This window comes from Ammodytes marinus (genome assembly GCF_949987685.1).
Source record: "Ammodytes marinus genome assembly, chromosome: 22".
Classification (NCBI taxonomy): Eukaryota; Metazoa; Chordata; class Actinopteri; order Uranoscopiformes; family Ammodytidae; genus Ammodytes; species Ammodytes marinus.
The window spans coordinates 10,346,720-10,418,808 of NC_137226.1; the positions used below are offsets into that span (position 1 = coordinate 10,346,720).

At 41.1% G+C, this 72,089-nt stretch overlaps 4 protein-coding genes across 5 annotated transcripts in view; 3 read left to right on the plus strand and 1 right to left on the minus strand.

Moving 5' to 3' along the window:
• Positions 1 to 4,776, minus strand: part of wnk1b (WNK lysine deficient protein kinase 1b) — an 88,070-nt gene extending 83,294 nt beyond the window's left edge. The window contains exons 1-2 of the mRNA XM_080051164.1: positions 4,179 to 4,776; positions 1 to 1,433 (exon numbers count right to left, since the gene is read on the minus strand). The exon at positions 1 to 1,433 is cut by the window's left edge and continues 304 nt beyond it. Coding sequence (XP_079907290.1) covers positions 1 to 629 — 629 coding nt within the window. The 5' untranslated portion in view covers positions 630 to 1,433; positions 4,179 to 4,776. The remainder of the gene's footprint in view (positions 1,434 to 4,178) is intronic.
• Positions 4,777 to 18,231: 13,455 nt separating this feature from the next.
• Positions 18,232 to 53,324, plus strand: LOC307268508 (ninjurin-2-like; the record flags this gene model as incomplete). Its single annotated transcript, XM_080051168.1, has 4 exons — positions 18,232 to 18,327; positions 51,736 to 51,872; positions 52,188 to 52,267; positions 53,155 to 53,324. The coding sequence occupies 4 exons, from the start codon at positions 18,232 to 18,234 to the stop codon at positions 53,322 to 53,324; spliced, it is 483 nt and encodes a 160-aa protein (XP_079907294.1).
• Positions 53,325 to 58,701: 5,377 nt separating this feature from the next.
• LOC307268764 (E3 ubiquitin-protein ligase TRIM39-like) lies at positions 58,702 to 60,549 on the plus strand (the record flags this gene model as incomplete). Its single annotated transcript, XM_080051510.1, has 1 exon — positions 58,702 to 60,549. The coding sequence occupies one exon, from the start codon at positions 58,702 to 58,704 to the stop codon at positions 60,547 to 60,549; it is 1,848 nt and encodes a 615-aa protein (XP_079907636.1).
• Positions 60,550 to 63,612: 3,063 nt separating this feature from the next.
• LOC307268506 (ELKS/Rab6-interacting/CAST family member 1-like) overlaps positions 63,613 to 72,089 on the plus strand; it is a 125,965-nt gene continuing 117,488 nt past the window's right edge. For both annotated transcript variants that reach the window (XM_080051165.1, XM_080051166.1), the window contains exon 1: positions 63,613 to 63,838. The gene's annotated coding sequence lies outside the window, so the exon portion shown is untranslated. The remainder of the gene's footprint in view (positions 63,839 to 72,089) is intronic.

Here is a 72,089-nt window from a genome sequence, read left to right on the forward strand (position 1 = left end):
CCTCTGGGACGCAATATGACTTCAGGCTGCTGCTTACCTGCCGATTTGTCTGTTACATCTAATGCTGTCGGGGTGGGCTCTTTTTCTAGACCGGGTTCCACTTGGCTACTGGTGGGTACGGCAACCGTGACAATGCCTAAATCTTCCTCTGCATGTATTTTAACGTGCCCCTCTGCAACTTCCCCAACGAGCCCTAGACCAGGCTGAAGGGCAGAGCTTTGCGTGGTGTAGGGACCTATTGGGACCTCCACTCCTCCAGCATCCCCTACCCCAGGCCCAGGCCCGGAGTAGGGCAGTGGGAGGAAGAAGCTAGGAGGCCGCTCGCAGTCCGGAGGCGAGGTGAGTATGACGGCCGCTTTGCTGGGCAGGTCCAAGGCGGTGGCATTGGAGTCACAGATGACGCTGCGGCGGAAGAAGCGGTGCTCGGCCTGTCTGGAGTCCCTGTCCATGGTGTGGCGCCGGCGTTGGACCTCGGGCTGCCCGCTGTCAATGGAGAGCTTCTCCACCACGCGCGTGTCCGAACTGGCAGAGCCGTTCACATTTTTGTGGGGGGTGTTGGGAGAGGGGCGGGGGGAAGGGGGGGCCGGGGCAATGAATTTCACCGCTTTGCTACTGCTGCTGTCAGACATTCCTCCCCCAGGGCTCAGACCACAAAAGAGAAAAAAAATCTGTATTTAGAAATAAATACGGACGTGTTGGATGCGAGTGGATCACACCAACATACGTGTGGATTATGTGTGTGTTTGGAGGGGGGGGGGGGGGGGCACCAATCTCAACAGGCTTCTTTCTAAAATTAAAAACTCTCCAATTTCAGATCGAACTCCGGGCAAAACAAAGCAGATGGGTGACGGAAAAAAAATCAATCAACCAAAACAACTGAATGCAGCAATTTCCATGGTGTTCTGTAGTTTTTTTCCTTCTTTTAGTAAGAGTTTATTAACTCTACTTCCTCTTTGCAATGTCAACTGTTTCAACAGATAGACAACCTACAGTTCCTACAAGGCCCTTCTGTGCTGGGCTCGGGGAAGAAGCCCCGAGAAAGAGGAAGGGGCTTTCGTTTAAATATCGGGGAGGGGTGGGACGAGAAGCAGTCAAAGGAGGGGGGATGCAAGCGCCGCAACGAGGTGGTAACCGTCAAATTAACACCCGAATCCATTCTGCTGCCAACATCCAGAGGGGGACGACCACGACATGGAAAGGGGGTTGGAGATCTTACAGACCAGCAAAGGCTGATAAGAGGGAAATATGGTTGGAATCCAATCCGTCAGAGCTTGTGAAGTCTGTGCAGGAACAGGCCGAAGCCCGCACAGCTCTTAGGAGGGTAGGACTACCCAGAGAGGTGGCTGGCCCCCGCCTGGTGAGGCCAGACGGAAGGCTAGGTAGGCCGAGCCTGGCCTAGCCTAGCCCGGCTCCAACTGCTTACGTCCTTGTCACTGGAAATTAAACGAGATAAGGAAGAAAAGGGTAAGATGCTGAAATTCCATTTTCTTGATAAATGACCATACATTGCACATTTCACCACCTGATTTCAATTGACCCCAAGCAACTTAATGGCAACCCCCAAACGATACTTGGTTCCCTGCCAAAGTGGCTGGTAGAGCATATGAGCCGACAGATACCGTGACATTCTAACACCATGTGCCTTGTGACGAGTGATAGGAAAGAGTCAGGGTGGGAAATGAACCCCAGACAAAAAATGCTGCCACAATTTTGTGGTCGCAGTGGACACATCTGTCAGCGCCTTAAACCGCTAAAGCTCACACCAAGCCGTCATTTGGACGTTCCATTCCTGAGCAATGTGTTTGGTAAAATGGTGAAAGCAGTGTCTTAACCCAGTTTTTTCCCGGTTTGAGGTTTATTAGTGAACATTTGACTTGGGTTGAGCCCAGAGCTGCGACTCCGAAGCTTGTTAATAAAAATGATCTACATCCTACCCCAAAAGTTCCCTCCAAATTGCCCCCGTGTAGTTAATGCAGTGCAGTGAAGCAGAGTGTGTGCGCCTAATTGCTCCACGTTCCAAATTTAGCCCCAAAGGCACCGCAGCCGTGGCTGACCTCAAGGTTAGGCTGCTCTGTGGCAATTCAGCAGCTTAACATGAGCGGGAAAGGGGGCAAACCTGAGATAGAAGCACTACACAGACACTACATACATATCTGAGGACAATGTACAAGTGTATCGCATTACAGAAAACTGAGTTAGTGGCAAAAAATATGCTTACTGATTTGGCACTTTGCCTTTACATAACACCCTGCAGATAACTTCAACCCCGTCATCGTTCAAGAGACGCTGGCACAGAGGAACATTAGCCCATTTGAGTGTGTGATATCAGGAATCATTCAGAGTGCAATTATTCATAACTAAAATGACCCATACATTATCTTTCCATGTCTTATCAACGCTGACGCACAGAGGAAAACTTGAACAACTTAGTTTAGTCATCTTTACCGTTTCTTCCATTAAATCAGTCCCTTATGAATACAGAGTGCCAGACCGCTAATAGGATCTTGTGTGCTATTGCTCAACTACTGCTATTGTTATCGTTAATTCACTGAGTCGACTCTGTCCTTGTGATTTCCTAGTAGTGACGATACACAACACCAGAGAGTCGTTTGGCCCCAAAGGACTTCTGTATATTGTCTCATGTTAAGGGAAGTGCGGTGAAGGATTAGTAGGCTACTGGAGAGGTCACAGTAGTATGCATCCCTCAAGGCCATCAGGTAAATTACGCCTGCTTGTTTCTACTTTCAAATGGTATGTGACCAACCGGTTTTAAAATGAGCTTAATATAATCCCCTCTGATTATAGAGCCTAGGAACTATTTCGCAATTAATGGCACCTGCATGGCTTCCCTTGAGTTAAAGAGAAGTCATTCACTCAACCAGATGTCTCCGGTTGCATTGCAGGTGCTGCAGACTGTAGTGAGTTAGACCTGCACCATCAATCAGGTAATGCAATTAAGGCAATGAGGTGATAGGGATTCAAGAGACTAGACACATGACTCAAGAATGAGACAGCCACTCTCATTGAAGTTTTATCACTGGGTGTGTTTTTTTCTTTTCAACAAAACCACAAAACAATCTCTCCAATCTAGCAATCTCAGCCCGTAGCCGTATGCCCGAGCCCTCTGTGCCTGTGGCCTGGCCTGCACACAAAATGTTCATAATTTGGGACAACACTGAACAACGTCAATGATCCCCATGGGGGAAACTGGGGTTGGAAATGATCTAAAGCTTATTGCTGGTGAAAGACATCTGCCTTTTTGTTGTTGTGATTGTGACATGCATGCAGCGTGACATGCACTGCTTATTTAAGAAATGAGCCATGAAAAGATGTTATGAGGCTGATTTCACAACAGCTGGGCGGTGTTGGTGGTGAGGGCATATAAACAGAACTGTAACAAGGGCCTACATACATATACAAATTCAAACTGATATCAACAGCAGTTTTAAAAGACTGCAGCAGTTCTAAAAGGTGTGCAAAATATTTAAAAAAAATCTGTCTGTTTTACATTACTATCACAGGTGTGCTGCTTCGACCAATCAGAGCAGGCTGGACTTACTTAATCAGGGAAGTGGGAAGTCATCTTTTGAGGAGTGCAAAAATAACACACTTTTTTTTACTAATATTGTATTTTTTGCAGGGACAAGTCTTACCTGCCAAATAAAATGCACATAGGCCTACTACGTATAAACATTGAAGCATAGCCAAAATAGATGGTAGCCTATGCCAGGATAAAGCTGACACTATTTAATAAAAAATAATGTGCTATCAGTCAATGCAGACAACAAGGACAAATTGCTCTCTTCATGATCGGCTCATACCTAATGACAGAGATGTTCATACTGTTAAAATGAGCAGAGTGGCAATTAAAGGGGACATTTTAGGTGTATTGTTGACATCGGCTAATATGACAAAATGCACAATTAAACTGTGTGTAAATGAATAGGCTATTTCTGATGGTAAAGGTGCTAAATGTGCTGAACTTTGAGCATTTTGTAGGAAAAGTGTGAGTTAGCCAAGCGTGCAGTGAGGGGTTCACTGCTGCCTGTTGAGGAACTATTTAAAAAAAAAACGAGGCAATGCAGCTAACTTTGCCTACGGGCAGAAAGCAATACACAAGCAACAAGCAGTCACGATTTGGATAGGGCATTATAACAAAACAAAAAAGGCATAGTCACCTATCACATCGGCGTGTGTTGTGTTGGCACCGCAGAAATATGAGGGTGAAAAACTTGATCTAAAAGCCTTGAACTCCTCTGCAGTGTGGGGGTCCGCTCCGACACACAGCACTTACTGTCAGTATAGTGCGTCACATTAAAGCCACAGTTGGCTGCCGAGAAGAAGAAAAAAATATATACAAAGCTATTTACAAAAACATAACTTAGCTAGAAGCGTATCCCTCTTGAAAAAGGGTCTAAGGTGAGCGGTACGTGCAGCGGGCCACAGCCGACAGACTGACACCTCCCACGGGGCAGAGAAAGCAGCTAAGTCCGCTCGCTGGTGTGTGTGTGTGTGTGTGTGTGTGTGTGTGTTGCGGCGGCTGAAGCACTACTCTCTGTCTGTCTGTGTGTTGTCTGAGTCCGGCTCTGCAACCGCCACCAAAAAGGCAAAAAAAAAAAAAAACAAGTTCCACTCAAAAGATGCTATATCCACATCCGCGCTCCCCGTGTCCCGCCGCTTCGCTCCTCTTGTATGCCGTGTGTGGGCGCGATAAGTCCGCCACGGTCCACAGTTATTCCCCCTGTATTCAAAGCCACCTGGACGGCGGCTCCGTCTGCTCAGTGCTCCTCTCTTTTCTGGCGATGACTCGACAAGGCGACGGCAGCAGCGCTCTCTCACGGACGTGCTGCGTCAAACCCGACGCAGTCAAACCCGGATGATACAGGAAGACAGGTGAGCTGACAAAATAAAACAAAAAGCCGTGCGTGTGTGTGATGTGGAACCTCTTATTATACTGTAGGTCTATCTGTGGAACGAACAAAAATGAAGTTAGTCTACATAGGCCTACATATACCCACCCGAGAGTGTTCATGGCTGTTGTTGAATAATCTCGTTTTTTTTGTAAGTGCTTGTTAGTTAGGCCAACCTAAATCCTGCAGCTTTCAGATCCAGCTGCTGCAAGCAGAGCTGGTCAAGGAGAGGGATCATCTCTCTGCTTTTATGGTATAATACAACAAGTGTAAACTTTAATTGTATTTAAGAACATGGATGTAGGCTATAATTTTACAAATATAAATATATTTAAAGCTAGCTTTGTGAAAACAATGGGGTTTATTTTATTTATTTATTTTTAGATTTTAATTTATATAGTCAAGATCAGTGGATCTATTATTTGTTGTTATGTTTGAGAGATAGTTTGTCTTTTTGAATAGCCTAGTAACAAGTTGTGGTAAATTGCAACCACTCACTGTAAAAACTTCAGCTTTATTGTGTGTTAACACATAGGCCTACAAGTAATTTGTTTTAAGTGGTTCTTAATGTTCTTGTTGTAGGCTACATTAACACACTCATTTAAAGTAGGCCTATATAATTTAATATTTGTGTTTAAGATATATTATTGACATATAGATGTATGGATTTTTAGCCTATTAATCATATATGTTGGAGTATTTAAGAAAAACTTTTTAGATAAAGCCTACTTCAAATATGTGTGTTAACTTGTTGCCTGTTTATTTGTTTATGGACATCATATGGAAAGTTGATTTCTAACATAGGCTAATGCACTTTCTAAAACTGCAAACTATATTGAGTACACTCAGTATGCATACTTGTTTTGCATGTTTGCATGTGGAAGCCAAACGGAGTGAAAATTGTGATCCATGAAAGCAATGCTGCAACACGTTCCCCCTAGAAGAGTTTTATGTTGACAGGTCAAACCGGAAGTGTTATGACTTATTCTGTCGATCTTGATGGTATCATCCGGAGGCAAACTCTTTTCTATACAGCCAGACTCTGGTATCCTGAGCTCGTCAACAGCTCCATGCATCAGGGCAAACACATTTCATTTACCATGCTTTTTATTGTATGTCTCTGACATGTTTTAGGCATTGATAGTCACCCTCTATGTTTGATGGCTATTGACCTCGCACAATTGTGTGTGTTTCTCTCAGCGCGTGTGTGTGTGTGTTTCTCTCAGCACGTGTGCGTGTGTGTGTGTGTGTGTGTGTGTGTGTGTGTGTGTGTGTGTGTGTGTGTGTGTGTGTGTGTGTGTGTGTGTGTGTGTACTTCCCTGACGCCCTCACCATCACTTTTAATGTAATACAATCTCTTGATTCCTCATGATATAACTCCCCATAACATTCCTATAATATGTTCTGATGATCCTAACAGATCCTTAGATGAAGTTTGGAGTCCTCTACCTCTATATTTTTTTCTTTATTCCAGATTGACGGTAGTTTTTTTCAGATAGGAGGGAATAACTTTATAATGAGATCACAATGACATTTTTCTTTTAATTTTTCTTTTTTACTGTTATCATTATTTAGTTTGGCTCAAAAAGTAAAGTCTGTTCCTATGAAAGACTGCACCTCAGAATGAAACCACAGTTAGGGATCTGACATTTTGTCCGTCTGTCAGATGTACACACCCTGATACTGAGCTGCAGCAGCGCCTCAGGTAAAATAATCAAAACAGGATAGTGATTGGAACGTGCCCATCAATCTTCTTTAATAAAAAAAGGGAGGAGGAAGAGTTCCTGTACTTTGCATATCGAGTATTTAGCAGGCCCAGTCCTATACTCAGAACACTATACTGCATTTTACTCTGTTTCTATTTTACAGCAGGGGTTCAAACTATATAACCTAACCATTGCGGTGTGTCCTGATTAGAGCATTAATATTAAAAAAAAATTCACTGACTTGACTTTAAATAAATAAAACTTTGTCCATAAAGAGCAACCAGTCAGACCTTATTCGTCAAACTTCCTATTTGAACTTTTCACATTCATACGTTAATATGATGTTCATTTGGGCAAAATTAAAACTTGTGTCTAAATTTATTTTAAATGTTAATATGTCGGCACCGAACCTGAGATGTCTTTCTCAGGGCGCACTCACACTAGTGCCGTTTGCCTGTTCCGTGCTCAGCACGATTCAGCACGATTCCCCCCCCTCCCCACTCCCCCCGCAGGCCCGTGCTCACACTGCTCGTGGCCTGGGCATACTTGCACCGTGCGCGTTTAGGATTTGGAGCGTAGTCTACTTGTAGGCTATACGACTGTTTGTGAATATTTTCATCCGGCCAAATTTGCATCAAATATTCCACTTCCACATTAGAGCAACGAGAATCCTTAAGCTATTGTTTTTTTAATGTAGCCTTGACGTAATAGGTCGCGGTGGACAGTCTCATATTTGTGCAGCACGCTGTTTATTATTAATATAACGGCCCGTCATCAGACCATAGGCTATGTATCCGGATGGTTTTGTACACATCGATCGCTCCATCAAATCCAAGTCAGAACTTTTTGTATGGGCAGAGATCGTTTTTTTAAGTGTCTTTATAAAGTTTCTTGTTAAACCTTAGCGTAGGCTACTGTTTCCTTATCACCGGGCCGCGGTGTGTTGTTTTGGGTGCGTCTCCACCGCCATGCGTAAATGCAGTTATGACAGCTGACGGGAGGAAAAAGAAAAAAAATCATCTGACGAACGTGAGTAAACACGAAAACCTTTTTGCTGTGCTTTCTGAGCCGACCTAATTAGCTCTCTCCCTCTTTTATTAGCCCACACCTAGGCTTACACACACGTTAATTCTCACACATTATAGCTACAAGTCCAAGTGGTGGGCAATTCTGGTGCCGACTAGTAAGGCAGCAGACGTTAACGGACAATGCATCCTTAATAAATTCACGTCAGGAACGCCGCCTGTGCGCTTGCTTGTGCGCGTGTCATCTCATTAGCATCTGTACTTTGGCCACGGCACACCTCTCCCAGGTGTGCCGTGGCCAAGGGGCTGTTCCGTGCTGGAATACGGATGGCGTGGTCACACTAGCCAAACGTTCTAGACTTTAGTATGCTAATGAGCTTTGGCACGGGGCCGCGGCCCTAGTGTGAGTGGCCCCTCAAACTGTAGGCTTGTAAATACCCTTTAAAATTTGTTTTAGAATATTTTCCCCTGAAATGCAGGACTTTGACATTGGCAGTTGGCCCACTTAAGCTCTTACAATAGCTTCAGGCACTTCCTCCATATACTTGTGCAAATCTTTCACAATAGTGACTATTGTGAAAATACCATAAAAAAACACAACTGGCCAATGTATACAGTCATTGCCTTGTCTTATCAAATATAGCTGTTATCTAGAAGCTTCCGCTGTTGAAAGCCAGATAATTTGCTCAGCATTGCTGCTATGCAATCAGCAAACAGTATTGAAATGACATACAACTACTATGAATGTTTCCAAATCTGTGACGCTCAGGTATTCCAGCATTTGTTAACCAGTAGGCAGGTACACTAAAAGGGTCATGAACTTCTTGTGCTGGATCATGACATGACCGTGTCAATATTAGCCTGTGTGTTTAAGTACCAATCAAATCATTCTATTTGGTGCCTGATTCCTGCCCTGCAAAGGAGTGTGGAGTCTCTCTATGTGTGTGGTGGGGTTTGCTTCTTTTCCTTGTTGCATACATGCTGTACATGTTTACCCTGAACTTGGCTTAAGGCGGCAAAACAGCATGCAAAGTTGCCACAATTAACAACATTAAAGCAAGTCAGGAGGACGAAACACACTTTTGTGAAGTACTCCAAAACAATTGAATGCATAAAAATGTACATTCAGTACATTATGAACCTCAAAATGTTTCCTCGTGTTATGGTTATAAAGTCTCCATAAAAATATGAGGTGTTACAAGAAATACTTTGTTTCATTTCATTTCACAACCTCACTTATCCTCTGGTGGGGGATGTATCGTGATTCGTGCATATTATTTAGATTTTGGAAAGATTTATATCATAGGCTATATTTTACATACCACCTGCCTGCAAACAACAACTAGACAAATCAGATTATATTAGATGTATAACTCTGTCTTTGTTGTGTTTCCACTTTGGTAATTGTATATTTGAAAACTTTCTACTCTTTTCATTAGATTGGACTAAGAATCATGGATATGAGAACATTTATTGGTCGGATATTTGGACAAAATCTTGTTGACACCCAAAATCGTGGAGAGCTTGCGTGTGTTTGTGACATGACAACTTCACATACCTTGTTCTTTTCAACAGACAACACAATATGTATTTGTTTACTCTGTCAAAATGAAGGATTTATTTGACTCTTTTACAGTTTTACCTGTACCGTTGACCTGAAGGCATAAATCTATAGCGTGCACACTAGAAAAACACATTTTGGCCCTCCCGGAGTTCAAGAGATACTAGACTGAAAGTGGAGCACAGGGCAGTTGCACCCTGGGGTGACTACTCTCAAAGTGTAGCTGCGAAACTTGAGGACTCACTGAGGTGTTGAGAGACCTGAGCTGTACAACGAAAAATGCACATGTATTGCAGCATAGCCAATAGGAGAAACCTGCACCAAATTTGCACTGAAGAAAACAAAAAGAGGATATTTTAAAAGGATCAGGTATTGACCTTTTAGGAAACTGAAAGTTTTATGGAACGATTGATACTGATCTTGTATTTGTCTAAAACCAACACACAAGTTAGCTTAGCTTAGCAAACAAACACTGGGAAATATCTATCTATCTATCTATCTATCTATCTATCTATCTATCTATCTATCTATCTATCTATCTATCTATCTATCTATCTATCTATCTATCTATCTATCTATCTATCTATCTATCTATCTATCTATCTATCTATCTATCTATCTATCTATCTATCTATCTATCTATCTATCTATCTATCATAATGGATATGTAAATATTGAGGAAATGCATGTACTATACATCTCTGCATAACCAGACATGTGTTACCGAGAACATGTTGAAGATAGATATGCAAATCAAAAGCTGCCGACAGGTTCCCTCACGTTCCCTAAAGGTCATGGTATAATCTCTGTTTGTCTTTGTGTTATGTGAAGACACATCACTGCCTTTTTAACACTCTTTTGATTTTTTTTGCCTGTCTGTTCATATATGCAAATATGTGTTTGTGTGAGAAAAAATTGAGAAAAACAAAGTGACAGACTCTCTTCTGACAAAGATTGACCTGAGTTGACCCCACTTACAAATGTAATTGAACATTTTTCCTACCTAACACGTTACAACAGGTTGGAAAACTAGTTCAAACTCAGACTCAACCCCCTCCTCCCACACACACACACACACACACACACACACACACACACACACACACACACACAGACCTCTCCATCCATTATTCTGTGACATATTTTCGTCATTGTGTCGTAGGCATTTGGGGTATGTAAAGACCAGTTATCTACATGGAGATCAAAAACCCAGAATGTCACACCATTGTAATTAATCGTCTGACAAACACATTCGTATCTGTTTCCGGTCCTCATCATCTCGGCATTTCATGTGTGGCCTTCATGTCTTGTATTGTGCTACTGTCATTGCATTCACTCGCAGACATTCACGTGACACGCATGAGAAATCTGATGCAGGCTTATGTTTTTGCTGTGGGAGAGAAACAGCCATTGTTTTCATTATTTAACCATTCATGTTAACAAGAGGATCATTCAAACCACCCGCTGCTGTGGATACTGTGGACTAACATTTGGCTTATTTCATGTCGGTTTTTACCATTAGCATATTTGCAAGGATTTATAATCAAATCAATGCTTCTTCATCTCTGTCTTCTTCTGTGGTGCCGCATGTGAAAACTTCAGTCAAGTCTAAAACTCTTGCATTATGACTGGTATGCCAGTAACTCAGCGCCTAGGATGTGTGTACGCGGGGGTCTGTGTGCTCCAAAATATCTCAAGTTGCAACAGTGAACCTGTCACTTCCCTTCCCGGTGACACTGCATGCCAATCTCTCTCTCTCTCTCTCTCTCTCTCTCTCTCCCTCTCTCTCTCTCTCTCTCTCTCCCTCTCCCTCTCTCTCTCTCTTTCTCTTCCTCTCTCTTCCTCTGTGTTTCAACGTGATGGTGTGTATATCAGGAAGAACATTCGGTCTACAGTGCATTGTAGCATAGAAGATGTTCATGCTGATAATGTACATACATTTCTGTATGAAATAATTCATTCTAGTGGAAGAAAGCTACTGTAGTTTGCAGGTATTGAGCCCAATTCACATGGAAATTAGCTAGTGTCCAACACTGGCACATTTAGGGCACACTCACACTAGGCCATCTATACCGTGCCAGAGTACGTTTGCCCCCTAAAGTCTAGTATGTTTGACAAGTCACGGGGATAAATGATTTAGCCATTCTACAGCAATCTTACTAAGTTAAGGAACTTCTTCATCTTACTCTTGGAACAAGAAAGATAACATTTTCAAAATTCTAATGTTAATACTGTACAATATAACTATGTAGTAAATACATTCAAATCAGTTGCTTTATTATTATTTGAGTGATGGTACATGGGTAATATCATACAGAAATGTCCTTTCAAAGTAAGTATAATGTCTCAGGTACAGACATGTGGTGCTATTGTACAGAGATCAGTGCCAAACCAGTACAGCAGCAGCAGTACATCCCTTTACCAGATAGTGTCACTATAGAGTCCGGTCTGTCATTCTCTGACAGATCTCACCTGTTCTTACTATAAACTATTTTCTTTCCTTCGGCCCTATCAATTTCCAGCTTTGCTCTGCGGTTCCGTATGTCTCCCCACAGACCTGTTAGAAACCGATTATTCCACTCGGGCCAAACAAAATGTATTTACACATCTCCTCACTCCCAACGGTAACAGTCCAAATTGGAGGCAATTAACACAAATGAGGTCTCTCCCCCCCTTTTCCTGCGGGGTTAAGGATACGTTAAATATGACATGGTGTTTTCACTGTTTTGGTTCTGAAGCGTTAATGTAGAGGAGAGGAGAGACAAATGTGATTAAACATAAAACGTCATTAGTGAAAAGTGAAAAAACCCCAAGAAGACGATGACACACTTTGATCTAATCCCATTAGGAAAAAAGGCTTAGTTTTGGCCATTGGACTTTGTTAAACTAATAGCAGTTTAATATAATGCCTTACACGTGGGACAAAACATAACCACATAACCAATCAAAGCATGGCAAAGCTATTTGCAAAATACTTTATGGTTGATGGATTTAAATCCCAGACTTGACTAGGATTCCGCTCCAAAAATACATCCCTTTAAGAGAAGAAAATAATCTCTCTGCACCTGAGTGTGTGTGTGTGTGTGTGTGTGTGTGTGTGTGTGTGTGTGTGTGTGTGTGTGTGTGTGTGTGTGTGTGTGTGTGTGTGTGTGTGTGTGTGTGTGTGTGTGTGTGTGTGTGTGCGGGCACACACATAGACTACTTTTTGCACTAATACAAAGCTGCGTTGTCCAAACCACAATTGTCATAAATGCTGCATGGCCTTGAAATGTAGTTATTGGGGTAATACGATAAGCTAAGCTTTTCAGTCAGCAGCTGTTCTTTTTCAATTCCTTTTCATGCTAACATAGCAGTAAAATGCTATTGGTAGTTGGACAAAATGCCTTTTGTCGAACATTGTAAATGCTACATAAAATGTGCACAAGTGGAGATATACTTTAATGAGTATTTTAGAATGACACAAATCAACAACAACAAAAAATCGGAGGATACTACATTTTCTGATTATCTGCAGCTCTGCTCTTAATCATCTGATTTCCTGTTTCCCAGGGAAATCTATTCCTGGGAAGCAATAACTATAAGGCCAAAAGAAAATATTCAACCCTTGTGTGAGTGTGTGTGTGTGTGTGTGTGTGTGTGTGTGTGTGTGTGTGTGTGTGTGTGTTTCTGTGAGTGTGTGTGTGTGCAATAAAATAGTTTAAGTAAATGTATTTTATGTCAGATATCAGGGTTGAGTATAATGCGTGTGCAGCATGTGCCTGTGCATGTCTGTGTACATGTATGATTCATTGTGTGTCTCCCCCTTGCCTTGTCAAAAAATAATAATCAAAGCTTATCAAAGCCCTCCTGCAGTGTCTGAATCATTCAAATTTCACTTACAGCACCCCCCTAAGAAACATTCAATCTCCATAAATTGATGCAACCAAAGTCCTCATTTTACAATAGAATTGAATGGGTGTAGCAGGGGGTGTGCAACAGACACAAACTTTAATTGGTAATAATAAATTGTTAACCTACTTTGCCCCATTTACCAGGGACTCCCAGGGAAACAGCTAGTGTGGCTCTTTCCAATGCTGAAAAACAGATAGTAAAAACATAAACTAACACTCAGTAGATTTTACACCTTTTCTGACTTGGTTAAAAAAACAAGATATAATTGTTTTAAGTTGAGTGTCTTGATTTGCCAAGCTAGCCGTTTCCCCCTTTTTTTCACTCCTCAGGCTTAACCAAACTATCTAGTTGCTGGCAGTAGCTTGATAGGCTAAATAAATGCAGATATTTCCCAAAATGTAAAACAATTTTTGTTCACCTCTTCAAGAAATGTTGGTTGCTATCCCCATTCTACAATAAACAAAACTGCTTTTTACCCATAGAAAAAATATGAAAATGTTAAATATGAAATGTCTCTACTGACCAATTCATTAGTGGTATATCAGTTATCGAAATTGTTAAAGTCATAGAGGTAGCCTTAATGTACTTCTGTGTTTAGACGGATTGTTTGTTTGACTGAATTAAAGTGATCATTATAATATTTTTGACCAATAATAGAATATGTTCTATGTGTGGGTGCTAGAAAGACAGTGGGGAAGCCTACTAGTAAAAATGTCCAACTGCCAGGTGAACTACATGAAAGCAAATGTGCACCTGCTCATCTGTGTGTGATACCATCTACCACTATCTGTGATGTTCATCAGACCCCTGTCCCAAGTAACCCTGCAGGCGAGATCATATGTTTACATATCTGCTTGTGTGTGTGTGTGCGTGTGCGCGTGTGCGTGTGTGTGTGTGTGTGTGCGCGTGTGTGTGTGTGTCTGTGTCTGTCTGTCTGTGTGTGTATGGGTGAAGGCACATCGGCGTTTGTTCTGATAATGTAGCCTAGGGTGTTATCAGAAGATCAGATGTTGAAAGTCGCTCTGTTTGAAGTGGATTACCTGTTGAGTCTATGTGTGTGTGTGTTTCACCATGATGAAAATTATTTGAGCATAAAGGCCCTTTTATCATGGCCAGGAGGACGGGAGACTGGCACTGTCTGGTTAGTGTGTGTGTGTGTGTGTGTGTGTGTTTGTGTTTGTATGTGCATGCGTGTATGACAGACAGAGGTAGAATAGCGAGTGGTCAGCGCAGCCTGGTACCAAACTGCTGAAGCCCTATCTTGTGTGTGTGTGTGTGTGTGTGTGTGTGTGTGTGTGTGTGTGTGTGTGTGTGTGTGTGTGTGTGTGTGTGTGTGTGTGTGTGTGTGTGTGTGTGTGTGTGTGCGAAAGAGAGAGAGAGAGAGAGAGAGAGAGAGAGTGGGAATGAACGAGACAAAGACTGATAGCACAACAAAGAGACAGAGAGGATTGTGTAGGTCCCAGTCAGTATCATTACACAAAGCATCACGAGTCATCGCCACAGCTGATTTAGTTCTTTAAAAAAGGTCCCAGTCAAGTCTCAAGTCATTAGCAACATGACTAAGTCTTAAAAATGTTAGCGCGAATCTCATAATGACCCCCCGCCCCCTCCACCTACTTGCAAGACAATGTTAAACATGCACACTGCAGCTTAAACTAATCAAAATGTCCTTCATATATGCATGCAAGGTGTTGGCAGCTCATATATATTTTCAAAGCCATTTTATAGTGTTTTCTCAAATGCTATTACTTTCCCACCAAAGTTTTAAAGGCAGCTACATCTCATTAACACCTCGTAACCAGTGTAATGCTTCAAATCGTTGTGAACGTCAATGGAAGGATCCACTGATTACATTAACCCTGCCATTTTCTCTTCCCTTTCCCCAGCAGCTTTGTGTGAAATACGCTACATGAATTTTACCCTATTTATCTTTTCTTTTTACATGGATTCAAATGACAACAGGCAAATCCCATTTAGAAATCTGCTTCCATAGAGGGCATTCTATCAATAACTCCTATACATGATAAAGAGCTATTCCCATTCACGCTGAAAAGGCCAGTGTAAATGAAAAAGCTCATAGCAGGTTGCGTAAGGGTTTCGCAACACGCTCTCACAACTTTGTTTACAGTCAAGTAAAACTGCTACAGCGAGAACAGAAAAGTGGTACAGATCCCTTGGAGGCTTTGTGTATTTAAAAGTTCCAAGGATTAAGCCCAAACTTCAGGTATGGGCTTTAAAGACTTCTGTTTGAACTTTGAATTTCAAACAGGCCCCACATGTCAAGGATACTTACTTACTTACTTACTTATGCCTCTTCTTCCCCCGTGGGAAATAAGGCCGATAACATGTCAAGGATGCCCTTGATGAATTCCTTTTTGAACCACAGCCGTCACCTCACAGTAACTACTCACCTTAAAGTGTCTTGACTGTATATGAACCAGAGCAAGCCTTTCCTCGAGAAGTCTCTGTGAGCCTAGAGAGGGAGGAAGGATGTTTACCATGAAACTCAAAACTATTCTTACGTCACATAATACGTCACCTAATTTATTCTTTCTAGGAAAAACTGGGAACACTATAGTTGGCGTCTTGGAGAGACTCTCTGTTTCTAGGAACCAAAGAAGTTTGGGGAGTTTTGGCTGAATAAGTGCTCTCTCAACTTTCAGTTTCTTGGTATGATTTAGGAAAAAGAATCTGTAGGCAAGACCGTTTGTTTTTAACATCTCATTTGGGATTAGCTTGGAATCTGTCGGTTGCATAGTTAAACAATCCACGCACGAGTCAAATAGTCCAGTGTTTAGGCCACTGAATGGTTACGCAATCCCCTTTCCAATCCCTGTAAGCACAGCAGAAGCGAAAGTCTGGAGAGAAAAAACACGGAAACAGAATAGCAGAGATTTCTCGGAAGCTTGCCTATAAGTATGCATCGAGAGGAAAAAATGTATTTAAAGGACATATGCATGAGCTTTTATGCCCCAAAGAGAGCATTATACTATCGCCAAGACCTTATTCACACATCCAAAGGGTCCCACATTATTACTAAATAATAATTGTGCCATGTTTTGAGTGAACACTTTGATCAGACTGGATAATATCAAAACTAGTATTTATATTACTAATATTTTATATTGATTGAAAATAAAAGTGATACAAGTTATGGCCAAATACCGAGACTGCTCTTTTATTCCGCCCTTGTGTGACGTCCCTAGTCTTTACAAAGTAGGTCAATGTTTCATCGTCACGTATGTGTGTGATGTTTTTGTAAGGTACACTTAACATAATGAAATTCCTGCCATTGAGGTGATCATTTTCTTTTTCCTAGAGGATTATGAGCTGGCGGCAGTGTGTTTAATCACTGTTGACGACCACCGCCATTCCCCCAGAGGACACTATACGCATTTGGGTTGTGTTTGAACAAAGAGAGAAATGGAAAGACACCATTTATTTATTTTTATTTTCTGTATGTTTGTCGGCCTATGTTGGTGGTCTGAGGTGTGTGATTGTGTGTGTGTGTGTGTGTTGTGTGTGTGTTTGTGGGGAAAAGCCAGAGAGAAACAAGTTATTCATGTATAAATGGAGTGGTGTCACTTGTGAATTTGTTTGTGGTGTGTTATTTAAGTTCCCTGTACTTTCCACTAATGCTGACAGGTCAATTATGGCCTATACTGTAGGGTTTCTGTCTGTCCTTCCCTTCTCCCTGTCTTTCTCTCCTCAAAGTCAACAGCAGCACATTCCTGTGTCTACCCCCTGGTTTTAAAGGAGGCCACTGGACCTTATAATCTAATAAAGCTTAGCTTTCATTTTCAAACATTTCTGCCTATTATGTCCTGTACATTTATTTTCTTCTACATTTGTGAGATTTTCAATTCCGTCAGTAAATGTAACATTCAGCAGTCAAAGCCTCTTTTACATTAATGCGGGACTATGACAGACGACGCATTCTATCTGCTACAATCAAAATGTTTTGTTCAAAATGCACTCCAATATTTTTGGGAAAATCCCGCCTTAGTTGGACTGGTATGAGCAGTAGCTTAAGTGCATAATATTAGCTAATGTTAGCGGAAACACATTACAATAAGGGTACATTATCCCTCCTGTCTCCCATGTTTGGTTACTGTCACTCTATGTCTCTTGGCGGGGTATAACTGTAAACAGATTATCGTTGTTCTGAAACATGTACAATGACAAAATAAATAAATCATCTTGAACATTAATTAACTGTTAGTTAATGCGTATCGAATGCATACTAAACATTAACTCATCATTAACTAACCATTAATGAATGCTTAGGTTATGCTAAATAAGCATTAACCTAGCATAGAAAACTTTCCAATAGATACAATTGAACTCGTTGATATTCTCTTCACATTTCTGGAAAGATTTTTTTTGTAACTCACTGCTACTGGGGTTCAGCCATGCAGATGATTTGGATTGTCTCCGTCCAGGTTTTGAGATGTCCGTCTCTGACACTCCTGATGTTCCTTGGCCTGTTATAGGCACGTGGTACAGGCCTATCTCTGGATCGCTTTGGTTACGAAGCCTGGGGGTCACCTAGTTTGGAGAGCCGTAAACTCCTAACAGTGCAGCCTCAGTGCTTTTTTTTTTACAAGAAGAAGTCTGACCTCAGTTAACTTAGCAGAAATACAGCAGAATGTTTTGGTTGAGCAAACAGGCACAAATAGGCCCAGGTTGGTGTGCATTGGTTCTGCAGCGGTTGGTCCTTCCAATGGAGTCATAGATAGGCATTTTAGTATGGGGACAGTCTAACACTTGGACAATATTTGCCTGGTATTTTGGTTAGATAGTTTTTTTGTATTTTCCATGCTTTTTCTTACGGGGGGGAGGGGGTAGAGGGCGAAAGAGACAGAGAGACAGACTAAAAGAGTAGAAAATGAGAGAGAGGGAGTGTGGGGGGAAGAGAGAGACTAGGATGGGGTGAATAAGCCGTTTCTTTGTCACTCAGCTGTCCTCCACTGGCCTTGCCTGCGTGCTTGGTGCCTGGCGTCCAGGGTGACTTCCTCTCATAACGACCCACTGCCGTCCTTGCATTTGCATTTTCACCGTCGTGGGGGCAAGACGCGAGCGACTGTGTGTGTGTGTGTGTGTGAGTGTGCTTGTTCGCTTATACCAGGCCTTTTAATATGCAGGGACTTGGGAAGACTGAGAGAGGGGACCAAGGCCGAGACCTGGACCTGACGTCGCTGAGATCCACCATGCCAGCCAGCGGGCCTCTGCAGGTTAGTGCGGCCAAAAGAACAGAGAAAACAGAGAGACGGAGTGAATAGAAAAAGAAAGAAAGAAAGACAAGGGAATGAAAGGAAAGGAAAGGTGTGAAAGGTGAAATTGGAATATAGATGCAACTGTCTGTCTGTTTAGCAATGGCCTCTTCTCCTACCTTAATACCCTACTCTCTCTCTCTCCTCCTTCCTTTCCTGCGTCCCACTCCTTCTCTTCCCTCTTTCCCCCTTCCCTCTTTAATCTCCCTTTCACCTCTCTCTAGCTCCATCCCGTCTTAGCTTTGCCACAGGGCTGTGGTATGTCCTGCCTATATGTGAGAGCCCAGGATCAGAGGGGTTTGCTGTGTGGCTCCCCGGGGTCCGGCCGAGTGTCCGCACTCTATTCTGAGACACAGTTACGATGGCGACATCCATCAAATCTCAATTAGGGCCTGGGTGCAAAGGCTAATAAGGTCCTCTAATGCAGCAACGGGTCAACAGAGCACTTACTCACTAATGCCAAGAGTTAAAAAGAAAAGGGTCAAGGTAGGGTTGGGGTCCTGTGGTGTATTGTTTAAGAGAAGACACTTTTGTAAAAGTTTTTTTTTTTCGATCTGCAGCTTATTCATTTTGAAGGGATATTTTGCTTATCTTCTGAGGAATCAATAGTTTAGTTTGGCTTTGTTCAAAAGCAGCATTGCACTTCTTTCTTTCCCTGAAATGTTCCTCTGACTCATAGATTCACTAGAAGTATAGGTATGTGGACAGTCTCCCTAACAGCACTGAAACCTGCCACCGAACACACACACATCCTCCCTGGTGTCTGTCGCGATTAATCTTCTGTATCAGTGACAGGGCCATAACTATACAGTAGCTGCCCATACCAACCATCCCAAGGTATATTTTGCTAAAGTCTCCAGAGGAAAAAAGTGCTATTACTCAAGGCAAGCTGTGTGTGTGTGTGTGTGTGTGTGTGTGTGTGTGTGTGTGTGTGTGTGTGTGTGTGTGTGTGTGTGTGTGTGTGTGTGTGTGTGTGTGTGTGTGTGTGTGTGTGTGTGTGTGTGTGTGCGTCTGTGAGAGAAACAGTGACAGATGTAGGGAGAAAAGGTGTAGAGTAGCTGAGTGTTTGAGTGTTGATTGAAACCTGTCTCCATTCAGTATTGCTGCTGTAGGTCAAAAGACACATACAAGAAAGAAGTATGACTTGGTTATTCAGAGGTGCTGTGGTAGGTTAAGGTATATACACTTCATTGATTAGTGGGGAAAAGCAGTAAATGAGTACATTTGACCTAATAGCAAAGCAGTTCAGTAAAAATATCATACAGTATCTGCTATTTCAGTTACTCTATAAGGTTTGCCAACGAACCACCTCCAAGCCTACAACTCATGAATGCTGGTTCTGTTCATTCATTTAACTGAAAACACACACACACACACACACACACACACCGAACACTCTCACACACACACACACCGAACACTCTCACACACACACACACACACACACACACACACACACATACCGACATACTGTCCAGTATATGTGTAATGTTTGGGATAATTTGACAAAAATATTAAGCTATTGATAGCCTTTAGAGTTGGTACTAGTGTGGACAATGATTTATAATTACAGTAGCTGGAGCAGAGGCCTAATGTGCATTTTAACAGCTATTAGCAAGAATGAAGAGTGATTAATGTGGACTGTGAATGACGATAAAGACATTGTTGGAAGGCCTACAGCACCCTTAATTATAGATAAGCGTTTCATAGCGCCATTTGACCGTCATCAACCTACTCACTATTGCACTAACAATTATATCATATGGCTCGGACTGTAAATGTTTACATTCACAGTTGCCAAGTTACTCGCCGCAACTATTAATTACAACCCTGGTGGTTTAATCATATGTTGATAAATGTGAAGACAGAAATCTGCGATCCCCAGAAAATTGGAAATGAGTTCACGTATATGCATATGTGTTGGTGTGTAAGAATAAGTATGCACATGTATGCTAAAGAAACCGTTCTCTCCGCATGATACACATTCTGTATGTCAATGCCAGTTCACACTAGTATGCGTATGATTGATGCCATTTTTAACACATTATGCATCTCACATGTCTTTGCAATGTTGTTAGTCAGATGGATGGATGGTTGCTAATCTACACAGGGTTTCCGACGCAGCAGCTGTAGCATATATAGGAGTAAGCCCTGGTGTGAAAAGAATCATGAAATTGATATTTTACTTTAGAACACCAGCTATATAAATGAATTTCCTTACAATTTGACACCCTGCTGGTTAATTATAGCCACTGTTGATACAAATTGGTTTGGTTATCAGCATATACACTGCCACCAGTATCTAGGTTTGTTTGGCAACACATGCAATCTCTTCTTACCACTTGATAGCTTGTTGATTGTTCGAATGTCTCATCCTTTGGCAGTTGATTTTTGACAACAGTTGTTTCCCGTTTTCAAACAGCAACTTTTACTGTAAGCCAACATTGATCAAAAGTACTTAAAGTGGACAATCCCAATCTACGGATGAAGATCATTTGTTATGATCAACAGCTTTCATAAAAAGGAGTGGTGATGATATTGATCTTGCAACTTTTGTTTCCCAGATAAAACATGAACTTTCAGTCACAACCAATGCTGGTGCTTCCTATCTCGCCTTTTGAACTGCTGATTAAGATTGATGAAGACATTATTCTCAAATGACTGACAATTTCGATGTTCCAGTTTCGACACCAAGAAATCTCGACAATTCATGATGAAGGGGTTCCATTCAACCAACCAATTTAAACTTGTTTATTAGTGCCTTGGGTCAGGACTCATAGTGTACCTTGAATGTCACTTGGTGCTTAGTATATCACGTTATGTCTTCCATTTTAAACTTGACCTAAACTTCCTTTAGGTTATATTTGGGTTACCAAATGGCTATATCTGATCTGCTGTGAAATTGAACCTATGTCAAAGAGTCAAACAGAACTTACTGTAAAATAACAATGGGTTTCTTAGTCTGAGAGTTGATGACATCTTCTCACCATGCAGACACAATGACTTCAGCGTAGCTTTAAATCAAGTCCATTGGAAAGCGTGTAATTTGCTAAAATTGGATTTATGAGGTTTCCATGCGGTGTCTATGTGTAGCTGCCATGATGAATCTATTTCTATGGTGTGAAGGCTTTGCACCTCTAAGTCACCCTCTATGTATAGAGTACGGCAACAGGGCGTTGGAGTGCTGTTGAGACAGAATTAATGGGAATCACACAGTCCTTCCAAGCATGGCAGTCATGTTTCAAAGACAGAAAGTGCTCACACTCCTTTAGAAGACGTTGAATCCTTAGGGGTGCTTCAGAAGATTAGTACACCACTCATTTGTTAGTGTACAACAGCTTTGAAGATCCTTCTAATAATTACCATTAAAGACTATTGTTCTTCAGTGTCCTTGTATGGTCTTAAGGATGATGGGCTAATTAAAGTGACTTTTCTCTGTACTTTTTGTGTACAGTCTTGAAATCTCCGCGCAAATTTGTGTTAGCGTTGAATCCTAAAGGCAAAATCGTTAATGCGAGTGCCCGCACAGTTGAAACTTTGCAAATACTGTGTATAGGGTACTTGACAAGGATTGTTATCTTGCCACTGAGAAGTTTCTCAGTGGCGCTTGACCTTTAGCAGATATGCTAGCCAGCAGTTCTGTGAAGAAAAAATAGAAGTTATGTCTTACTGGTACTGCTTGGGGCACTAAATGAAAGTTGAAATCACAGCAACCCTACAGGAATGACAGTTATATTTCGGAGACGTGCAAAGTCGTCCCCTGCGTGTGAACAAGCCCGAACTGGCCATAGAGTGACATTGGCAGAAGCCAGATGGACAGGGTCACTTAAAGGTCCATCTTACATGTCACTTATACCAACAGTATCAACAATCATATTAATAGGTGATAAAATCAATAGGTTTACAATGTGTCCTAACAATGGAACCAACTTAACTGTATTTTCTGGTGTCGCTCTTCCTGTATTTCTTTATCTGAATAACAAGTTGTTTACCGGAAATTGTGTCTGGTGCGGTGTGTCCCTCCATGACCACCGTCTCTGTCATCTCCATCCAACTTCTCTCACCTCCTATACTACATTGCTACCTCTCTTTGACATTACGCGTGTGTTTGTGTTTGTATTTGTGTGTGTGTGTGTGTGTGTGTGTGTGTGTGTGTGTGTGTGTGTGTGTGTGTGTGTGTGTGTGTGTGTGTGTGTGTGTGTGTGTGTGTGTTGTGTGTGTGTAACCTCTTCTTGGCCCCTGCATGGCATATGCCACATTCTGAGTGTGGGTGTGAAGTACGAGAAGGTGTGTGCTTGAGTTTGTGTGCGTGTGTGTGCGTGTGCGTGTGATTCCGGGAACTTTCATCTGACACTCGACTCTGAGACTCATCTTTAAATGACCGGTGCTGTGCAATAGTTGTGTAATGTTATATTTGCTGTGTAAGACTATAAAATATGTTTTTTTTTTCGGGCTGTGTGTGTTTCAATTAGTCTTTGGACATTTTGACAGAAACTAGAATAAATGTTGAGTGAATTCACCCTGTTCAGACTTACTTTAGAATCTAATATCCTGATAACTGTATTGTGATTGTGCCCAGTTGTGATGGACCACATCTCACACTCGGCATCAGATAGGTCTCAACTCTTTCCCGAGTGACCTGTTACTGGTAGGCTTTCATCTCTTTTCCTCAGCGAATAGTGTCAGTTGTCGTGGAGATGGATCTGTTGACAAGCAAGCTCAGTAGGTATTTCAACGTCATAACACTTTGAAGGCCTTCTTGCCCATGTTGGCATGCACAGGTTTTGGAGGACGACAAATGTCTTATATGTAAATAAAAAAATAATGATAATTACATAAATACATAAGTAAATTCATCCTGTAATAAAAACAACAATAGAAGAAACATACTAAATAAAAATACTATATAACAGAGTTGACAAGGCAGGTCTGGGCCAATGAAGCATTTTTTTAGTAAATTCAAGTAACCTTTCATTTTTAAAGCCAGATTTGACCTTGTAAGTCCAGGAATCTAACCCTTGACCTTTTTTTGCTCAAAAGCCTGCTCCTCTATCCCATCGTGCCAAGCGGGCCGAGCACCTGTGTGAGGATAGATATGTCCACACTCATACAGAGAGTTATAACAATATGTGTCTCAAATTTACATCTAAAGTAATCAGTTTCAGAATACTTTTAATAAGTTTCCACACTTGGAAAACAAACAAAAAAAACACTTAAATTCATCTATTTCAGCTTGTACTTTTGCGTCTACACTTGTCTCAGCTAACAATAAAAAACTATATTACTGCCACCATCGGAGAGAAAGTTGCATATGTTGACCGGATAAATGGAGAAACCCCATTGCATATTTGGATTCTCAAACTATTCTTCAAATCATTGCTGCAGTGCGGTCTTATAACAGGAAAATAAACTTATGTCACTGTCGACATCTGTGTTGCGTAATCGGCTAAATCAACACACTGGCTTCTTAACATTACGTTCACACAGAAGTATTTCAACCGTGTTTCTCAGAAACTGGCAATCATCCATCTGTATGTCATGTCTCAGTTTTTTTTAAATTGATTTTGGGCAAAATGGCAAACACTTTGTAAAAGATAATATTGTTGAATTTTATCAACGTTTTTGCAGACATTTTCTAGTTTATGATCCACAGTGTGTCTGTGCTACTAATAAGTGAATATATGTTATTGTACTGTATTCTTTCTATCTTCTGTCTCACTGTCCTCATGTTTTGTTTTTCTCTAATTCTATCTCTCTGTGCACTTTTCTTCATCTTCCTTTCGTTTCTCTATTTTATCCCAACTTCTATAGTTGTCTCTTTCCTTGTGCCTCCCTGTCTAAGTTGAGGGTGGAGGTCGTCTTCTTTTGATTTTTTGGGGGGAGGGAAATGATAGTTGACTCAGTTTGAATCTGAAACAGCTTTAGGGGAAAAAGAGCTCAATTCGCTGGCCTGTCTGTGTGAGCGTGTGTGTGTGTGTGTGTGTGTGTGTGTGTGTGTGTGTGTGTGTGTGTGTGTGTGTGTGTGTGTGTGTGTGTGTGTGTGTGTGTGTGTGTGCAGAAACGTGAAAATATTTTTAAAAAAGGTTTTGAGAGGGATTGTGCACAACAATAACAAAAAGGGCCAAGATGAGTGATACCAGACGAAAAATTTGATCCCGCCAGATATAAATAATTAGATTATCACACACGCACAAAAAAAAATGTTCTGTACACACAGACACACACACACACACACACACACACACACACACACACACACACACACACAGAGCAACAATTACTGTGTCACAAAGTGAAACACAGCAGATAAGTATCCCAATAATCAAGGCACAAGTCTGCTCCTTTACTTCAACTCAAGTGGGGTTTCAAATCTTTCCTCAAATATCTACTTAAATGTCATTTTTCAACTCACCCCGGACTTGGCATGATATATTTAATAAAGACACTATTTGTCAAACTAACGGAAAGATCATCCTTAAAATCTTGAGCTGATTGTTAAACATGCAGTTAATCACAAGCTGCAGCCCTAGGCCAAAAGTCTTGTGTCAGACTTTTGTTCTCCAGCCACTTGTTCCAGCCGAACTTGCCAAGAAAGAACAGGAAACCCTCTATTTTGTACTGAGGCTCCCCTGCTGGGACACCAGAACTCACAATACTGTAACTGACACACTAACACACACACACACACACACACACACACACACACACACACACACACACACACACACACACACACACACACACACACACGCCCCGTAGACCTATAAATCCAACTTCACTGCATGTCAGTCCTTTTACAGAATTACACACACCCTCCGCTGTTATGTGTACCTCTTTAATGTATTTTTATTTCCTAGAATTCATTAAAATGTCTTGAGAGAATGTGTGTTACTTTTCAGTTGCACGTGTTATACAGCTGTACTCCACCGCAGTGGTTTAAGGTGCAGTATGCTTCATTTAATTCTGTCCCTCATAGAGGTGTAGTGTACAGTAGGCCTACATGTGTGCTGAGCTTGGATCACCGCCAAACACATACAGAGACACGGCCACATACTTTTACCTGTGGAAAGGAAATAACATAAAAAAATGACCTAAACATGCACAATGTCATACACATATACTTTGCTTTAGGGCCTGTGTGTGGCGGGGGATTTAATGCTTAAATAATGTGCATTTAAGAGTCAAGGGTCATATCAATCCTGTCGTTTAAATTCTGGGAAATAAAGTGAATACCGTAAGTGTATTCCCCAAAATGTTGTAAAAGAGAGGCAACACATGTAAGCAAGGAAAATAGATAAAAACACATAGAGGGGGAAGAGAGAGAGAGAGAGGTAGCCTAACATTGCATTTAGAAATCAAAACATCTCACACGCACGATCTAGACTCTTGTGTTTGTTGATGAAATGTGTTGCCATGCGACAGACCGGTATGGAGCATATGCATGCTTGCGTTTCTGTCAAACGAGGGCTGATCAAGAAGTAAATACAGACCTCTCTCGATCTATGTTTTCTTTCCCTCCAGCACGAGAGTTAGGTCATCGGATAAGACAAAATGTGCGTGTGTGCGTGTGCGTGCGTGCGTGCGTGCGTGTGTGTGTGTGTGTGTGTGTGTGTGTGTGTGTGTGTGTGTGTGTGTGTGTGTGAGTGTGTGGGAAAGATCCTGGACTTTTCTGTGTTTGGGTTTACATGAGCGTTAATGCAGAAACTATCCAGTTGACATGTGCGCAGTATCCGTATGTGACTGTGTAAATATTTAGTTTGGATGGCTGCCAGAGTGCGTGTGACTGTTGTGTGTGCAGGGGCCAGCACAATGGACTAAATGTCTTTGTATGTGTTTATCATTAGTTGTTTTTGACTTCATAAACCAATATAAACACACATCAAAAATACAACTTTAAAGGTGCTCTAATCTTGATTTTTGTACTCACAAGGGATCAAATGACTATGTGTAATGAACACATCGTTTCTTTTGGGAAAGAAATTCACTTACTTCAGTCAATGTGGGGCGTTCTAGCATCTTTGATGTCATTAGTTTTTGTTTCCAGATGTTGCAAGCTGATTTCAGAAAAAAGAAAAGAAAAATGTAAAAACCCGCTAATAATATGTCAGGGATTTGTTTATGCCCCTGGCCCCCACAAGGTCAACAATAACTTCATAGTTAGCTATGTGAGGTCATTTGTGATTTCTTATGCGTTTAAGGGAAAGTGTGGGGGCAGGGCTGGAGAAATGGAGGGAAAGAATAAGTGCGAGGGGCCAGTGAGGATCTGTCTTACCTCATCCAGTCTGTGTCGCTGATGTCCCCCCAGTGCCTGCAGTGCTCATGGGACTATTGTGTATTCCCACACAATGAGATCACGCTCTAAGTGAAACAAAGGCACTCTGTTAGGACTCTGTTCAAAAACCACAATGGCATCGACTGAGTCTTAAGGGAATACACATTCGACTTTGTGTGGTGTGTTAACTAATTTTAATTAATGTCATAATCATTGCTTATTTGCACACATATTCTGAATTGTTCTGCTTGGAAAAGTACTGTTTACTTGTTTATCAAAATCTCATGCATTTGGTAGGATTTGTGAGAGAAAATTGGATGATATTAAAGAAAAATTGTAATTGTTGGGTATGCAATTATTAGCATCTCCATTGTACACCCCACAGTAATTCAATGCAGTCAATTGCCTAGGGCTGTTAACTATTTCTACTGTCATCTCATACTTTTTAAATGTTTTTTTCTTTTTTAAACTTCTCCATGACCGGACACATAAAATGTTTCACAGTATTGTTTTCACATTACTCTGTCCCCGTGTGCCCGCTCTGTGCAAAGACATACATCATGTTTATGATCCTCTGAGGAACCTTATAAACGCCCTCACATGAGGTTAATCACCGCAGCTCTTGCAGTTAATGTATTTATGTTTGTAATATCCGTCCAACATTTGAAGTATTTTCAGGGAAAATAAAAAGCAATAACTTTATCTTAGACAAATAATCATTCACCTCTTCTCTCTCAGAGTCACACACTTTACGGCAAATGGTAATCTTTGAGCAAGCAAAATAATAATAATGAAATATACAGAAGAATAGATTTCTTTTTTATAAACATCTGTATGCAGATTGTATACATTTTTTTGAAATATTTTATCTATAAATTGATTAATTTTAATGTATGGGTTTCTTGTCCAAAGTGTTTGATGGATGGATGGATGGATGGACACACTGCATCAATACCCCTTGACCTATCTATGTTAGCTATATGATGGTTGTAACTGTGCTAACTGCCTGACAGCAACAAAAAAAAAGAAAAGAAAAATGACATGAAAATGGATTCAAATGAATATGTTTGAACATGATATGGAGGACGTGTACCTACTACTGTATGTTGGTGAGGGCAGATAGCAGACGTGGCACAGAACGTGGATGGGTTTGCCTCAGTGGAAAACTTCCATGGGGACGATTAAACACTTCCAGCGGTGGCAGTAAATCACAGTCTTGTGGTCATCTGAAATTACACGAGTGCTTGTTGAAGTGGCTTTGATCACAGAGGTCCCAGAGCCATGTTGATCACTACCACATTGCCACACAAAAAACAACCCATGCGGTCACCAGGGAGCTGCACTGTGATTTTACCCTGTTTCTTCTCTTTATTTGGACCTACATGTTTGCCTGATAACAGTTAAAAAACAGTAAAATCTGTAATCGATGTTTTGCGGTATCACCATATTGGCCATTTTTTATTACTACAGTAAATTAACTTCCCTGTCTGTGTGTAAGTGTACATAGCCAACTTTTTTGCTGTAGTTACGTAGTTGTGTCTTATTTTGTGTATTAAGAATGAGGCAGTAAACGGTGTGCTCTCTTAAAGTCACAGGAACTAACACTGTGTGACAGTGTGTTTTGTGTGTTTTACCAAACGCACCATCAGGACATTTCATGAAACTAGGAAGCACATGTGTGAACGTGTGCATGTTCAAATGTGTGTTTAGACATGACACATCTTTGTGTATAGGGCATACACTGCGGAGAGTCTCACAATACACTCTTTTTAGATGGAACACACACTCACATGTTTTGTTTAAGGTTACTTCTGGGGACTATGCATAGACAACCATTCATTGCCTGTGGACTTTCCCTTACCGTAACCATGACCATCACTTGCCTAAACCCAACCTCAACCCTTACCCAACCTTAACAGTATCCCAGAAATCAGTTTTTACCGATTGCGGAAACGTCTTGTGTCCCAAATGCACAAGCAGTCACTGATCAACTGGTCTTAGGCTAGTATGTGTCCCTAAAAGTTACATAGGTCAGAACACGCACACACACACACACACACACACACACAAAGAGTCACGCGACAACTCCTCATTTGGATACGTTTGCTATAGCGATGTACATCTTGTCATACATGACTTACTCACATAAAGCACACACTATCTGTTGACTGACAAAAAAATTAAGTAAAGTAAATTAGCACTTGTGGCCTCTCCTCACACACACCTCTATTAACCTGTGTTTGAAGCTAGTGAGATGTACACATAACATACAAGGTCAAGTACAGGTTCAGGTGTATGTATACAAAGAGAGAAAGAGGCCATATCTATAACTAGTTGAGCAGGAATCCAGGCGCAGTTGACTTTGAAGAGGTGTATGCTACATACGTATGTGAAAGAGTTGGCTTCAGTAGATTTCCACCCGTCACATATCACATAAATAGGATGTTGACAGGGATAGACATGCAAACTTTCAACTTTTGAATTCTAACAAACACACCCATGATTTGCATATACGTAGATGTGTTTTGACTGTTACATAAGTGGATCTCAGGTAAGCTTGGTAAATATAATTACTATACCATTCATGATTGAAAGGAGAAGGAAAGCACCTGGTTAGGGGCTTAGTCCTTTAACTTCGCTAACAAACACCATTCTGTTTATGTGTGCAAATATGTTCTCTGGAGTGGCAGTGGCTTTGTTCCTGAACCTAAAATATAACATCCATGCGCTTACTATTTACCTAGTTATCATTGATGTGAAACCATAACTAAAAGCAGAATTATGTCCGGACTTAGTTTCAAATTACTTTTTCTGGGTGTTTACAGTATTATACTGTATACACTGATACAATTGTAAAAATGAATGTGACATATAGGCCGAGATATCCTGACTTTTAGAAATGGAAAGGAATCCTGTACTGTACATCTGATAATGTTACTCCATAACATGTTTCATTGGATCCTTGGTAGAATCCCAAGTATTTCTATCAACACACTCCCAGTTTGTTATATATCCTTAATAAAGTATGTAGCATCTAAGCCAGCTGGCGTGCAAAAAAAATCCCTAGATTTATCCCAAACTGCGATGTTTTGAAAAGAGAGATAAAGAAGCCATAAATTCTACCGAAGAATTCTTCTTCATCTGTTATAATAGGCCTACACATGGTAGACATTTTTCCACGCTCAGTTTTATTTAATTTTTTTAAACACATTTTCCGCCCCAGGCCGTATCTATATCTGTCTGTCTCTTTCAATGACTCACGATTTGGGATGCGGGACCTGGCACAAAAAGCTACAGCATTCGTGGAACTCTGGAAGCGGGAATGCCCACCGATACACACAAAGCGCAGAGGAAGGAAGTGTGTGTTGTGTATGGTGATGAAGGCCCAGCGGTAAAAAAGCCAGGAAGCTGCTTGGAGGAATGTGCTGTGATATTGTGCACATGGCCGAGGCCTGAAGGCTTGTACACCTAAGGGGAGGTTTAAACTCTAAGCAGCTTTAGTTATCTATGGAAACAAAAAGGATAGTGACACGTCAAAAGAATCAAGTTAAAGGTGTCACTCTTCCATCTCAGAAGCTTACTTTTTATAAAGGCACCTGTTTATACCACACCTTGGACCCTAGGGCACAACTCCCAAAACCCAGCTACACGCACGCTACTCAACAGCTATTTGAAGTATACAATGCGGCGCGCACACATCCTGCATTAGTGTGCCCCTCCCACACTCTTCTTGTCTTGTTTGTTTTGGATACAGGAACTCCAGTGTGACTGTAAATCAAGATCACTGTGGCAAACTTGACTTTTGGAATCGCCGAATTATCATTGCACCAAACCGCACAATAATAACGGTGCTTGTTTTTCTACTCGGAGGCTATGAGATGACTCAGAAGATTTAGCAGTTGAACAAGTTTGTTGCATTTATTGATTTGCATCCTCATAACTACAGTATGCCAAATTCACTTGCACACGCAGGCTAGACAGGCGTATGCAAACACGTAGCGGAACAGCATTACATTTCTATTTTGTAGGGGGGGTTGGTGGAAAGAAGTAGAAGAACTAGAATTGAAAGATATTACATTGGCAGAAAACATCCAAATATGACCATAACAGTTTGACAAAAAAATTAAACCGTCAACATAGAGTGTATGGCATTACATTAACCATTATGAAAGTATATTATATTTGACAGGAGAATGCATTTTTTTGTAGACATGGCAGTGGGATTGAGGGCTGGGGAAAAGCTGACATTGATCTTAAGTGCATTGTTGGCTTAACTTAAGGAGCTGCTAAATGACGAATTTAATAGTTATAAAGCTGAAAAGCACCCCTTCAAACTCCAGCCTATCACTCAAAGAGCCCAATCTCTATTGCCCAGATTTGGTGGATTAGAATGGCCTCTCACAAATAAGTTGCTTTAAAAAATGTGTTTGCAGTGTCATAAATATGGCAGATAGCAACCTAAATATGCCTGCTTTTCAGTTTTGATCCTGAAATGTATGGTCTTGTTTAACATTGGATTCAATGGGGCTTAGAGCGCAACATATCTTAGTCTTTTTACTGAGATCTTTACAGTGGTTAAAAGAGGACCAATTTTTCCATGTAAAGATATATGACTCACTGTCTAGTGTTTGCTTGACGTTTTTATGAGGATGGCAGTTACAGCTTGAATTCTTCATGGTGTTTAACCTGTCATAAAAGGTGCATCTGGGCATGCAATGTAAAGCATTACAAATACTTACAATAACCTGCTGTTGAGAAAACATATGCCAATAACTTATAAGTAGGCAATAAGTAATAAAAAAATATAAAATAATAATGTCAAGACTGTTGTTATGATGGGCGGTTCAATTGCTTTTTTGCTTGCCAGCATCTCTCAAGTGAACTGAGGCGAAAAATGTCTAGGACACCTTGGAATGTTACATTAACTTTAACTGTTGCACTTCAACAAAGACAACAAAAACTCATTCTTCTGAACTTTTAACCCTTTACTGTAAAGTGAATGTATTAGCCCCTATCCTCCATCATCCCAGTACAATGTAGCACAGCAGCATTGTAGTGAAGACCACTGGTAACCCTCTGTTGCACAAGAGCTTGAGGCTCAAGGTGGGAACATGGTGTTTAGGCTCAACAACATTTCTTTAAAGGCCAGGACACACCGGCCCGATAATCGCCGTCGTAGAGTTGGGAGGGGGCGGGGACACGAATCTGTTTGGTGTGTGCCGTGAAATCGGTCGTCGTAGATGTCGGCGGGCAGTCTTTCAGTTGGAGCAATTTGATTTGTGGAGGGCTAGCGAATCAGTGAAGCCCGGAAGTGAGGCGGGTAGCACAAACAGCTAACAACAGTTAGCCATCGTTTTAATGTGTTTGTTTGTTTCGTTCAGCGAGTACTCACATGCATCAACCCTTGTTGACTGCTCGACACCATGCTCGACACTCTCTGCTAAAAATTGTGCTCTTTATGGTCCATAAATATAAATACGTATTTCTATCTAGGGTTGCGTTCCGAATCGCATACTCTTTCTTTTTTCTATTCTACATACTACATCCGACGATAAAAATAATCTAGTTAGGATGCAGTAGGCATACTATTGGGACATACTTTTCTCTCTTATTTCATCATAACATTGCTTTTATATCCGTCGCATCCCCGTTTGTTTTCATATGGAGGCTTCGTCGATGTCACTTCACGTGCGCACTGGATTGTGGGTCAGAATCGCCCAAATAGGATGCAATTTTCAACACTAACAATCTTGGCCGCATGAAGTAGGACATCCGGGTACTTCTAACCATCCTAAATCTGGCCACAAGAATCGGGACATCCTAAATCTTTTTTCTACATACTATATAGTAGAAAGTATGCGATTCGGAACGCAACCTAGGTTTATGGTCTAGAGAGCCGTCCCACAATTTCCGGCTTCCGTATTTTTTCGGGCCACAATACAGATTAGCGCCGCCTGCTGTTATGGAGACATTACGTCCCGCGCAAGCGCAGAGCGTACGGAAAGTCAGCAGTCGGTTTGGTGTGTTCTTTGCACTTTTTCGGCCGCGACGGGAAGACTGGAGCTCCCTGAATCGGCAGTCTCCATTTTCGGGTAGTCGGACTGGTGTGTCCTGGCCTTAAAGGGAAGGTCTGCAGCCAGTAACTATGGGAGCAAACATCTGTAGGGTGAGTAATTCACTGCTGACCATCTGATCCCCTGAGAGACGGTGGCAAGCAAAAAAATGAATGAATTTTTGTTAAGATCTAATTTCCTTATCACTGCAAAGTTATTTGCATAGGTCTTTTCAGCGACGGGTTATTTTTAGAATTCGTAATGCATACCCCCGCACACTTTTTTATGACAGGTTACACACCACGAAGGTACACGAGCAATTCCAGCTATTGCTGCCATCCTGCTCCTCACAAAGCCTCTTTCACATCAGTCCGTCCACTTTCCAAACATGCCTTCCCTATAATAAAAACGTCAAGCAAACACTGAACAATGTAGTGGTATATTTTTTACAACTCTACAAATCATTCTGGAGAGGACTAAGGTTATTTTGCATGCCCTCGTGTAAAATACATGTGTATTTCCTCTGTGTGTGGTTGTGTGCAGTAAATAAAAGAGTTGTATGCCTGCCGATCAGAAAATGTTTCATGTTCAGGGATCAAATACGGCTTATAGAATGTATTTCAAACTGCAACAAAGAAAATAACCGTGAGTACTAGGAATTAAAGGGAGTCAGATGAGAAGATCGATATCATCTCTGCGCAATCAACAAACGGATTGGTCCAAGAAGCACAAAAATCAGATGTTAATCCCAGGTGGAAACAGGGTCTGTAAACAGGGATTAAGACAGGAGAATTACAATGTTTATTACAATGTTTCATTGTATGAAACATTGGAAATAATACCAGGAAGTTGTAGAAAGTTCCAAATTTAAAAAAAAAACACATACCATAGCTATAGGGGAGAACGGGGTAATGTGAGACACTTTTTACATTTGCTCCCCTCTAAGTGAGCTAAAATTATTTATCACTCAAATTTACACATTTCCCATTAATTCAGGATGTTTCCTAGAAATGGGCATTAGCAGGATTTATTCAAGACAAAGGGCAGTGAAAATATGAAAAGTTGTCTTGTGTCTCACTTTATTATTATTCTTTCGGACAATTCCACACAATACACAATTATCTCTTTCACATCATACATCATACTTTGAGTTGTCCGAAGGGTGACGGAAGAAGCCAAAGGCTTATCAGGTCCCGCCCCCATTTTCATCAGATTCAGATTCAGATACACAGATATACATTTACTGTTACAAAAAAAAAGAAAGAAAAAACACAATTTTGTTGTTGTTTTTTTGTTTTTTGTTTTTGATGATTTTGCTAATTTTTTTTTGTTAAGCAGCTGCAGTCCAATACACAGTCAATTTCCATTCTCATTATTCATTGACCTTGCACAACTGACATGCTTTCCATTTTCCCAATGAATTTTAATTACTCATCGTTATCCTCTCTTTCCACTGTAGCCATTTGTACGATGTCTCCTTTGATATCAGCGATTTCTCCTTTGATAGCTGTGATGTCTCCTTTGATAGATGCAATACCGGATACAATTTTTGCTATCCCCTCCCGAACAGCAGTAATAGCCTGTTTTGTTCCATCCATATCTTTCGACGCTGTACATCTTCCATCTCTTCCTTCCGCTTGTGCAACAATGAGTTTCTTCAGTTTGCGATACAGAACATACTAAGCAAATCCCAAAGCAAGCATCCCCACCGCATGCCAGCGAAGATGTATACATCTTCGACATCCTCAATGTCCAATGCAGCCAGGCAAACCACTTTCCATTCTTTCCAGCTATCCTGTGTGTAACCGGACAGGAAGGTGCCATCTGGACACGGTACCTCTCCAGCTCCTGCTTTTCTGGTTGAAAACACACAGTCAATGGCATTTAGAGACCAATTTAGCAGTTCCATGATCAATCTACTTGCTTCAGCTTTTAAGATCCGTTCTGCTCAGTTCTGATTTTCTGTGACAATGCAAAGTTTGTTTTGCCCTTGTATTGTGGCCTGTTCAATTACTTATCTGGTAGTCTAAACACAAATGTACCCCAGCTGTGGGGTAAACTGAGACAGACCAGAGAAATCAAGGGGGTAAACTGATCCACTTACTTTTTCCACTCTGAAACTACCATAACAACACAAATTGTAACAGTTAGAATCCTGACAGCTAGCTTGAAAACCAAAGATTCCAAAACTAATGTTGGACTAGTGACAGAATCATGGGGTTTGGTCAATTAAGCAAAACATTTTTCTCAACACTTGAAAGTAACTCTGATCAAATACAACATATAATTCATATTCAATAATTATCATTCAAATGACAGATAGAACCAGTTAGATTAAAACACAGTCTGGGGGTCAGAACACAGGACCCTTAGGGCCAGCTAGTGTCTGGGGATCAGAGAAAAGGACAATCAGAACCAGCTAGAACAGCCTGGGACTCAGAACACAGGACTAGACCCAGCTGTCATTTTCCATCTTTTGAGTCTTTGATTAATATTTTTCTGAATTTGTTTTATTGTGATTATTCATTATATAAAGACATATTACCAAGAGTCTATTTATGTTAAAGGTTACTCTCCTGTCCCCCACATACATACATACATGCCAAAGCATGCCCTTGCTGACACCCCTTCAACCATCAACCCCCACCTCGAGCCCACATTGTCTTTTGTCTTATTCAAACTCCTTGCTACCTCAAATATAATGGATTCATTAAAAGAGGGCACACAGACACTGTCTCACTTACCCCACAGCATTTGTCTCACTTTACCCCACTGCCACGATTTGAGAAAAAACTACCTCTCTTGGCAATTCAGGCTAATCTTCAGTTTCATCATCACATGGTTTCATACGTTGGTAGTTCATCAACATGTAGGATAGAAGTTTTTCCAGCTGACTCAATTTACTTTGGCACAACAGTTGATTAAGTTGACAGAAAGTGTATTTACTTTTACATGCAAAAAATAAATCTTTGTGAAAAAACATGCTTACAACATCACCATGTGGTCCTCTCTTTCATGGCCAAGGGGAGTGAGAGGGGCTTGAAAACATATATCTCACATGACCAAAAATGTGTTCCATTGCCTAGATACAGGGGGTGTCTCACATTACCCGATGTCTCACATTCCCCCGTTCTCCCCTATATAAGATTCAAGATTCAAAGTGTTTATTGTCATATGCACAATAAGACATCTACTTTTATATAAGGCATCTATTACATATCTGTCCACCCTTTAAGAGGAGTGTTTTGTGGAGCAATTTCTTTATCTGAATTACGGGCCAGAAGCAGGTGGTGGCAGCACATTGCGTGTGTCTGTAAGTAGCAGGTCAGCTGCAGACAAGTTGTATTCTACTTTAGACGTATCCAAGTGTGCTGGGTTCCCTCATGGACTTCTCTCATGCATCAATAAATGAGACTATAAAACTTAATTAACTGTTAAAGTATTTCTATGAAGTTAAGAAAATGCAGAACATGATCTAATGAGATTCTTAGTATAAGTGAGCCTTAAAGTATTTGTGGCATGTTTTGTAAAGTGCAACCACCTGTGGCACTATACTGCACACGTATGTTTTTGTTGGAAGGCTTACATATTGTATCAAAGCATGAACCACTGTACATTTATGAGATGAGGTGAGGTTGCTGCGGCTGTACATACTTGCCATTCCTGCTTTTTCAACACTGAAGTTAATTGTAGTCCCCCCTTTTTGGAGAAAGCCGCCTCTACACAGTAAAGGCATACCTGTTGATTTGTGTGTTACGATGTTGCCATGATGGCACGTAGTCTGTTTTACACACCCACACCCACTTGACACACAAACACACACACACACACACACACACACACACACACATGTGGCACACATTTCTTCAAGGGTATTTAACATTCCTAATGGTGCTATAACAGAACACAGTGTACGTCAACCTCTAATGCAGAAGGCTCCTCCAGCATGGCTGACGTCAGAAGAGAACCAGGTGTTTATAGGGATCTTCCCTACACCACTCACCCACACACAAGCATGCACAAGCACACACACACACACACACACACACACACACACACACACACAACTACTGACCTGCATCATCAGCCATTGTCAAAAGACATCTGTTTCCTAAACACAGTACCAATTTGTTGCTCTAGTATATTTCAACACAACTTTAAGGCCCCAAGACATGCTTTTTTTAACTGGTCTTAAAGGCTAATTTAATTTTTATTTTCATGGTTTTGGTCATGCAGATGGGAAAGAAGTGACGAGTTTAGAAAGATTATTTAAATCAAATGCATTCGAGGTAATGCAATGATTTGTAACTAACTGTCTGTATAACTCTTGTGCTCTTTGCCCTGTTTAAGACTTCTTTATGTTGATATTTTTGCATTATCGAAACATTCATGTTAACACAAAATGTGTGCGATGATGGCCATAAATGCCCCAAAAAAAGGACCCCAGAACAGAATTATACTTTAATTAACTTTAAGGAGAAAACATTATTGTTCTTAAGTCCCTCTCCATGATCAAGCAAAAGTCCTGGCTTTTTTCCTTTAGTTTGACCATCAGTGTGGAAGACAAAACAAGAACAAAACCTTTCACAATATTGTATTTGTGAAATCTGTCAGTTGGAAATGTGACCCTTTGTCAGTTTTCCGTAGGATGCCCCCTGCTGTGCTAGGGGGCAGGGGGCAGCTGGCTGAGTCATTGATATGGGAAACTCTGTTACACCATGTGGTCATGGTCAGGAATGCAGAGAGAGACATTAGATTACTGCCACTCTTTCTCTCCTCTGCCTAGATAGCATATGGAAGGCCCAAGGCAGCCGTTACTCCTTGTCTGTGTGTGTGTGTCATGTTAAATCATACTTATTTTCTGTGACACTGTGGCTCTTGTGGCTCCGCGTGTGGGCAAGTGTCTCACCACTTGGGGGCTGGGGGGTAGGCGGGGGTCAAAGGTTAAAGGTCGCTTAGGTTAATCCTTTTTTTCCAGTGGCAGTGGGTTCACACAAACGTTTTTCACCGTTCAATAATGTGCTCTCACTCAAGGTCTGGAACTTTTCAGTTGGGTCTAACGAACACCAAACACAAACACACACACACACACACACACACACACACACACACACACACACACACTGTCCACATCCTGACCAGCAATTAGTGAGGCGACCATCCTACTGTGTAACAGCTCGCCTTCCAAAGGATTACAAGAGGATGATACTTTGATCATCACAGAGAGGCAGGAATGGGCAAGAGGAGTATTAGATAAAACAGATGATGAAAAACAATTTTGAATTTTTATATGTTTTATTTATAGCGTGGTTTTGATATTAATGCTGTTATGTTCCTCAAAGGTTTTTTAAAGATTGAAATGCTAGTTTGTGGAACATTTTCGCAAAGGAAACCTGATTATGATTGGTTTTGATTATTTCCTTCAGTTTCAAAAATGTGTTGTGTTCAAAGTGCTGAGTGCTGTGTGTTTAATACAAATATATTCCCACAATCCCCTGTGTAGACTAAGTTTGAATTTAATTTCTATTTCTATTAATCCATTCTCTGGTTACGCCCTCTTCTCTGTCTGTCACAGCAGAATGCAATTAAGTAGAGTCAAGAAGGAAGAGATGGTTAATGTGATCGTAACTTTAGGGGAGGAAGAGGGAAAAGCAGCCTGAAGGGAAGGATCAAAAAGGATGAAAAGGCTATTTTGAATGTGACATGTGGGTTCAGTCAAGTAGGACATAAATGACGCGGCAGGGATCAGGTTTGTTACGAAGACTCACATCCTTTTCATTCATCATTGGCCCCCCTTAAACCACATGGAAACATTTCCAATCAACAGGTAACGATCTGCAGCACACACACACACACACACACACACACACACACACACACACAGACACAAGCACACACACACAGACACACGCACGCACGCATGCACACGCACACACACACACACACACACACACACACACGCGGGATGACAGTTGGCCATGAAACCAAGATCAAGGGTCAGCTGCTCTGAGGGTGTTAACCTATACTGCATGTATGTGAGGTGGACAGAAACGGTGTGTTTGCTAATTGTGCATGCGTGTGTGTGTGTGTGTGTGTGTGTGTGTGTGTGTGTGTGTGTGTGGATAACAGCCACCTGCCTGTTTCTCTCCATGTCAAAGTTCACCTAATAAGTGGTATGAATCTAACTCGGTGTGCATGTGGCTGCGTGCATGTGCTTAGTTTGTGTCCTCCGTTAGTTTGTCTCTACACATAACAAGTGCATTCGCTGACATTCCCACCACCGCACCGCCGATCACGCACACACTAATACACATGCAAACACATAACCTGAACTGTAGCATTTCACGCACTGACCCGTGGCACCTCAAACAAACACACCATATAACACAGAACGAAATGTCAAGAGGTGATGTTTGGCCAGGCCTCAGCGGTCAGCTGAATCCTATACGACATGGTTTGAGAGCGTGATTTTGAAAGATATTTGTAGTTTAGTTGAAGCTTTTTAAAGTTTGACTCCATGGTCATTTCCCAACAGACCATCAGACCTTTCAATCCCTCCGTATTTCTATCATTAAAGGGAATACTAAAATGTAGGAATAAAGTGGGAACACTGCAAATGTGAAATTACAGTGGTGATATTGTCCCTGAATTATGTCAAATTGAAAATGATGAAATCGTTTTGTTCTTATGAAGAGAATCAACACTGATATATTATGACCTTATAAAGGTGATATGGCGGACTATTACATTGTCAACTGACTCATTTGTTCATGTGAAAAAAGCTTAAAGACTTAGAACACTTTGTTGTCAAAATACATTTTTGCCAAAATCAGTGACTATCTTGCTACCTGTCCATGCCGTGTGTGCAGCGTGCTGAATGAAAAAAAACTTATAAAAACCAAAGTATAAGCGGAACAGTGGCGTAGTCTATGTATCGTAGCCCCTAACCCTAGCCCCTTTAAATAGTAGGTATCAATGCTGCTCTGCGAGGTCAACCAAGTGACCTGTACTTTATCCTTTGAAAACACTTTTACGACAAGCCATGGATCTTAGTGACTAAAATAAGAAGCTATGGGTTTTCTCCCTTCTCTGAGGCCTGACCCTGGTTTTCAAGGCAAACATTGAGGCACCTTTACGGCCAAAGTAAGTAATTCGAGTAAGTAGTAACTCAAACACTGTTCCGCTGCCAGTAGAGCCGGCAAAAGAGAACTCATCCCAAGTTATGCATGTCTTTGTCACGGCCTCTCTTCCTCCCCCATGGTGCTGACTCTTCTTCTCTGTGTCCCTATCTGTTTTCTCTTCATCTGCTTTTCTGCTTTTCTTCCCACTCCCTTCCCCTCTCTAAATGGCAGTTACATAAAAAAAAAACTAAAAAAAACAAACACACAGAAAGACGATGCCTTCAGGCAGAGAGAGAGAGAGCCATGGAAAAATGCAGAGGAGAAAAAAAACTGACAGACAGACAGACAGACAGACAGACAGACAGAGCGATTGAGAGACAGACGGGCTGTAAAAATAAGATACCAAAAAGAAAACCATAGCCCTACTCCTAGTTGGGCGTCCCTTCCCATTGGCTATTATGGCAACCAATTGGAATATAGGGGAGGAGCACTTCCTGTGAGGTTGAGGGGGGGCCTCCCATGTGGTCTAGTCAGTGTGTGTGTGTGTGTGTGTGTGTGTGTGTGTGTGTGTGTGTGTGTGTGTGTGTGTGTGTGTGTGTGTGTGTGTGTGTGTGTGTGTGTGTGTGTGTGTGTGTGTGTGTGTGTGTGTGTGTGTGTGTGGGTGTGTGGGTGGGTGGGTGTGTGTGTGTGTGTGAGTCTGTGTGTGTGGGTGGGTGGGTGTGTGGGTGGGTGGGTGTGTGTGAGTCTGTGTGTGTGTGTGTGTGTGTGTGTGTGTGTGTGTGTGTGTGTGTGTGTGTGTGCTGTTAGCAGTATTAAAACGCGTAAAGTTTTGAAAGCATTTTTGTGTGTTTCTTGTTGGTACCTGTATGTGGAGCAAAGTGTTCCTGTGTGTGCCTCATACAGGAAAGGTCAGTGTGTGTGTGTGTGTGTGTGTGTGTGTGTGTGTGTGTGTGTGTGTGTGTGTGTGTGTGTGTGTGTGTGTGTATGCGTGTGTGTGTGTGTGTGTGTGTGTGTGTGTGTGTGTGTGTGTGTGTGTGTGTGTGTGTGTGTGTGTGTGTGTGTGTGTGTGTGGGTGTGTGTTATGTATGTATGTTATAGTGTGTATGTGTGTTGGGTGTGGTTGTGTGTACATTATGTGAAATGGCCCTGTGCCAACTTCCGGTTATGGCGGCTTGCTGAGTGGACGTGTATTCTCCTGCTCCGCTACCATAGTGTTTAAATCCTTTTCAAAACTCTATTTGAGAACTGCTGCTTGGTCACTTTAATGCAGATACTCTACGGTTATGCCTCGCGCACAGAAAAAAGCAAGCCAAAAACGAAATAATCAAACGAAAATGTCGAACTTCACCTCGCCCGCTAGCTCGACGGCTACTCCTCGCGCTAAAGCTATGGAGACGGACCATGAGACGGACGAAATAGCTAGCATAGCACTAAATGAGGACACAACAACACAAGACCAGACTGCAACGGATGAGTCGGGAGCCAACACCGACACCATACTGGCAGCTATCGACAACATGAAAACTGAGTTTTCAACCAGATTCGACGGCTTATTCACTGCTATTGAGAATGTGAGGCAGGACGTCTCGGACTGTACAGAGCGAGTGACGCAGGCAGAGGCGAGGATCTCCACCACCGAAGACAGCGTTACAACGCTCCAAACTAAAGTGCAATCTCTAGAAGGTAAAAATAAGGACTTGGAAGAGAAAATACTGGACCTGGAAGCAAGATCTAGGCGCTCAAACTTAAGGCTGGTGAATCTACCGGAGGGAGCAGAGGGCGAAGATGCATGTACTTTCCTGGAGAGCTGGATCCCGGAGGTGCTGGAGCTACGCGCGAAACCAACGGTGGAGAGGGCACACAGGATCGGTCCGAGATCGGACACCAATGCGGCACCCCGAACGCTCATAATGAAGTTTTTGAGCTATAAAGATAAAGAAGCGGTGGTAAGAGCAGCCAAGTCGAAAGGACAAATCCTTTACAAGAACCACCATGTGAGGCTCTACCAAGACGTGGCAGCAGGCCTGCACAAGAAGCAAAAAGAGTTTGACGAGGCGAGGCGGCAGCTCCGATCATTAGGACTCCGGTACGGTATAATCCCACCTGCTCGACTTATTGTTACACATAAGGGACGATCTCACATCTTTAACAACCCAAGCGAGGCAGAAGGCTTTATCAGGAGGATCAAGTCAGAGGAGCACTGAAAGGACTAAACCCATACATTGCAAACGCTGACGTCAATTTGAAGGTAACATGTATCGTGGTTTAATAATGAGCGATTGCAGATATTACATATGGCTTGTTTAGAACTAGCTCGGTTTGGAACTTCTTTATTTTTATTTTTTTAGAAGTGTTTGGTTTAACTTCCTTAGTTACTTTTAAACTCTCTCGTCAGTTTTGAAGGTCTGTTTGGGAAAACGGGTCATACAGAGAAACCCTCTGTTTTCAAATGGACATATATTGTATGCATCTCTGCCCCTTTTTTATTTATTTTTAAAATATTTTTTATATACAGTGAGAGACAAGAGTGACAACATTATTAGACCAGCGGACACTACAGTCAAAGGAGATAGTATTTCTCCCTTTTTCCTTTTTTTATTTTTTCCTTTTTTCCTCACTCTTTTTGTATGGTGGTTTTATTTGCTGAGGAAAAGGCATAATGCATCCCTCTGCTATGTTATAGTATACAAGTGAAAAACGGGTCATACAGAGAAAACCTTTTGTTTTCAAATGGACATACATATTGTATGTTTTTCTGACCCATTTTATTTATTTTTTAAAATATTTTTTGAGAGGCAAGTGTGACAACATTATTGGACCAGTGGGCAGTCACTACAGTCAAAGGAGATAGTTTATCTCCCTTTTTTCCTTTTTTAACTTTTCCTTTTTTCCTCACTCTTATTTTAAGGTGGTTTTATTTGCTGGAAAAAGGCATAATGCATCCCTCTGCTCTGTTATAGTATTCAAGTGAAAAGAGTTTTATTTTCAAATTGTAGCACAGGAGTTAAGGTTCAAGATACAAGGTTGATAGCACAGCTACTCTGTTCTTCTCTTTAGGGTAGAACAGTAATAAGCTTTCAGGAAGTCATACGATTTAAGGGGGGAGGGTATTCAGGTCAGGTAACCTGAAGGGGCTAAGGGGTATGTTTGCTCAATGTTCATTGGTTGTTCCATCCAAGTTTGTATTTGTCATGTTTTGTTTTTACTTTATGGTAGTTGCTTCAAACGTCGGGGAAAATAATTTTAATTCGTTTAATGTCTAGTGAGCTAAAAATTAAAATTACTTCATGGAATTGCAGAGGACTACAAAAACTCAAGAAAGTTAAACAGGTGATGAATAGAATCAAACTGATACAGTCTAATATAGTGTTCCTTCAAGAAACACATCTGATGCAAAGTGATGAGTTAAAGATAAGGCGAAGGTGGAGAGGCAGTGTGTATTCAGCCCACTTTACTTCCCAAGCAAGAGGAGTTATTATCTTGGTGCATCAGTCTATTCCTTTACAGGTAAATAAGATTATTAAAGACAAGGGGGGTCGGTATCTTATCATTCAGGGTAATATTCTTAAGGAAAAAATTATCTTGGCAAATATTTATGCCCCAAATATTGATGACCCAAATTTTTTTCAGAACTTGTTTCTTTCCTTGTCTGATCTCTCCGGCAATTATATTTTAGCAGGAGATTTCAACTGTACTCTGGATCCAGTCAGAGATAGAAGCTCAGGAAGTGACCAATCTCATCTTCGAAGTAGGGGGGTAATACACCATTTCATGAAGGATATGAATTTGATAGATATCTGGAGAGAGACAAATCCTAGCGACTTGAACTTTTCATGTTACTCCAGCACACATAAATCTTATTCGCGTATTGATTTTTTTCTGATATCAGCCAGCTTAAAATATAAAATTAAAGATTGCTCTTATGACGCTATTCTAATCTCGGACCACGCTCCAACTTCCATAGTATATCAAGATCTCCAATTGGTGAGGGATCCCCCTAGATGGCGTTTCAAGCAAAAATGGTTAACTGATCCCGGCTTTGTTTCCTTCTTAGATGAACAAATAAAATTCTACTTTGAAACAAATACAACAGAAACTTCAGCCAGTATTAGGTGGGAGGCCTTTAAGGCCTTCATCAGGGGCCAAATAATCCAAATAACTAGTTCCAAAGCTAGGAAGACATACCAGGAGACAAAGACGCTGGAAACCGAAATTAAAGTACTGGAGGATGAATATTATCATTCACGCTCTGCTGAAACTCATCAAAGACTACTCCTGCTAAGAACAAAATATAACGAGATTTCTGCATCAAGAGCAGTATCCAGTCTGCTTCGCCTAAAACAAACATTCTATGATCAGGGGGAAAAATCCGGCAAGGTGCTTGCTTGGCGTATCAAACAGCTACAGAGTGAACGACTAATTTCTATACTTCAAAATGACCAGGGACACGACATAGTAGAACCAACTGAAATAAACAATTCCTTCAGGAAATACTATGAGAAACTTTATAGTTCTGAGGTTATACATGACAAACTTAAATTGGACAATTTCTTAGATGGAATTCATATTCCCAGGGCATCAGAAGATAACAGGATTGAATTAGGACAAGACATAACTCTAGAGGAAATGTCCATAGCAATTGATAATATTAAAGTAGGTAAATCACCAGGGCCAGACGGTCTACCCATTGAAATCTATAAAAAATTCAAAAATAGGCTGCAAGCTCCATTATTGGCAATGTTTAAAGAATCGTTTTCAAATGGAATCCTGCCATTCTCGTTAAGAGGAGCTATGATTACCTTACTGCCAAAAGCTGGTAAACCAAATAATAAATGCGAGAATATGAGGCCAATCAGCCTTCTAAATGCCGATTTGAAAGTGCTGTGTAAAATCTTAGCTAGACGGGTTGAAGAAATAATACCGACAATAATTGGGAAAGATCAGTGTGGTTTTATTCGTGGCAGACAAGGCTTCCATAATGTCAGAAGGGTTTTGAATATTCTCCACAGCCAAAAGGGGGCGCAAGATACTGCTTTTCTGTCAATAGATGCTGAGAAAGCGTTTGACAGAGTCGAGTGGCTTTACCTTTTCGAAACTCTGGATCGCTTTGGCCTGGGAGGAAATTTTGGGAAATGGATTAAGTTGCTCTACACTGATCCATACGCAGAGGTACTGACAAATAGTAATATCTCAAAACCTTTTAAAGTACAACGAGGATGCAGACAAGGGGATCCTCTTTCCCCATTATTATTTATTATAGCAATCGAACCATTGGCTATTGCAGTGAGAACTCATAAACATATCTCTGGAATTAGAATAGGGGAGCAGGAGCACCGTCTTGCATTATATGCAGATGATATTATTGTTTTCTTAAAAAATATGGGAAAATCTATTCCGGTTCTGTTAGAATTGATCAAGACATTTGGAAACATTTCAGGCTATAAGATAAACAAATCCAAAACTTCAATTATGCCGTTAAACCATTTGGAAAGGAAATCCCCACCTCAGGAAACTGCTCAATTTAAAGTTGTTGATTGTTTTACATACCTGGGCATTCAAATTGTACCCCATCTTGAGAATATTGTAGAAGTTAATTACAGTCCATTAATGCACGAAGTCCAGAAATCGATGGATAGATGGTCATTTATACCAATGTCGTTAATAGGGAAAATAAATGTCCTTAAAATGAATGTAATGCCAAAATTGCTGTATTTGTTTCAAAATGTACCACTGCCACCACCGAGTAATCTATTCTCTCACCTAAAGAAACTTTTCATCCGATTTATTTGGAACAATAGACGCTCCAGGTTGCGACTGTCACTGCTATACTTGCCATATGATAGAGGGGGGCTTAAGTGCCCCAATCCGCTCTGGTACTATTGGGCGACACAGTTAAGAACGCTGATGTTTTATTTTTCAGAAGAGGAAGCCCCTCTCTGGAGGGAGATGGAGAGCCAACAGCTGGGCCTCCCTCTTCCCCTTTTCCTGTACTCAGATAATGTTAAAAGGCTTAAAAAAATCATAAAGAACCCCATGGTTAAAAATATGATTACTGTGTTACAACAAGTTAACAAACATCTTGGGGAGCATGTCTCTCTCTCACTCTTCAGTCCAATCTGGGGAAACAATTTTTTCCCTCCAGGTAAATCCGATGCAGGATTCAAATTCTGGGCTGACAATGGAATACAAAAAATTGGAGATTTATTTAACCCAGTCACGAAATATCTGAAATCATTTGAAGAACTAACTGCTGACTATAATATCCCCCGTAATCAATTTTTTAAATTTTTACAATTGCGGAATTTTATCCGATCACAACAGGGCCAATCATTGTCTATCCCACCCTTATCAAAAGTAGAAAAGATAATGTGTACGGACAATTTGGGGCGGGGCATAATCTCCAAATTCTATAACCTTCTAGTAGTCGAGTCCTCAGAGTCATCGGTAAAGAGGCTGGAGGCTTGGAGGGAAGACCTACATGACAACATAACCATTGTGGACTGGGAGAGAGCATGTACCAAAGCACAATCACAAACAATTAACACTCGTCTTAAATTACTGCAGTACAATTGGCTCATGAGAACTTACATCACCCCAGAAAAACTCAATAAATTCAACAGTGACGTTCCAGATATCTGTATCAAGTGTGAGAAGGAAAAGGGTACTCTTTTTCATTGTCTTTGGCACTGTGAAGAAGTTAATAAGTTTTGGGAGGCTGTGAGGAGGTGTATCCAGGATATTATTCCAATACAAATACCTTTAGATGCCAAACTTTTCTTACTCGGCCTATATCCAGAAAAATACAATATTAGGAAAGGACACCGCATATTTTTAGAAATTGGTATATTGTTGGCTAAAAGAATAATCGCTCTGTCATGGAAAAAAGTGGGCATGCCCAGTTTAAATAAATGGATTACTGAGTTATCTACAACTCTGCCCTTAGAAAAAATTACATACATTATCAAGGCCAAGGAGTCACTCTTTAATAACATATGGGGTCCGTTTATAAGTTTTCTGGAGAGGAGAGATATAGCACATATGATAGAAGAACCTGGGGATGAATAAATTGCCCTCTGCAACGCTCACGTGATTATATGATGAATACTAGATTGTAATGTGATTTTACTTGTATTCCCCGATTGCAACATTAGAAATACTACAGGACTTATTGTTTGTCTGTTATATACTTTTGGTTTTGTTTGTTAGACGCCTGAATTGAGGGGTCTCACGTTATTTTTATTTTTGTTATTTAAATCCTGTTGTACTTGTGATATATATATATATATGTTTTTTTTTTTTTCATATATGTTTTTTGTAATGTCCTACACCTTGGTGCTAATATAGGGTACAAACCTGCTGATTAATGTGTAAGACTTTGTATGTGCAAAATGTTAAAAATCAATAAATACAATGTTGGAAAAAAAAAATGGCCCTGTGCCCATGGTTGGGGATCAGTGAATCTCAGGAATGGGAGTTTTACAAGCACTGTGATTTTACGATAAATACCATACATCCATAAAAACCAGTAGAACAAAATAAAGGACTTAGAGTACATTTTACATTCTCAACTCAAAAATGTCTAGACAATGTTGAATACAATTGTATTATTACTAATTATAATAATGCTCTGGGTTTCTTGTTCCCGACTTGTCTCTTCATTGTATGCAGCCATGACATCTTTAAGAAATGAGAAATGAAAATAAAAATGTATTTTTTTATTGTGTAGACTGTTGCTAAGCATCAGTCCTCCAGAGAAACCTTTCAAATCTGCTGTAGGCTGCATATGACTGGACAGTATCCAGTGAACCCAGATTAATGACACGCCCTTAATAACTCAGGCAGCTGTTGAGTGATAGGAAAGGTGATGGTCCCTAGCAAGACCTAGGAAAACAATAAAGAGGAGAGTTTTCATTCCTCAAAAGTAAAAATCTGACTACATGTGATTTACAGCTTTTTGAAGGGTAAATGCTTGAAACTTCTCTGACTTTTTACCTGCTTCTACAAAATCGAGATCAACCCCTCGCCTACTTCAGAGGTGAAACAAAGGCTAAAATAATAATGTATGCACGTATTTTTTTCTTTTTACGAAATCAAGATTAGTTCTGATTAGGTATGTGACAAACGCCCAGTCAGTACGTTTATAGGGATAAGTTACACTAAAGTGAACACACATGGCCTGTAAAAACTGTATGTAGGTCATTCCAATGTTTTGATTGTGGTGTGTTTGCTAGCGCGTGTGTGTATGTGTGTGTGTGTATATACTGTATGTGTGCGTGTGTTTTGGCGGCGCGCCCGTGGCTGATGTTGATAAAGTGTGACCACGAGTCCCCGGTGAAGAAAGGATGGAAACAGGCCAGCGCATATACATACTTTTCCTCTCACTCACTCACTCACTCCCTCTCTCTTCCATCAGAGGCCGTCTCTATATATATAGCACTTCCTCCCTTCCTCTCTCTTTCTCTCTCTATCTCTCTCTGCACACACACACACTCAGAAAAAAACACACACAAAAGGCCAATGGTACATGTGCTCATAGTGTTTTGACAGTCTTGGAGTTCTAGGAATTGCCTCAGACTTTCTCAGAGATTATCCCGGCTCTGGGATCATACTGTTCTGTAACATAGTCTGTGCAAAAATATGTCTGCTGGTTTTGAGGAGGGATCGTAAGCATCAGGACAGATTCATTGCGGTGCACAGAAAAAATCCTTAATAAGATTTATGGTTATGCCCTAACATTTTGATAAACTGGAAAGTGCGAGTTATTAAAAGATACCAAAGAAATATCACTTTTCCTGTTATACAGAGCGCCAGTTTGTTTTGGTTTTGGTTTTCTGGCACTCGATGAGTCCAAAACCGTGGCCTACATCCCAAGATGTCAACATCAACTTCTTGTTCCTGAAATCTTGGCCCAGTTATGATAAGCCGTAGACCTCATATGGACACACTGTCAATGAAAAGTTATTGTTACTGAAGCACACCTACCAAATTTCTCTCTCCACCCCAGGGGAAAGCGTGCCAGTAGGATTGGGCGAGAGGGAAGTGGATGCAAACACACTAAGCTGAGCTGCATGGCAGGTTTTTGTTTTCGACGTTGTTTGTTAGTGGCATACAAGTTTGCAAGGGCAAGAGTTTATATGAAGCAAGAAAAGCAGCCCACAAGGCCAGTTATTTTTCATGTCATGCAGTGATGTCACAAAGTATGTGTGCACCGGTGTGCTTCCTTGTTTGCACATGAAAACACTAAAACTACAGCACAGCGTGGACTGTTAAGGGTTCATCATGCTACAAGCAAACTAGTTTTTCATGAAGCTGGATCAAACAACCTCTAGAAGCAAGAGTGTTTACATCTGTTTTTAAAGGCCAGACTCTGAAAACACCATCCGTCACATCCACAACAATACTAATCACGGGGTTTGTTTTTGATCTGACACAATGGTTGAGGCCTTTTTGCTCATTACTGTAACCTCATCACAATGAAGAGACCTGAGAAATTGCCTCCTGGCATCATCTTTTTTGTTGGTTTTTTCACCTTTATTGGATAGATTGAAAGAGGCACACACAGGGGGGTATGGTTAAAGAGAAGGGGGTATGGTATGCAATGCAACAAAACTGGAATTGAACCAGCAACATTGCAGTTATATGGCATGTATGGTAACCACTTAGGCACTCCATGTGTAGATAGTTTTAGGGTTGTACTTTCTTAACCCATTGATGACGGCTGCTGCGCGATGCCACATTGGCTCTCCTGCCTGATGCTGCGTCGCGCAGCATTATTACTTTATCTAATTTTCATGGCATTCCCAGCATAGAATGCACTGTCATTGGTTCAAATACACATGAGGTGGGTTTTGCTGATTTTTTTAAGACCACGTGACCACCCAAAAGTTGTGTGGTTTGCCGAAAATCATGTCAATCAAAAAATAAATAAAAAAATAAATAAAACAAAATAATAAAAAAAATACGCCAGCTATGTCGGCGACAGAACAGTTAGTGGCGTTTGGTGCGCAGAATCAAGGTCTACTATAGACTACTGACGAAAATCACACAACACATTGCATCTATTTATTAACAATATTTAATAATTTTCTAATTCATCTAATTTTGACGATTTTTAGAAATATTTGTTGGTTTGTAAGCACTAAGGGAGCATGTTTAAATAAAACCTGTGAACCTTAACTTTTAAATGTATTTTATTTCATGTGTCTATGTGCTACAAAGGCTTAGATATTAAGGTTTTGGTAGACTTGACAATTCGTACTATTTTTTCAGAAAACCCTCAGGCATTAAGGACATGCATCCTAGATTGCCATAGTCATCAATGGGTTAAAGACTGTTTTCTTTTTACCACAACACCCTAAATCAGAAAGTGGCGAGGTGCACTTAAACTTGATACCCTTTGTAGTGGTATATGGGACTTAACATCATATAACACAGAGAAGCAGCGGTTTTGAACAGCGCACATGCACCAGCTTTTGTCTTCCATATAGCAGGGGAAATGATTGGACATTTACAATTTAAAAGCCATGGATCTTAGTGATTGAAATGAAAGGTTACATGTGATTTTCTCTCAGAGAGGTCTGCCTCCGGTTTCAAGGCAAAATCTTCTTGAAGACTGGAACGTTGAGTTTATTTTGGAGACACAAAGCACATTAGAGCCTAGTGAAGTCAGGAGTCCAATGTGTCCCCAGAGTGCACGTGATTGACTTCTTATATCTTCCTTAAACACATCTCTGTTTCTGTGCAGCCTAAGGAAAAACAGGCCACTCCGACTGAAGCTCAGTCTCGGGGTAAAATTATCCATGTGTAGACAGACAGAGGGTTTTAATGTATAGCACAGTAATCCAATATGTGCATCTGCAGTCCATGCGCTAGAGCAGAACAACAATTATAGATCTAGAATAGATTGGCCCCCCTGACCTCTGCTATGAGTCTTGAATTAAGGCTCTAACTAATGATGTTACACACACACACACACGCATGTGCACACACACACACACACAAACACACACACAACAAAACGATTTCTGCTTTTTCTTTTTCTGTTATTTCCCACTTCCCTACCAAAACAATGTCTTTGAGAAGTAGGAATAAAAAATTTAACACACAAACACAGGCACGTTTACACACACACACACACACACACACACACACACACACACACACACACACACACACACACACACACACACACACACACACACACACACAGTGGATTACTGAAAGCACTCATGTGCAACAAAGTGCAACTCTTTATCATCAATAATACTTCTAACTACTGTTAAATGAGCTGCAGCTGGAACTCTTGGAAATGACAAATGAACCACATGGTAAGGATGGTTAACCGAATTTTCTCTTTTTTTAAACTGCCAAAATCAGAGAAAAAACAATTATCACATCCCCCTGGAATACAGCAGAGTAGTTCTTAAGACTTAATTTGGTTTGATGAAAAATACAACTGCATGTATTGTTCAATTACTTAGCCATGATAAAGAGTCCGATTTATCTTGTGCATCGTCATATGAAAACCGATAGCTCGTTGACTTGGACAGCAACTCTCTTATTGTTCACATGATTTCTGGCTTGGATTTGCCGTGTGAGAATATAAATAGATTGAACAATGAACACCGGTAATCCTATCAGACATTACTGTAAACTTTGTTTCCCCACCCTGGCAGAATTCTGTGGTGATATTCTTGGTCAATGCTGCCCTCTGCTGGTCAAATTCAACTATGGTTCATAAATTCTGGGTTGATACACAAATCATCATAGAGACTGGCTGGATAAAACCTCACTTAGTCAAAAGCACCAATAAGCTATACATTCAGTAGTCCAATGGTTTTGGCACTCAGGGTCAAAGCTTAAAGTATGGGTGTAATTGGTGAATAGAATCATATGAAATCTGATATCCATATCTGTCTTTCAGGGAGGTTCAGCCTCTAACCTGAACATGAACCTGTATGCCACCAAGAAGACAGCAGCAGAGGGCATGTTGGACATCGCTTTGTTCCTAGCCAACATCACACACATGAAGACTGTCATCGAACAGGGAGCCGGCTACAGGTACAGTGTGTGTGTGTGTGTGTGTGTGTGTGTGTGTGTGTGTGTGTGTGTGTGTGTGTGTGTGTGTGTGTGTGTGTGTGTGTGTGTGTGTGTGTGTGAGGCAAAGACAGATCGGGCACAGGGCGCGTGTAATTAAGTTTTTTTTTTTTTACAAAGTTGCACTGCAAATTCAGTCAAAAGCACAAAGGGCTTATTTTTGTCTCTCCTTAAATTACTCAACCATTATTTACAGTATTGATAAATTCACATTGAATAACTTTGCCTCTCTCTCTCTCTCTCTCTCTCTCTCTCTCGCTCTCTCTCTCTCCTCCTCAGGTACTACATTGCTGTCCTGACACTCATCTCCTTCTCTCTGGCTCTCCAGATAGTGGCGGGAGTCTTGATCATCATCATTGGTGAGCCAATCACATTACAGCATTAGTGGGTTAAGGTCTCCCTCAGAACATCCATCCTCCATGGTTTTTAACCAATCATATTAACATACTAATACTCTGACATCATGAATTGATGTAAAAATACATGCAATGCTGGTTGAAGTCCAGTCACTGGTAGTTCCAAGTAGTTTGGAAATGTAAAACCTGCTCAGAGCAACCAAATGTTTTCTCATAGTAACATGAAAATGATGAATTTAAAAAGAAATATTAGAATACTTTGGTGTAGAGTGTTATTTTTTGTTTTTTTGTTTTTTTGTTATTTTCGGTGTGTGTGTGTACGTGTGTGTGTGTGCTTGTTACAGCTCGACGTGACATCAGCCAAGAGGCCAACCAGAAGCGCCTGGACAGCATGAACAACATCACCACCGTCATCATCTTCCTCGTCTTCATCACCAACATCTTCATCAATGTCTTCGGGATGGAGCGCACCGGCCTCTTTGCCCGGATGCATTTCTGATTTTCATTGACGTAGGGATTGACTCTTACATGTAGATATTTAGAGAGTAGGGAAAGATTCTGAACACACACACACACACACACACACACACACACACACCGAAACACAAACAGAGGAGTGTGACATATTGACCTACTTAAAGCACTAATCAACTACAGTATTACTGTACTCTAGTGTCTTTTTTTTAATTTGGTATGAGAGGACTGGACCAAGGGACCAACTACTGTGTGTGTGTGTGTGTGTGCTTGTTTTCATTTTGGCTGCATGCATAACGTATGTTTATGTATGTGTGTGTGTGTGTGTGTGTGTGTGTGTGTGTGTGTGTGTGTGTGTGTGTGTGTGTGTGTGTGTGTGTGTGTGTGTGTGCGTGTGTGTGTGTGTGTGTGTACAGCTCGCCTAGAGTACACCCTCTTCCCCTCTTGTCGGCGGTGGTTAAACTTCCTAAACAATCTCACCACCGGCCTCTTTTTCCTCACCCTCATCGTCAACATCATCAAAGCCGCCTTCGGCACACAGCGCAGCTGCTTCCTGCGATGGCTGCTGCAGCGCTTCATTCTGTGAAACACACACCTTAGCAGTGCAGGCAAACTCGCACACTTGTAGGTCAGGTATGTGAAATCTAATGAAACGTTTTAGTTGACACATGTTATCCTTAAGACTTACCAACAGATGGTGCCAAAGTGCATATATATTAAATGTACACATGGGCTTTTGGCGCTTTCATCTTAATAATTGCCATTAAGCCCAATTGTTTTTGTAGAAAATGTACATGTGTTGTCCATAAATCTCTGATATCAGTCTAAAAACCCCTGTGATAAAAGAGTATTTGTGATTTGTGATTGGCAGGCCTCTCAGCAAATGATTTACAACTCTTGTGACCTCCAAAACCCAAACAAGCTTCACAATGCTTTAAAAATGACAAATCAGACACTAGGTCAGTCGTCATTTTATCTACATGAGCGGAAATAGTATTAGTTGAGTGGGGGGGGGTTACAATTCACATGTGGAATTAATTAAATTACAAACTAAGCTGCAATTTTGTTACCATAGGAAAAGAGGGTCAAGAGGTCAAATAAACTAGACGGAGGCTAGAGGGTGACTGTAGTGCTGTTTGTATGGGTGCATTACTGTGTTCGTGGGTGTGTGTGTGTGTGTGTGTGTGTGTTTGTTTGTTTGTTTGGATGGATGGGGGAATTATGGGGTGCATGTACTGTACGTGTGAGTACGTTTGGGTCAACTGTATGTGTGTGTTTGGGTGAATGTGTTTGAAATTGTGTGTTTGTGTGTCTGTGTCTGCGTCTGTGTGTGTGTGTGTGTTTATGTATGTACTGTAGCCCGCAGGGACCTGAACGTGGTGTCCAATCATAGACGACTTGACTACCTGAACAACCTGGCTACAGGCGTCATCTTCGCGACCACGGTGATCAACTTCTTCGTCAGCTTCTTCGGATCCAAGAGAACCGGGTTCTTCCGCTGGCTGCTGGCTCGACTCCACTTCTGACACACACACACACACACACACACACACACACACACACACACACACACACAAACAAACACAACCCCAGTTAAAATTTGTTTGCCCCTGTGCACTTCTTTGTTTAATTTTTTCTACAAAGTTGAGACAACCAATTCATGTGTTCAACCATTATGTCTTTGAAAAGTGATTCACACTTTTCTGTAATCCAACTAAAATATATTTCCTTTAACCAACTGAACATCTATGTAAATATGCATTCTTGTATTTGCTGAATTATGTTCATGTGCAAAATATGTTCATGTGTTCCATTGTGTGTATTTGAAACTGTTCTATACCCTTCACACGTGTTTTTCCAGATTTGATTATAAATATAGTATTCTGCGGCTTGATACCGCAACATAAAAACGGCTAATATCAATAACAGGCATCCCTCTCATATGTAAGTGTACAACCTCCTCCAGAAAGCTGAATAAATGTAGTGATTTAACAGAAGCCTATGCTTTTTTATTGTGTTTGTAACAAAGTAGACTTCAAGTAGGACTAATATCACAATATTAGAGATAGTGTGTGTGTGTGTGTGTGTGTGTGTGTGTGTGTGTGTGTGTGTGTGTGTGTGTGTGTGTGTGTGTGTGTGTGTGTGTGTGTGTGTGTGTGTGTGTGTTCAAATGGGTCCGTGTGTGTAAAGATATCAATCAGGGTTTAAAGGAGAAAAGTGGCTTTTGCACTTTATTTTGTTTGTTCTTTTAAAGGGAATGAAAAGATTGACCAGGCCAAACAAGTAGACTCCCTCAGTTTCAGAACCAGAAGCAGTTTGAAACCATTATTTTTCTACGTGTGTGTGTGTGTGTGTGTGTGTGTGTGTGTCACAGGCCGCCGAAACCTGAATAACCCCGTCCTGCAGAACCGTCTGGATTACCTAAACAATGTGACGACCATCATAGTCTTCGTCACCGGAGCGATCAACTTCTTCATCAGCACTTTCGGCATGACGCGCACTGGACACTTCCCATGGCTTATGATGCGCATTCACTGACACACACACACACACACACACACACACACACACACACACACACACACACACACACACACACACACACACACACACACACACACACTTCTGACTATTTGAACCACTACCACATACTCACTATAGCTCATGACTTTAGTCCATCATTCTATGCACCCATTGGATTTTAACAGAGCGTGTGCAGCCTACATGTCTTACATGTTAATACAAGCTTATTGTATGATAACATAACTTCATAGTTTAAAAATTAATAAAAAATGTCCATATTATTGTTATATTTCTTTCTGTATAATACATAAAGTGTATTGAAAGCTATTTTAAGTACATACTGTATAAGACGAAATGTAATGTAAATGGGAAATTCCCTTTACTGCACTATCCTTTTGTCCCTCTATTTTATTAGGTAATGGTGACTTCTTTGATCATAGAAATAACCTCCCCTAAAAAATAATAATAAATAAAACAAGTGAAAAGTGTATTAAAAAGGTTGATGAATTATTGTTATGTTATTAAAAGGAGCCCTGTTTTTGCTTGGTCCATCACAAAAAGGTGAAGGGTCAGGTGCTGGAGCAATCCTCTCCAATACCTTTAATGATGTGCATGTTGGCATACTTTCAAGAAAACAAATAAAAGTGAAATAAAGTATTTTTGCCTTTACAATATACACTGTAAGATGTTTTATTTTACTAGGTGCATTATCTTTACAGCAAGTTACTGTGGAAAAACACACCACTGACCTGTATGAAGTCAATGATTGATGAGAGGCGAGGAGGTGAGAGCAAGAAGTCCACGGAGAAGCAATGGGAGAGCGACTGTAAAGAAGGGTGTGTGGCTGCGGAGGAGGGACCATAGGCAGGGACAGAGAGTAACCCTAACCATAACAGATAAAGCAATTGGTTGTTGTAGAATTTACTGCATTGAACTTTGATTTTACAGTATAAAGTCCATCACATTAGTGTGATGTGGCAGTACGCTGCTGTAAAATACTTATCATAAAACTAAAAAGGTTTCATTAAATCATACTATTTATTATTATTTTGTTGTTTTGTAACTGTACTTGTACCAACAAGCTAAATTGCAGATGAATATAGGCACACAGCCACACATTACCAACTAGGCCTACTGTCTTCTATGGCCACAAAGAAAACTAATAGGCTATATTAATGATAACGGTAACACTTTACAATAAGGTACACAAAAAAAGAGTAGTTACCCTTTTAAAAAGGGTAACTACTCTTTTTTTGTGTACCTTATTGTAAAGTGTTACCATGATAACAATAAAATAAGCCTACTAGGCTTATGGCTTTTCTTATAGAAGGGGCGAGAGAAAAATATATTACGGAAGTGAGTAATGCTGCTGAAGTCAGATTTAGTAGCCTAACTTGTTCCATGGAGAGGAGGGGGACGAGGAAGGGAGGGGTTGTTGTTAATCATTCACGGGAAATAAAAGAACACGCCTAAAACGAAACTTCACTTTCACAGAAAAACACCGACGTCTCAGCAGGTAACGTTCAAGAGCTCTCATTCCCTATGATCTCACTGAAATGTTGGAAGGAATTGTTTGGTTTAATAGACTTTATGATCGAATTGGCGAATACTTTTAGAAGCCTTCTGATAATCTAACATCTGTAGGATTTTTATTTGAACGATCGAACGGGGAGCGTTAGGTCTATAACCGTTGGTCTATTTATAGGACTACATGTCAAACTTATTCCCTCATTGTAAAACAAATAATCCATCATATGATAGTGATATTGGCTATTTCTGACAGGAAAAGACAGTGATCCAAGGCAGCAGTATTCCAGATATACCAGATTAAAGGTACACTACGCAGTTTCGGTTTCAGGGGAGGGTAATTTGTTTACATTTGCAGATCCTGCAGTTTACAAAACATATGTCTCTACATGTAATTCTTAGTTAAGAATACTTATATAGCGTAATCATCAATCAAAACCTAATTATTTTGAGGAACCTGGGACCAAATGTAGAACTTGAATATGTTCAAACAAAACTGTGGGTCCTGCTGCTGTAAACAACAACAACAACAAGAGTGAAACAGTATCTTTTATACTTCTAATCCATTGATCCAGTTTTCCTGTGAGGAAAGTTTGTTTATTCAGTTATGAGAATATACCTTTGACATGTTTACTCTTACACACCCAAAGTTACATTGTACACCTGTAAGTCCTGACTCCTGAACTCAAAACCTTACAGAAGAAAAAGTAGGTAAATATAAATTGAACTATACCACTAATGTGTTTATAGTATCATAAGTTAAAGTAATCATTATGTAGAAAAAGGGTTCCTGTCAGTGTTTTACTGTAAACTATGATATTTTTGTATTTATATAATTGTTGCTCTGGTTTGTATTTGCCATTGCCAAGTGTTTTGAAATAGTCCATTTAGTTTAGGGAGTAGGAGATTTTCCTCCACCAATATTGGAACCCAAAATCACCAAAATTAGAGATACATGGTTCCCACTGCAAAGAAAGGGTGTGAGTGTAACCTGTAACCTGTACAGTTACTAGTATAAGTGGATGTCAGACACATGCAGTACAGTAAAAGTAAAAAATTGCATAAAATAGAAATACTCAAGTAAAGTACAAGTACATTGAATTTGCTGCCCATAGATCATCAGTGATGTGTAATTGACTGCAGCCTTTTCAGTTGGTGATTTTCCCCAGCACACTCTTCAAGTGTCACTGTTTGTCGGTCAACATGCTATTTAAGGACACAACACTTAGACTAATGAAGGACTGCTGTTACTGCAGCTGTTTGTTGGCGTACACTGCTTTGACCGCAGGAGTGACTTTTTTTTAGTTTGGCTGCATATGTCTGCATTGCAGGGGGAACACAATGGTGTGATACAATAACACATCAGGCTAAGATGGGGCACACTGGTGTTGCTAGATGTTATGGCCACCCCTGATCTCTCTTTACCTTCATTTCCTGTCACCTCTCTAATGTCAAAAATATAATAAATGCCAAAAAATAGATAAATGTTTTGAGTGAAGCCCATTGTTAGCTTTAATCAACTACCAAAGCTGCTAAAAACTGCTTGGGGCATCAAGAAGTAATCAGAAAAACACTGCAAACAACACAAAAACTGTAAAGGTCACAAACATTTCCACACTGAATCTATCCTACAGCAGCATTTGATTCAAAGTCTTGACTAAAACCGATACTTTCCAAAGTGTCACACTTCTGCACACCTGGAGTTGCCTTCATGTTCTGACCTGCGTATTGTGTTGAATTATATAAGCTACAAAAGGCAGGTGTCAAATTGACAAGGGTTACAATAATCTTAAACACTTCCTTGACACAGAAATGGTAGTCAAAAATGTCAGTTACCATTTTAAATTATACATTTTGGGGGGGTTTGAAATTGAAAATCATTATCTCCAAATGCTCTCCTCTTGTCTATAGACATGGCCTCAGCCGGCAGCAGCCTCCCATGTGAAGAGCAGCTCCTGTGTTCAATATGTGTGCATCCGTTCTCTGAGCCTGTCACCACTCCGTGCGGACACAACTACTGCAAGACGTGTATCACGGGGTACTGGGACAGCAGTCACCAGACACAGTGTCCACTCTGCAAGAGGGAGTTCCGCAATAGACCGGAGCTAATGGTCAACACAGAGTTCAGAGATATGGTGGAGCATTTCGGCAACATGGGGGTGATGGGTGAAGAAGAGGACACCCTTGCCACACCAGGGGAGGTGCCTTGTGACATCTGCCTAGGACCAAAGCTCAAAGCCCAGAAGACGTGCCTGGTGTGTTTGGCCTCATACTGCCGGCCTCATCTGGAGCCTCACCGGAGATTCTCCAACCTCAAGAAACACCAGCTGGTCCACCCCGTGTCAAACCTTGAAGACAGGGTTTGCAAGAAGCACAACAAGATGTTCGAGCTCTTCTGTCGCGTGGAACAGAAGTGTGTTTGTTTGGTGTGCTTGAAGGACGACCACGCAACGCATAGCCCCGTCCCGCTGGAGAAAGCGTTCAGAGAGAGGAAAGCCCAGCTCCACAGTGTGACCACAGAGATAAAAATGATAGAAAACGCCAAATCCAGGAGCATCAAGGAAATCCAAAAATCAGTGGAACAGAGCAAGAGAGAATTAGAGAAAGAGATAGCAGACATTGCTGAGGTTTTCACCGCTCTGGTGGCCTCTCTGCTAAGGAGCCAGGCCGAGCTGACGGAGCTGATCCGGGAGAAGCAGAAAGCAGCGGAGAAGCGGGCTGGAGACCAAGTGACAAAGCTGGAGCGAGAAGCCGGCGAGTTGAGGAGAAGACGATCCAAAATGGAGAACCTCCTACAAACAGAGGACCACCTCAGCCTTCTGCAGGGCTGTCCATCCCTCTATTCCCCTGCCCACACTGAGGACCTAATAGACCCACTGTCACACTTCACCCCTCCGTTTACCCTGGAGCCCTTTGACATCAAACCACAGAGTCACGTGGGAACGGTGAAAAAAGCAGTGGCTGAGATGGAGAAGACGCTCAACAATGAGATGCAGATGCTCATTCACGAGGTGCGGTTGTCCGATGGCTGCGTGGCTGTAGGACAGCTCGATGTGGCCAAAAGCGCCATGAGGAATGAGTTCATTAGAGAAGTGTGGAGCCCGCCTCAGGACAAGCTCATGATGATCCAGCAGTGCGATGCGGTGGATGTGACTCTGGACGCCTACACGGCCAATTCACTTCTAACGGTGTCAGAGGATGGCAAACAACTCCGATTCCTTCAAAGCCGACAATTTCTCACCGCCTTGTTCGGGAGAAAATTTGAATTTCAACCCTTAGTGCTCGGGAGAGATGGGTTCTCTTCAGGCAGGTTCTACTACGAGGTTCATGTCAGAGGTAGTACAGGCTGGCTCGTGGGAGTGGTCAAAGAGTCCATTAAAAGGGAGATGTTTGGCTTACCTACCCCTGAGCTGGGAGGCTGGACATTACTTAAACATACCGAACAATTCCAAGATGTGTATTTCACTGGTAGACATAATAACCTCCACCCCCTGCAACTGAGGGAAAGGCCCCAGACAGTCGGCGTGTTTGTGGATTACGAGATGGGACAGGTCTCCTTCTACGACGTGGAGAACAGGACTCTGATCTACACCTACTCAGGATGTCCCTTCATCGAGACCACGTCAGGCCTTAAAGCTTTTGTCTATTCCGTGGCTGGCACTTCTGTACACAGCAGGCCAAAGCTCTACCCTATTTTTGGCGTGTTTGGAGATGACTCAAACAACGTACTCCAAATCACTCCTGTGGCCCACGCAACTTAAGGTGCCGCATGACATCAGGGGAAATTAATGTGTGACTTGTGCACCAAAAAGCTTTGTCATGTCAGATCTCAGCTCTCTTTGGGGCACACACATTATCGGAATAGATGTTTCTTGCAGCAGAGATGAAATAAGAGTAACATAAACAGAGTAGCAAAAAAAACGTCAGACTAGAGCTCAATGGAACAGGCTTGATCAATCACCTGTAAGCTACTTGGTTCTTTTCAAACAAGTAAAAAGGTAATCAATCAATTATACAAAATTGATACATGTTGCAATACCTTCATCTGGCCAGAAGATGGCCCCATTGTTTAATCACTGTTGTAGTCAGTTCCTCAAGGACTACTGAAGGAGGACCTTCAAAATGCTTTGGATAAATATTTTTCATTGTAGAAAAGATTTGTCAATCTACAGAAAACAAACGTCTGATCATTTTGATAATCGTTTCATTGTTCAATTATTTATAATGCAGATATGCCATATGAATACCTGTTTCTAGCTTCTCAAATGTGAGTATTTGCGTGTTTTCTCAATAGTATATGATAGTAACCTAAAACATATGTTGGTCTTGATCTGTTGGTTGTAACGAAACAAACAACTTAAATGTTTTAATGTGGCTTACAGATGTCTTCATTCAGCACATATCATTATTACCTACTTTTTCTAGCCATTTGTTTTTTTATTAATTTTGTTCGCCATTGACTTAATTGAATTAGAATCATATATTTATGTGTTAAATTATGTTTTGATCACTGACCACTGTTTGGTCCATGTACATTATCTTTCTGAAGGCTCAGACATCCATCTGGCATGCTTAGCAAAGAGAGACCTGATAAATGAGCTTCAAAACCGGTGTTTTGGTTATGGACGTATAGTTTGCAACTGATATGTTAATACTGCTTCATAAAAGTACACTACTTCAACTTTTGCCTCTCAGACCTTTTTCTTTTTTTTCCCCCTCATCTTACATTGAGCTATATTGGGGTGTCAAGTGCCTTGCTAATGGGCAGTGTCTTTTGTCAACCTTTTATTTTGCAATGATAAAATACACAGGCCTCCAAGCTGAAAGTTTTCACTGATCAAGTTAGCAGAGAGCTTCAGAAGGGAGCGCTGGTCCACCACTTAGTGTGTCTCTCTCAAGGGGAACTTTAGCCAGCAGACTATTTATACCTCTGCTGTCTGACTGACTGGCGCCCTGGGAACTGGGACACTGTGTGTGTGTGTGTTTTTGTGTGTGTGTGTGTGTGTGTGTGTGTGTGTGTGTGTGTGTGTGTGTGTGTGTGTGTGTGTGTGTGTGTGTGTGTGTGTGTGTGTGTGTGTGTGTGTTTTAGGTCATTGTCTTGTTGGAAAGATGTCTTTAGGATGATAATGTGTAATTGTGTGGTTGTGTGTTAGAGAGAGAGAGAGAAACGGGCAGAGAAAGTAAGCTGGGAGGCCTGCATGACCTGCTATCAAATATGCCACATATACTGTATGTAGGTCATTCACTCATCAAACCAAGATCGGGTCTGAAGAGTGAACATGCCATAGGACGCAGAGAGATTGATAAGCATCGCTCTAGAAAGATGAGAGGCGTTTTCTGCAAAAGTAAAGATATGAATTAACAAGCATAAATAATTTAATAATAAACTTAACATTACAAATCAAACTCAGAGTGTGTGATTTGTGGTTCAATATCAGTCAAGGCTATGATATTTACATTTGAGGGGTTTTATACTGAACAGCTTCTACTGATGCAAACATCACTAGCGTTAGTCGATTGAGGAACCCAGTTTGAATCTAACTGCTGTCATCATCTCCTCCTAGTGGCAGAATAACCCCACTGTTAAATTTATCATGATGTGATGAAATCTATCACGATCCATTACTGTGAATACGGAATATAAGATGATAAATGATTGAGAGATATTCTCAGAGAGAAGACAATCCAAATCAGACAGAAATCACACTGATTACTTTGTTTAACTACAGTATATGACTGAGAGGAAATTTCAACCAAACATGGATGATGGCTCTGTTCCAGGAATTATTGCCATTCGATTCAGCTATTGATTATGTTAATGTTACACACATTTGAAGAAAATGTCTGCTGTGAAAAAGGGTCTATGGCTTTTCTCATTGAACTTCCTGGCCATTCTGTTTTGAAACAATTGCCAAATAATCACCTTTTAGGTTAACTAAACAAATGAGTTAAGAGTTCCTATGAACATGTCACCTAAAAGTAAAGTTACTGAAAAGCACCCATGTTGCGTTGTCGTAAAGGGTCCTGACTCTCCCAAAGATACAATTTAAATAAGACTTCCTGGCCAGGACTTGCTATGTGCAGTGAATTTACTCAAATAATGTAATGCCTAATGTATTATTTTAGATTTATTTTAAATTTAGTATATCCATTGCATTCCTCTATATAATTCCATTTCAGGAAATATTGTACTTTTTATTAGTTATTTGACACATATACTTATTTCACAATTCATTGAGTTTTGGAATTATTGTTATAAATTAATGAGTAGCCTAGTCTATAGTCAAAAATTATCACCAACAACGAAAGTAGTGAAATGCTGCTTACACATTAATCCTTCAGAAATAATCAATTAAGAATTATGCAAAGGTGGTATAAAAGTCACAAGAGGTAATGAGTCATTTTACTATTGATACAAAAAGTAGGCTACATTTTGCTTATAGCCTACGTGCTTGAAATGTAATCATATGTCGAATGCTATAGGCCTATATTTTACAGTGTGCTATAACAAGAAAGGATCTAATTAATAATTCAACCCGAGCTGGATTTATATAGCCCTACAAAAAAGACAAAATGAGGAAGAGGCCTAGACTGTGTGGGTACTGTTATCTTATATTGATATGAAAGGTAACATTTTATTCGTATTGTGCCCTTGATAATTCTGGATTATCATGCACGCGACTCAGATGGGAGCTTTATTATACTATGGCTGGGAGAGACGGGAGAGACTGGGGGCACGTGTCGGGGGCGCGCGCTCCACCGTGGTGACGTCACGGGAGCGCCGGAGCAGTAGCGGGGAAGCCACCAGTGGAAGAGCTGGCAGAGACGGGAAAGGAGGGAAAGACAGACGGAGAAGATAGACAGCAGACCGAGAGACAGCTACGATACGGTTGAGAAGAAAGCATTTCACCTCGACTGACCGTCTATTACGCCGCAGGTCGTCACTTACAGGCTTGACAGCAGCAGAATAGCTGAGGAGGATATGTGACTGGCCTTTCTCACACGGAGCATTATTTCACAACCGAGGGCAGCAACGTAAACACAGCCGCAGTGAGTACTGGAACTTAGCTGGCAGTGTGTCGGAATGTGCGCGTGGACACATGTTTAATACACAGGCCCACGTATAGTGCGCGTGCTAGCCTATTTGTTTGTGTGTGCTGTAGACGTGTTGGCCACTTCTCGGTCAACCTCACGTATGTTCTTGTCTTCTTGTGTGCGACTCGTAGCAGTCACCTTTGTGGGATAAAGGGAACACCAGCACTAGGCTAACATGATTAAAATTTGATGCCCGCTTTGAGATGCAGCGGTTCCAGGTCAGCTCTTTAGACCTACTGTAGGCTATATGTTACGTTTCGACTGGAGGACTTGATACGTGCTCTGGCCAGACTCTCATTATGATAGGCTACATTCTGTTATTTTTTTTTGCACGAGCCCATTTAACAACCATTTCCTCTCGTTTTGTCCAATAACCCAATTGAAGCGGTGTGGCCCGAAGCTTCCCCCTGCATAACATGCTAATAACACAATGTCTCGTCTTCCAAATGCGATTATCAAGCTGCTCACTGTGTTGCAGACGGCACAAGTGCTGCTGACAGCCTTTTAGTTTGTCACAGCCACATCATTGTTATCATCTTCCTACAGCGCCAGTTAAGCGACCATGTTGTACTTTCAAGTGGGTTTATCTCGTGTGCTAATTGTGCGGGTGGTGCAAGTTTATTTTCTAGCAATACATAGGCCTATCCCATTTTAGTAATCTTTTTCCACTAAAATAGTTTTTTTTAATGCTGCCATAGCCGCACGTCTTGCCAACTGACAGCCACCGCACAGGAAGCCACTCCAGCGAGACAAGCTCAAGCAACACGTATCGGCTACGACATGGGCAACGACATCATTGCAAAAACAAAATCGATGTGTGTAAAAAAACGTCACGTGTAGCCTTTCCGATGTGATGTGTTGGTGTAATCTTGAAATCTGCGTTAGTTTTGCAGGGTACGCCGTGATTTCCTCTATGTTCCGCCCCACAGCAATATTTATTTGCACCGCCCCTCCTCCGGGAACACCAAGTCAGGGAACTGAGCCGCTTCCTTCCACACTGAGGTTACTGTAAACACACACTGGGCATTTTTAAATGGATCTGCACACCTAATGGCAAAGTTTGGGTAAACGTAGGCTCAGTTCTTTGAACCTTTCTTTGATTTCTAATGAACCTTTGTGCACAGCTTGAGAGCCTTCTGACTCCTTTGTCTCCGGGCTCAACATCAGAAGTAAAAAACAACAACAACTTTTGCCTCAAGGTCTTGATACTCGGCAGCAACATGAAAAACACTGTAGCTCTTTCTAATGCTTGCCCGTCCTCACCTTTATCACAAGACCTTGTTTGTTATGTATTTATTCAAGTTATGTTATCTCTTTGCCAGGGTAAAGATTCATTACTTTCATCTCAGACAGATAGATAGATAGATGGATAGATAGATGGATAGATAGATAGATAGATAGATAGATAGATAGATAGATAGATAGATAGGCAAATTCTCTGGGGCGCTTTTGGGTCACCTTCTCAAGTCCTGTCATCTTTATTTGACTTGGCAACTTGAATGTACGAGCAAATTCCCTTTTTACAGGATGTGCCTGGGGGAGTTCCACTCTCTCACTTTCTCTTTCATTAACTACTACACACTCCCAAATTAGTTTTTGTGCCTCCCTGCCTCTGTGCTGATTGTCAAGTAGTCTCAACAGTGCGTTTTTCCACGTTTATTACGTAGGCAGCAGCAACCAAAGATTAAATAAGTGGGCGTGGTGTGTGTTTGCATGTGCGTGACATAGATGTATTTCTGTGTGTGTGTGTGTGTGTATGAACCTTTTGATTGTATGCACGTTCTGTTTGCCTGGCCTGCATCTCGGATTAATTTCCTGTGGTGCACAATAGACTGGAGCTGATGCTATCCGTCTCTTATCAGTGTTGTGCTTTCCAAGAGTCTCAACCATATGATATGGCCTTATCACTGATAGGAACTGGTGGCACAGTGTGAAGTTACAAGGAGCGCATTCACTCCGGTGTGAGCCAAAAAGCTGTATCTCGCCCAGACATCCTCTGCCTAATATTTTGTCCCAAGCGTAATTGGGACCGCTCAGTTAATTGATAAGAAACTCCCGTGCAGTTTTAGTCTATTCCAATATCCTGTCTGTGCAGGTTTAAAATATGTTTATCCTTGTTAGAAAGGTGCTGAAAAACACACACAAAAAAAATCAATTGTTAGAATAGTGATTTATTTCTAAATGAAATATACACATGAATCTGGTTGAAATATTTAACAGTACCGTAACGGAGTAGAGCACACGCCTTGTTTTGACATGCATGCTTTGGAGTGATTGTACAAGATCAGCCATGCAAATAACGCAGTTAATGCAGGAATTCATTGTATTATTTCCGTGCGTCTTCATTGCATGCACCTATAATTATGGCACTAAATCCTACTTTGCATTTTCCCTCATGTATTAATGAGCAGGATTTCTTTCCTGCTCCATGCAGGTTGGTTTTGATTTTCTTTCAATTTCAGCCAAATTCTCAATACCATTTCCCTATTTGTATATTCACGAATTATAGATATATTAGATTGCTGTGGATTTAACATGGTAAGGGGAACTGGAGATTTAAGGATTTCAAATTAATAACATTAGCATCTTTTAAAGGGTTTTGCTTAAAAAAAAACATACCCCTTGTTAAATGTAGGCCTAAAAGAAAATCTATTCCTGGGCCATTCTTGCTCAGCGCACACATATGAATAATTATGTGATCACTTGAGAGTTGCTCTAAGTAGGATTAAGTATCTTGATAAATGTGTCTTATTGGTCTCACTTAGCGAATAACTTACTCTCAATTAACTCTTTATAGAAATTCTTAAGGTTAATTCCTTCACGTTTATTGACTAGTATGAAGTAATACTATTTCATCTCACCCCTTTTCCCTCTTCCCGAAAATTGCAACCTGGTTTTTCAGTGAGGTAATGTTACGAATGCTCTTGCTAAATAATTTGTGAGGGTTAAAAAACAAAAATCTGAATACTGTGAACGGGCGGGTTAGTTTCTAAAATCTTCAGACAAATGAGGTGCAGAGCAAGTTGGGCTCTCCTCTTCAGCTGGGTTGTGGAGTTGACTATCAGTTGGATGTGTGTGTATCCATTCCCCAGACAGCAGCAGGTAGTCCCATCCAGCCCCATCACATCACTATACCAGCCTGACAGGAACACAGAGTAATGGAGAATAGTAATATTCAAGATGAGTATGATGTGTTTTTATGAGCCCCCTGATCCCCGGGGCCACGGACAAACTTCTATCTAACCCCCCACGCTGAAACACCAGTCGCCTAAGTGTGTGTGTGTGTGTGTGTGTGTGTGTGTGTGTGTGTGTGTGTTGCATTGTGCAATGTGACAGATGGATGTGGTGGTGTGTCACATAAATAGAACATGCGGAACACCTTCAGGAATGCTGATGGAGAAAGGGAGAGAGAGAGGAAGTGAAAGCATCAGGGAGACCATAGGGAGAGTCGAGGAACCAAAGGAAGGGAGCGAACGGTGTGAAATGAAATGATGAGGAATAAACAGGTGTAGGCATTTACATCAGACACTAATCTCTCTCACATTAAAGCTGGAGTCAGCAATTCTGGAGAATGTTTGTTGACAAAATCACTTTTTCTCCTAATCAGTGAATATCTCCTCACGATCGGCTATCTGTTCCTACTGTGTGTGCGGCGTGCTGATAAAGAAAAATCTGGTGTGTAGGCTCTGTAAACGGGTATGTAAGCAAAGGGGGCCACCGTAGCTATAGCAACATGCCCTTTACAGAGCCTTTTCAGTGTATTAACACTGGATTTTTCAGCTCACACACAGTATGGACAGGTAGCGGATTGTGAGGAGATATTCACTGATAAAATGTTTTTTCACTACGCGTTCTCCAACATCGCTGACTCCACATTTAAGTAGCCTGCGCCTCATTTCTGCTTGGCTCTATCATAAACTCTATAGTGACAGTTGCATTGTTAAAGATTATGTTGATCTGAAGCCACTATCATATTTTCATACTGACAATGGATCACATGAATACTTGTGAAAGGGGTTTGCTTGTAAAGAGAAAGCCACAGATAATCATTGCCCGGCTGTGCCGCTCCTTTATAGTTTTTTTAGCTCATTGTTTTGGTTTTCCGGTCAACAACAGTTTTATGGTGTTGTATCATTCGTGGTACTGTTTTCACTCTAGAAAACCCACTGTAGTCTTCCAGCCCATCACCAAAGAGAAAAAAAGTAAGCGACTATTTTTTTGATCCAAAAGTTTCCCTCAGGAGTTGGTAAAGACCAAAAACAGAGCAGAAAGGAGAGTGAACATTGGACTTAAACTCAGCAGGTGGGCACAAACACGTCTCCAAATAAATGCTAATGTGGCTCCATTTAAATGAGCATCTGTTTGCTTACAAATTCTCCATAATGCATTAAAAAGGTGATGATATGTCAACGTCAAGTTTTGAGTTGCTTCTTTATCTTAAGCTATGTTTTGAAAATGACTGCTGTGCTGGTTATCTACAAGTAGGCTACAAGTACAGTTCTTGGCATTCAACTCCAGAGACTCTTATTGGTAGCCTAGTGTGATATTCTAGGATTTTATGAGGCCCAAGACAACTGCGTGTGTGTGTGTGTACACTGGTGTTTCCTGTAGAGTGTTGTGTGGACATTAAGGGGCTGAGGATATTTTGGTTCTCAGGTTCACTCCTGGGCCTGCTCCAGGATCTGGTCCAGAAGCTTCTGTGGTTGGTAGTAGTACGGGCATCTTTGTTGTTGGATATGTACAGTAACAGCCTGTGATAAAAGGCAACTAACCTGAAATTGCAATTATATAGATGCAGAGGTCAGACTGTCAGATTATGCATAATATTATAAAATGATTAATGATTAGAATGATAAATGTTCAAGACATGACAGAAATGGCATATAATCCCCAAATCCATCTTCTCTGATGTGAATATTTTCTGGTTTACCTATATTGTTGTCTGACAGAACTTTACATTGGCTTGTACACTTTCTTAAGGGCTTTCACTTGCAGCAAACTCCATCTGCTGATTTAGACTACTGTTTCAAAGGTCAAGAGTGAACTTTTATGGACTCTCAGTCAGTGTTGGGAGTGTTGAACAGATGTTTTGTTATGGCTGCGCCCCACTGCCTTTTCACATTTGTAACTTGTAAGAATGTGTGAAAGAATGAGCGATGGTAATCCGCCACACAGATGGGTCTTGGATGGTCATATGCTTGTGTTTTCTCAATCTTGTCAGGTGTGTTTGCCTGTGTGCCCGTTTCAAGTGCCGCTGGCATTTTTTTGTTTTCAAATTTTTTCGTGGAATCCAGTTGAAAGGGGAGATGTATAAATATGCTTGCCAGAGCGGCACTTTCATTTGAAATTGTAAGCTCCAGGCTATTATTTCCTAAAATTACCACAAATAAATCCTTAAACGGAGGATCTGGTGGTTTATTCATGTGATGTGACCCTTAGACTTGAACTGAAGAAAACACAACATGGTGTGTGTTGTCGTTTCCATGAGGTTTTCAAGCCAATAAAAAAAGAAAAAAGTGTGTGTGTTTTAGCATAGTGTAATAGATTGGTGACCTGTCCAAGGGTGTACAGTGCTGGGATATGTGTATTTATTGTCCTGTACCTATTTGAGACTCTTGCAGTGAACCAGGAAAATACATTGTCTTCACTGAATTAAAATAAGGCTTGTGGTTCCCCGCTGGTTAAATATGAGTGAAGAAAGTGAGTGGTCCTTTCTACAACCAATCAGAGTGAGTTTCTTTATCCTTCAACCACTCACTCACCCTATAAGAGAATAGGCAGGTCATGGCTGTAAAAATAGCTGTGTGTGTGTGTGTGTGTGTGTGTGTGTGTGTGTGTGTGTGTGTGTGTGTGTGTGTGTGTGTGTGTGTGTGTGTGTGTGTGTGTGTGTGTGTGTGTGTGTGTGTGTGTGTGTGTGTGTGTGTGTGTGTGTGAATAAATGCTTAAATAAAGGATACAAGAGAGGCCAGACATATGCAACCCTTATTGCACTATAGGGAAAATTAGGTTATTATGGGCATAAGCATTATCTACAGGTCAGCAGATTCAGAGGGGAGGAGGAAAGCCCTGAACAAACACACGCATGCACAAACACACACACACACACTTATTTAGCCTCAAATGAAGCATTAGATTCACGTGTGTGTGTGTTATTATACTCACGGCCACTGAGCTGATGTGCATCTGTCAATGTGTCATCTATTTACCTTTGATTTGTGCGTGGATTAATATAGTTGTGCGTAAATCTGCACAAGTGTACAGTTTTTTGTCTGTGTGCATGCCGTTTGCATGAAGGCACATACTGTACAGTGTTTCCCCCAGGAAATGTCTTAGTCAAGGTGGTCACTGTCAAGCCGCGCAAAGCGCCGCGGCGAAAATTTTGGGGGTATTTTGCTCAAAGATGCCAATGCGCCCTAAAGAAATGGTTCTGTTTATTTGAATGACACTGACCTTACAGTTGTGCAATTTTGTTTGCTATGTGCACATTTTGTGCAAACATGCAGACGGTACAAAATACAATTAAAGAAAAGTTCTACTGTTTTGGTGCAATACCATGCAGACACACTAAATACAAATAATGGACCATACACTTAACATGTGTATCAAAGTGCTTTTTAAAGTTCCTTTTTGGATGGGGGGCTGTTGTGAGATTATTGTGGACAATAGGCATACTGTGATGCGATTAATTCATATATGGTTATTATTAGCCTACTTGCTTGATTTCTTTTTAAATACAGAGGTTATTGGTTGTTTTGGAACATGTATTTCCAAATTTAAAACATAAAAATAAAGCAGCATTTAAAATTCAGAAAAATAAATCTTGTATGGCTACACAAGCATGCTGTTTGAAAAATAATTCAATTATTGAAATAATACAAAGTGTTTTCCCCTTAAAATGACTAAAGGCATTTCAAAGACAGTTACAGTGTGCACTTCTGTAAACTTACTGAAAGGTGCCTGGGCCATCACTCTCATGCATGTATCAGACTTTTCTCTGCGCTGTATGAGCCGATAAGTTGTGTTGCCACGGTGATGTGGAGTTTTAAACTAGTCTAGCTTTGCAGAGCACTTCTTTCTGTTCAGCTAAATATCCCCATAGAACCGCACTGTGTTTATTATCGCCACAGGTTAAATGTCGGTTTGCTGCTGCTCGTTTCCCGCGTACATGCCGTAGTCGCGCGCAGCGCGGGACGGTCGCGCGCGCAGAGCCCCCGACACAGAGCAGCTGATAGTCTGAGCAGAGAGAAACGCTTGGAGACATATGTGCACATTTATTTACCGCAAATCACGGCCTTTCGCGCATTTCTGACCATGAAAAATCACACATCGCGCTTGCTAGTACATTAATTGTGCAGCACTAAAAATAAAAAAAATAAAGATTTAATTTTTTTTTTTTTTTTGGTCGGTCAGTAGTCAAGGCGGGGGGCCGGTTTTGCTAAGGCGGCCGCCTTAACTATAAAGCGCTGGGGGAAACACTGCTGTATATTAGTGTGTGTGTGTGTGCTTGCCTGTGCTAGAGGCAGGGTCCTGGTCTGTTTCTGTCCAGGTGTGTATTTAGCCTTGGGGGAAGATCCAGCAGATGGTCCCTGATTGCATTTGAGTGTGTGCGGTTGTAAGTGAATGGTTGTTGGTGACATCTCCCCGGCCAGCAGAACGCAAGTTTGGAATTGAACTACTTCAAGGGCTGCTAAAGGCCCGGGTCGCGGCCTGAAGTACGGGTCGACTAAAGGGCTGCACAGTCTTCAGACTAAAAAATGAAATGTTACCTTTTGTAGTTAGTCATTTGCAAGGAGCCACATGCGGAGGGAACGATATTTCAGACAACCTGCTCTACAACAGATGTCTCTGCCATACTTTACAAGCAAACTACTAGTTTCAAATCTTCTCCTCCATATTAAAACAAATTCTGTGGCCCCCATCTAACATTTATGTGTATGTTTAACTTTTGTTAGGAATTTCACCCCGTTAACAATATCTGCAGCATGCCTTATGTCGTATTGTGCATTACTGAGAATTGGTCCAGACTTTTTGTTATCATTGAACCAAAGCACCAGAGTAAAGGCAACAGCTTAAATTCCTAGATTGCTAACATTATGGACAAACATTAGTCAGCAGTTTTTGAGGTCAGAGCTGCAGTCTCTAGAGGGGCGGGGAATATTTCTGCGCTCTAACCAGAATCATGTGTTAGACATAAGAAACAAGACAG